This window comes from Stylophora pistillata, chromosome 4 (assembly GCF_964205215.1).
Source record: "Stylophora pistillata chromosome 4, jaStyPist1.2, whole genome shotgun sequence".
Taxonomy (NCBI): Eukaryota; Metazoa; Cnidaria; class Anthozoa; order Scleractinia; family Pocilloporidae; genus Stylophora; species Stylophora pistillata.
In genome coordinates this window covers 19887194-19957415 of record NC_142522.1, presented here as the reverse complement: position 1 = coordinate 19957415, position 70222 = coordinate 19887194, and the positions used below count along the sequence as shown (strand labels likewise).

General features: G+C 38.9%; 5 protein-coding genes across 8 annotated transcripts in view; 3 read left to right on the top strand and 2 right to left on the bottom strand.

The window, feature by feature from the left end:
• Positions 1–8731, bottom strand: part of LOC111332954 (atrial natriuretic peptide receptor 1-like) — a 23153-nt gene extending 14422 nt beyond the window's left edge. Inside the window, exons 1-2 of one of the 2 annotated variants that reach the window (XM_022938446.2) lie at positions 8481–8731; positions 716–1393 (exon numbers count right to left, since the gene is read on the bottom strand). In XM_022938446.2, coding sequence (XP_022794181.2) covers positions 716–1364 — 649 coding nt within the window. In that variant the 5' untranslated portion in view covers positions 1365–1393; positions 8481–8731. The remainder of the gene's footprint in view (positions 1–715; positions 1394–8480) is intronic. The other variant, XM_088759025.1, reaches the window with a different exon arrangement.
• Positions 8732–14479: 5748 nt separating this feature from the next.
• LOC111332934 (uncharacterized) lies at positions 14480–36456 on the top strand. 2 transcript variants are annotated; one of them, XM_088759018.1, is made up of 28 exons: positions 14480–14849; positions 15775–15897; positions 16222–16284; positions 16579–16632; positions 17852–17923; positions 18200–18243; positions 18573–18661; positions 18863–18951; positions 20464–20551; positions 20640–20753; positions 21035–21145; positions 24009–24049; positions 25004–25080; positions 25366–25438; positions 25983–26185; positions 27601–28088; positions 28927–29296; positions 29906–30374; positions 30702–30752; positions 30887–30973; positions 31703–31801; positions 32490–32543; positions 33297–33386; positions 33557–33648; positions 33726–33777; positions 34121–34881; positions 35290–35392; positions 35833–36456. In XM_088759018.1, the coding sequence occupies exons 1-28, from the start codon at positions 14598–14600 to the stop codon at positions 35986–35988; spliced, it is 4365 nt and encodes a 1454-aa protein (XP_088615144.1). In that variant the 5' UTR covers positions 14480–14597; the 3' UTR covers positions 35989–36456. The 2 variants fall into 2 exon arrangements, with proteins under 2 accessions (XP_088615144.1, XP_088615143.1); XM_088759017.1 differs by having other exon boundaries at positions 20461–20551.
• A 1011-nt stretch (positions 36457–37467) lies between these two features.
• LOC111332936 (ATP-dependent clpX-like chaperone, mitochondrial) lies at positions 37468–46342 on the top strand. The gene is made up of 12 exons (XM_022938424.2): positions 37468–37792; positions 39220–39480; positions 40516–40679; positions 40924–41104; positions 41604–41777; positions 42122–42252; positions 42359–42392; positions 43077–43165; positions 43601–43765; positions 44277–44567; positions 45070–45162; positions 45683–46342. The coding sequence occupies exons 1-12, from the start codon at positions 37726–37728 to the stop codon at positions 45872–45874; spliced, it is 1842 nt and encodes a 613-aa protein (XP_022794159.2). The 5' UTR covers positions 37468–37725; the 3' UTR covers positions 45875–46342.
• A 1369-nt stretch (positions 46343–47711) lies between these two features.
• On the top strand, positions 47712–52425 carry LOC111332939 (ribosome biogenesis protein NSA2 homolog). The gene is made up of 11 exons (XM_022938429.2): positions 47712–47860; positions 48037–48104; positions 48968–49033; positions 49446–49499; positions 49616–49766; positions 50216–50300; positions 50749–50843; positions 51180–51218; positions 51702–51803; positions 51955–52006; positions 52309–52425. Exons 1-11 carry the CDS (start codon positions 47858–47860, stop codon positions 52374–52376), a joined length of 783 nt encoding a protein of 260 aa, XP_022794164.1. The 5' UTR covers positions 47712–47857; the 3' UTR covers positions 52377–52425.
• A 5776-nt stretch (positions 52426–58201) lies between these two features.
• LOC148732776 (uncharacterized) lies at positions 58202–69584 on the bottom strand. 2 transcript variants are annotated; one of them, XM_088759009.1, is made up of 12 exons: positions 68360–69584; positions 67641–68150; positions 64067–64175; positions 63516–63629; positions 63245–63287; positions 61923–63067; positions 61623–61715; positions 61372–61464; positions 61042–61215; positions 60571–60668; positions 59896–60017; positions 58202–59649 (listed from the first exon to the last, which is right to left on the bottom strand). In XM_088759009.1, the coding sequence occupies exons 2-12, from the start codon at positions 68105–68107 to the stop codon at positions 59486–59488; spliced, it is 2622 nt and encodes an 873-aa protein (XP_088615135.1). In that variant the 5' UTR covers positions 68108–68150; positions 68360–69584; the 3' UTR covers positions 58202–59485. The 2 variants fall into 2 exon arrangements, with proteins under 2 accessions (XP_088615135.1, XP_088615136.1); XM_088759010.1 differs by lacking the exon at positions 68360–69584 and having other exon boundaries at positions 67641–68255.
• Positions 69585–70222: the final 638 nt, after the last annotated feature.

The window sequence follows — 70222 nt, the reverse complement described above, 5'->3', positions numbered from 1 at the left end:
GGGAGACAAAAAAAATGTAACATTACGTCAAATGGATCCAAGGGCACGTTTACGTCTAGAGAAGAAATGAGAGAGGGCCTCGAGGTTAACCTGGTTCCCAGGACTCTCTTCTTTCATCCCCTTGGAGCAAGAGAGAGACTTATCCTCGCGCATCACTTGCTGGTAAGAAGAGAGACTCCAGTTAGGGACGGAATCGTTCCAAGATGGATTGTGTTGCTCAATCCTCGTGTCTGAGAGGGGAAGAGATAAGTGGGTGCTGGAAAGAAAGACCGAGGGGGGAGGGGGAGGGTACGTTGTTCAGTCTTTCCCGACCCTCTCCCTGGATTTCTCACTGAAAAACGAAAAAAGCGGCGTTTAGCGATGTTTTCCTCTATTTTCGTTCACTCGGCTCGATCCTTCACTTCTCTTTCTTTTTCGTTTATTCCTTTTTTTTCCGCACAGTTTACAGGTACGGATATGTTTCGCTGACTTGAAAGCCACCATACAAGTGTGGTCATGCAGGAGAGAGTTCATTGACTGCCCGTTAGACGATCGAATAAGCTTAACTCTCGATGAGCAGCGTGATAAAAAGCATTTCCATAAACTTTATCTCAAATAAATTACCTTGACCTTACTTTTCCTCTCGGCAACCCCACACTTCTTTAGACTTTCTCTCGATGTTGACTCCTCAGAAACAATCAACAAAGAAAAATAAAAAGAAACAAAGAATACTTACTCCGTGCAACTTCTTTGACTGGCCTCAGAAATTCCTTGTAAGAAAATGTCAAACTGTGCAAGTAAGATCTACTGAAAGGTATAGTGACATTCCTTTGGGACAAATACTCCGACAAGGCGATAGCTATCGGCGCCCAGATAGGGTCCTCGGTGGAAATTATCGCGGCGCGTGTCCATTTGTAGAATTTTACTGCTTCATAAAGAAACTCTGGGGTTTTCAGAATGTATGTCCTACTGAAGGGCTGTGTCCGCGCAAATGTGGTGTAAAAATAGCGATTACTAAGTTCCGTTGGGGAACACGAGTACGAGATCATTGGCTTATTCCAGTATGTAGCCAGTAAACCCGCTGACAAACACTCGTCACCGCACGCAGGCCCAATAAAGGCATCGGCATTGCGAAGTTCATAAGTTTTACCTACTGCTTTCAGTTTTTGACATCCAGTGTCTTCGACCGAGTAAGTGATGTTCCAATCACGCGATAACCTGTTGAAATTATAAATGTCTTGAATGGCAGGCTGGATAGCGAGTTCCAAAGCCTTACCAAGCTCATAATATCCGGGCCTTGTCGTTGGCAACATGACACCTAAGTGAATCTTCTTCGACACGACGCAATCAATTAACAAACAAGCCAAGTATAGGCGGATCCTCATGACAAGTTCAGGTCTAGTTGTTTGATATTCTGCTCGAATGAAAAGAATAAACAGAAAAAAAGGTGATTACCAAGCGTTTCCTTGACTAGACTTATTGTTATAAAGCTTGCATGTCAGAACGGAAAATCTTATCACATTATCCCGTATATGATGGGAGGTATACACTCAATCAGGAGATATAAACACTTAATTTACAACCTTTTGTCTCAGTGGATTACTTTGTTCGGTAAAGGGCGCTTCTTGCGACTTATGAATCAAATGCTGTTCTATTAAGAGGCGTTTGACGGCAACTAAAGATATCGTAACAGCCAATTAGTATAAGGAGACACTTAGCACTGTAAGGAATAAACAAGTTTGGCGTGTAGAGGGGGGAAGAAATAATTAACCAAGTCATGAATGGTTTTAGTTGTAACCCTGATCAAGAGAGAAGAATGCCTCTGATTGAATGATTAAGAGGAACAGCAAATACATTTCCGCAAAGCTTGCAGCACCCAAGGAAAAATTTGAAAGCCATTTTTCTACTTTTTTAGAAGAAAAATAGTTACTGAAAAAGATTAAGTATAGCCTCTAAACTTCCGTGTTCCTGCTTGTTACGCACCTGGAAGGCCGAATTTTAATCAATCTTGCTAGTCAAAGAGCGAGAAACTCGACGAATTAACAAATTAAGGACTTGTTTTATTCTTAAATGATTCTTAACTTTGCTTCTGTCGTATGATGCACGATCCTCGCAGTAGATAGCGCTATTTATGCAATAGCGAAAATCAGACCTGAAAAAAATCAGGCCTGTACGGGACTCGAACCACTGACCTCTGCGATACTAGTGCAGCGCTCTACCAATTGAGCTAACAAGCCAACTGGGAGCAGGCCGTTAAGTTGGTTCGTAATAAACCCGTGAAAGTGATAAATGTACAGGCCTGATTTTTTTCAGGTCTGATTTTCGCTATTGCATAAATAGCGCTATCTACTGCGAGGATCGTGCATCATACGTATCTAATACCACAGTTCAAAATATATGAACTTCATATGTTTATTCTATCTCATTTATCACTTTCACGGGTTTATTACGAACCAACTTAACGGCCTGCTCCCAGTTGGCTTGTTAGCTCAATTGGTAGAGCGCTGCACTAGTATCGCAGAGGTCAGTGGTCGAGTCCCGTACAGGCCTGATTTTTTTTTTAGGTCTGATTTTCGCTATTGCATAAATAGCGCTATCTACTGCGAGGATCGTGCATCATACGTATCTAATACCGCAGTTCAAAATATATGAACTTCATATATTTATTCTATCTCATTTGCTTCTGTCGGGAAGAATTTTCAAACCCACCACTGTTAAACCTTACCAGCAGAGGGTTATCTTCATATGAACCCCTCACGTCTTCAGAGAGAAAGAACGAAAAGGAAAAAACAGGGGGGAGAAAGTAAATAGGAATGATGGTCAGATATAACAAACAACCGGCTGAATACAGCAGCGCTACGTAGGTGGTTTGCAACCAGTCTCTAGAGACACAGGTAACACTGGTGAAAGGAACAAATGCTGGTGGACGAACAAAAGAAGCTAATGAGATATCCGTTGTTACGTCCACCAACATGGCGGCCATGACGTAACGTGCAAACCACCTTTACAGTTGAGGTTAAAAAGATTATTTGAATAAACTGTTATGACGTTAAGAACCAAAACCTTTCGTCTAAGTTAGGTCTTTCAGCATGCTCTGTTGATTTGTGAAGAGGGGGTGGCGAATGGTGAATGCGAGACTTTGCGAAACGTCGAGAGTAGCGTTTTTCTTTGCGAGCCCGAGACATTTTGACCCTGTAGATTGCGAGACCGAGACTTCAAAGGGTTTTTAGTGCGAGCGCGAGACATTCAGACTCTTAAATTGCGAGCCCCAGATTTGGTTGAGAGCTATGAGAATGAGCTAGAATGAGCTTGTACAAAAGTCTCACAACGGATCCTTTTGTTGTAAACCCTTGTACGAGACATCAGATCTGAAAATCTGTCAACAGTCAATAAATTCTATTTTTTTCCTGGCCATGACCTAATTTCCGGTCAGGAGGTTGCGCTTGGTCATTTCCCTTTGACTTCTTTGACTGACGCGCTGTCACTTACAATAGCCCATTTCCAAATTACCCCTGGCCTCATTTTCAAATTGAGTCCTAGTGCTTATCCTTTCATATGATAATAAGTTTTCATTCACATGTAAATTAAACTCATTTTCACAAAAATGGTTGAGCACCAGGCCTCGTTTTGAAAAAGAGGCCAAGGGTAATTCGGAAATGGGCTATTCAAGTCTGGAAGTCGTCAGAAAGAACGCGCGGCCGTGTTTGAACTCATTTGAGGTGGAAGCGTTCAAAACAATGGAGGAAACCGAAATGGGCATAAGGTCTTCTTCTTCTCATCGGAAGCAAAAGCACGAATCACGAAAGGACTCTATAAATGTTGGTATTTATGAATGTGCCGACAATTCGCTGTTAGTCTACCAGTAAAATTTCAATCCCGGCCTCGCGAAAACAACAACGCCAAGCTTGGCCAGTCAAGTCCCGCAATCCTATTACTGTAAGCTACTAGAGCTAGCTATGAAAGTCGCAAGGCGTAAGTCGCACTTATGGTGGTTTTACTTGGGATTGTTTGCCTAAGATGGCAAAAGTTGGCAAAATAGGTCGAAATATTAAAAGTACCATACACTCGATCACTTTCCGGCGTTCGCGTCGAAAGCGGAAATCAAAACCACCAGCTACGTCTACAGGAAATGAGTAGTATAGTAACTTGTCTGTTTCACTAGGAATGCTTGTGCTTTTACACAGTTTCACAAGGGGCAAGAGATAAGTTCTCCGACTTCGTGGGTTTGATCATAAGCTATAGTGGGTCAGTGCGTGGGTTTCATGATTCCCCATTTTAGCCAGCTTCTGTGTACTAGCTGGAACTGGAAATTCGACTATAACACTACGTTTCTGGCGCCAAAATGACGTTCTGGTAAGTTTTCTTGCTTTTTGTTGATTTCAGAGAATTTAGGGAAGTTAGGATTGACTTTTTCTCGGAAATTGAAGGTTGCTTTAATGAAATTCAATATCAAGTGACGAGAAGACTTAATTTTAAAAAACGAACAAACGAATCGGGACTTCGAGACACTTAGCCTTGCAAAAAATCGAGACTCCGAGACACCTTCGTATAAAAAACGAGACTGCGAGACGCACATAACCGCTGAAAAAAGGAGACTGCGAGACCTACGAAATTCGACTAAAATTTTGCGAGACCCAGAGTTTTTGAAAGAACATTCGCCACCCCTTGAAGAGAAAGAAATGGATAGACTTCGCCCTAATTAAGTGTTTTAAGTCTCCCTATATATTAAGTATATAGAGTTTGAAATTTACAGCAAACAAAGTTATGGTAGGTAATATGAAAACTTACAAATTAGAAATTTATAATTCACGTCAGTCTCGTTTCGGTAGAGTACCTGTTTCCTATGATTTGTACTCAGCTAAGAGATAAAACAAACCGAGCTAGTCCCCCAACTTATGACGTTTCCGTCGAATTGCAGACGTCAGTTTTTCATTTGGACTTTAATAGGGCTCTTGTTTGTTTAATCAATCCGCCTCAACACAAAGTTAAGCCGACTCTTTTATGATCAGCCGACCGTCAGTCCACCTTGCAAGACCTATTATTGAAATAAGTCTCAAAATAACATTTACCCTAGCAATTGTGGCGAGGAGTTTATTCTACTCAGCCATCCATTTCGTTGTTGTGTGACACCGACGCAGTTTTTATCATAAGACAAATATGCAACAAACAGTATTCAGTTTTCAGAATATTCGGCTACCGTGATGTTGGCCCTCCCAAGCGGTTGCTTTTATCTGATTATGGTTGATATATATCTTATTTTCTAAGGAGGTCAGACAGTATTGACAGGACTTAAATTATCAGCTTTCTAGAAAGTAAACAGTGCGTTTCTAGATGTTTCTAGACGTTTCTAGATTCAACTAATTTTAAAATCAAATCTTACAAAAGATTCATTCATAAAATTGAAAACTTTGATTTACACAACAATAGTCTTCAAGGGTTATGTAAAAAAAAAGAATTAAGATTTACAAAGAGGCATGATACAAATGTCAAGGGAAATGGCAGCCGAAATAAGGGCATTTCAGCGCAGTGGCGAATCCAGATAAAGTAGTCATGAGCATGTTGATTTGAAAATGGATACAAATCAAATTTTATTCCTGTGATTTCATCTACTTGAACCCTGGTAATACTGCGCATCTCATTTTCTTTATCGTAAAAAAAAAGGTAGACAAACTTTTCTCGTGTTATCCCAACATTCCAAGCGGGTTGAGGTAAATCAATAGGAAGGGTTAGTATATTACTTTTGTAAAATAAATATCAAATTTCCTATTGGTTTACCGTGCGATAAACGATAGATTTACAACCAATCAGGGTTTAAATGATAGATTTAAATGATAGATTTACAACCAATCAGGGCGCTCATAGTATCTCAGTTATTTCATACAAATATGGATGTGGTATTACTAATGGTGTCATTTCTTAAACGGCAGCTCACATGTATGAGTTTCATATATTCACAGTCACTGATTTATTACTTTACGAGTTTAATGCCAACCAACAATATCACCAGCTTCCACTCAGCTTGTCAGCTCAGTTGGTAGAGCACTGCACCGGCATCGTAAAGGTCATGAGTTCAAATCCCGTACAGGCCTGAATGCGCTGCACTAGTATCGCAGAGGTCAGTGGTTCGAGTCCCGTACAGGCCTGATTTTTTTCAGGTCTGATTTTCGCTATTGCTTAAATAGCGCTATCTACTGCGAGGATCGTGCTTCATGCGTATCAAATACCGCAGTTCAAATATATGATTTTCATATATTTATTCTATCTTGTTTAAGTAGTGTTCGTTATTGCGAGGATTACATTTAGTCATTTTTAAGCGCTTTTACAGAGTTAGATCAAAGGAAAAGATAGCCTGAGGCCTAAATAAAGTTTAATTAGTATTTTGGCCCCTGATATGTACGGATGAAGTTGTATATACTGAACAGGAATCGCATGGAGCTTGCTATCCTTGTAAAAGTTAGTAATATCACGGAACAATGCTTCAAGATGTTTGGGACTCGAAGTTGAACAAAGGAATGATATGCTTTCTCTAGTGTTTAAATATAACGTTTTCTAAGTAAACAAATCTCCCGCAAGACTTCAACAATGCAATCTGTGCTAATAACTTCTCTAACATTTTCAGAAATTGTAGATTTAGTAGTAATTTGAATATGTCAACAAAGTTGAAATGGTAAATTGGCCACTGTTACGATTATAAAAGCTGAAGTTTCGAGCGTTAGCCCTTCGTCTGAGCGACATAGTAGCCCGCGAAAACCTGCAGCGCAAGGACGGAGTATTAGCTACTGAGTAAGGACTGAAATAAGATGATAAAAATAAGCAGCCTTTAAAACGATCCGTCAAATAGTGCTTCGTTAAGACAGCCAAAGCTGTAGTAATTATCAAGACCCTTGTGGTGGTAATTTAACAGCAGGTTAATGAAATGTTTTCGAAAAAGGATGTGTATTACTGATTGTCTCTGTTGGTAGTCATTTAAATTGTAGTTCTAACTTCTAACGACACAGCTTTCGTGTTTGATTTTCCGTGAATCAGTCCATCAATCTTGCTTGATATATCTAAATACCTCAGGCATAGTGATAAAACGTATTTTGCATTATAATTACGCAGCTTGAGCTGACTGAAATCAAGTTGACGCTCTGAGCTCTTCATGCAGCAAATGATTATTTGAACGAAGTCGTTAAAAGTCGTAATGGAAAAGCCGTTGTTTCATGCAAAATTATGATGGACCTGAACAAAACTCGGTGGACAGAATAATTTCCATTGTTGAGTTCAAGCACGGAATAATAGATCTTGAAGAACAGCTCTCGGCCTTGCAAGTGGCATAGAGTTTTCAATTTAGCGCATAAGTGTGACAACTGGCAACAGAATTGATTTATCACGATACATAGAGTTTAAGTGCGGATCACTTCATTTACAATTATTTCCCCAGCTTATTTGAACAATTTAATGATTAATGTTAGCAAGAGTGAAAGAAATCTTTGAAGGAGTCAAACAACCGAAATCAAACATAATTAGCTGTAGGGAAGCTTTGCGAGTGGTTATGGCTCTATTCGCATCAACTAGGTTTCAATATAATACCTCTCAGAACATGAAGGATGAAGTGATGGTGGACATACTTCTAAGATTAATTTGTTAATCTCCGTCATTCATTTAGGTGTTTAAAACAGCAAAACAACAGCTTAAAACAAAACAAAGAAGTAGATATTAACACAATGAATGATCGCTCTAGCACAAGCTTGAAATTTGTCGTAATGGCTGAGTGACTGAAAATACGTGCGCACTGTTACGGATTTTGGTAACCCAGACCTTGGATAAACTACGTACGGCAAAGTGCTAGCTCTTTAAGCGTGAAAATAAAAAGATTATCGGTGAAACGGGGTTTCGTTAGTTGTTAAAATCGCCGCGATTACCAGTGTTTTTACCAGTATCTATGCTTTATATGATAAACATAAAACCTCTAAATGCTTTCCAGAGCTTGGCTGGCGATAACACTCATTGATAGAACCAACGTGAAACAACGATATGATAACAATCTCGGTTAGTCTCAAAAAAAAAAAAAACATATTGAAAACAACGAAACAACAAGATAAATCAAAGCAAAAACAGATAAATAAACTAAGATAACAGCGGATGATCGTTCTAAATAAGGTTTAAGTCTTACCAGATATAAAGAGAAGAAAAAAAAAATACAGATTCAGTAATCTCTACTCTCTCTGGATTTTTAACGCGAATATATAACAACTTCTTGATACGAAGCATTTCTTTTGTTAAAAGTCACAGTGAGAGTATCGGGTATTATTTTGCCCTCAAGCAGTTACCGTTATTATTTGCAATAATAAAAAAAAAAACCTTTTGGAATACGGCAGCTGCGAGAAAGCATTCTTAAATAAAACAATCTTTCATCGTTTTCCAAATCGCAAGAAATTAATCTTTCGGCAAGTGACATAGGACTAGTGCGAGTGCAAACGTAACATTTACGCAGTTTAATGTAACGAAGACAAACTTACCGCTCAACAGAGTCTAAAATTGGCCGCTTGTCTGGCTTGTCGCTGAGATTGTTGACTTAGGGAGTTTCTTTTTCCTTTCTTTCATCAACTGCTTGAGATGTACTCTCACTAAACAGCCGTCTTACTCTCTTCAAATCGACAGAGAACAGGTCGAATTTGTAATTATACTAAACTTTTTTATTTTAGTTATCACTTCTAGTCTCTTCGATGAGTCGTGACGGGCGATGGGTTATGAAGTCCATATTAGCATATTTTTCATAGGCTGTCGAGTCAACAGATCGTCTTCAAGGTCTTGTAAATTCATGAAGTATTTTAATTGGTAAATACTGGTTGTCTCTTTAATTTTTGCATGGGGGCGGTACCTACGTAACAATCATGAAGTAATTGTCCCTGGGTCAGTGCCTTTTAGTGAGTGGTTACGTAAAGTGCTTTAGTGGCAGGTCTTTGTAAAAAAAAACACTCACTGAAAGCTTCTCGGCACCCAGCCGTGAGCCACAGAATAAAGAAAAGAATAATGTTCACTTTGCACGTTGATTAATGACAGCTAATCTCTTCTGTGCACGTCTCACAAAAAACAAAAACAATCAGAAATTCCTAAAAAATTAAGGACGGTCACGATCATAAACGACTCGACATCCAGTGGATTATAATCGATTTCTCAGTACGAGTTCGGCTATAATTCGTCATCAGCGCGCAAGGTTTAAGAAATCGATCTAGCCAGATCAGGTTTTGGTATAAAGCTGTACTACCCAATTGAATAAAGAGGGTAAATTAAAAAAAAAAAAGCTGTGGTGCTGCGTCGGTGGGGGGCATTAGAAGATAATTCGGTTTTATCGACTGAGTTGATAATGTAAATTAACGACCGTAAAGATTTTCTGAAGCTGGCGTTTCAACGTTAGCCCCTCGTCAGAGCAAACATTGCTTTGTATAGTTAAAATGGGAACTACATCAAGTCCAAATTATAGAAGCAAACATAAAATCAATCTTCTTTCATTCCAATCATTCTTTAATTTTAGTGAGCAATACATTTTGAACTAAAGTGGGTGATATTTTCAATGTATTTACTTTACCGTCATCTACCCCTAGGTTAAAAAATGCATCAAGCTACAGTGCATCAGTGTATTTGATTCAGCAATACAATCTCCTGCATCGAGTACTGAGGCAGTGCATTCTCTTGTATTTGAGTGCATTAGGGCGCGCACAGCCTAATGAACATGTAGGTGTAAAATACTTTCTTTTGCTTTAAAACCTTATACTCTTCACTGCATTGAGTACGTTTTTTTCCTGAACTTACCTGAGCAATACCTTGCCCTGCATTCAAGCACGCTATAATTTGTTATGGACACACCCCCTGTCTACATTGTTACAGACTGTTTCAAGTCAAGAGAGGGTTGGACTTTTCAGCCATCTTCAGTGACTCACATCACTCAGTAATACATGAAGCAGTGGTCGTCAATTTGTTCTGTATTCAGTGTGAAATATTTGGACTCGCACCCGCAGAAGCAGAAGCCAACAGCACGCGCGAGTATCAAGACGCATGCGTGGAATTATTTCCAATCTCTCGTGCTTGTGTTGCTTTTTTGCTTCTAGATAAAGGAAGTAATATAAATTTCGATTTTCCCCTTCCTAGTCTCCCTAATCGTATTTCCAAAATCGATCCTCAAGGATAAGAGGGAACAACGATGAGGAATGGAAAGGGGAACATACAAACCTTTTTATTTTTTAAGCCCGACATACGGCAATTACAAATGAACAACCTAGCAATGCAAGGTTACTTGGCAAGGGACTGTCGAAGGTATATGTTTTATGATTTTGCTTTTTACACTCTTGTTGTCAAAGGCCTAATGACAAGGGACTCGCTAAGATAAACCGTAACCGAGAGGACGGCATTGTTTAGGCGACCCTGTTTTCAGTATATGCATCATAAATCATTTATCATGCGCTCCATTATTAAGAAACCACGACACAAGCAATATTTGTCTTACAAATATTTTATTGTTCAAGCACTGCACTTAGCCATATAAAGAAAACTCTAGTTGAAAATGGAGCCAACTCTGATCATAGATTTCATTAGAAAACAGGAGAAATATAGATTCAAAAAGCACTAATCTGTCAATTGGATAAAGAGATTTATGCCAATCATCCTTAGTGAAAAAGACACCGATTAGAACTGAGTTCAAATAGAAACAAAGGGCTGCAATAGAATCCGCTCAGTTATTGAATCCAGCAATACCTGTAAATGGTAATACTCAAAAAGTATTAGTTTTCAGACGGGAAAAGAATTAGTTCTATGGTTTGATATCCAGGTGTACTTTAGGCAACTTTGCCGTGATTTGAAACGTTTATTAAATGCAAGTGTTTACAATGAAATTTCTAATTAGTGAAATACATCTTCGTTATTACATCAATTTTTACAATTTTACTGGGCTTTTGTTACCTCTTTAATTTGTTCATTTCATGTGCTACTAACTGACTTACACTTATTATGGAGTATTACTAATTATTAAAAACTGGATCATTGGATAATGCAGTTCAAGACTTTTTATTGACTTAGCCATTATAGTATATCAGCCAATATACCATAATCTAATATCTGTACATCGTAACATCCGGTCTCTTCTCACGAAATAAAGTCGAGAAGATTTGTCTAACATCTTGGGGGCGTTTTTTTTTTTTTTTTAATAAAACAATTATTCCACTCGCGCTTGTTGGATATGAGATGATTATAGCCAACTTGGCGCTACGCGCCTCGTTGGCTATCTATCATCTCATATCCAACGCGCGCTCGTGGAATAATTGTTAATTAGTACTCCAACCCCACCCATAAGAATAATTTGAATTTAATTCAGTTTAGTCTCACTAGGAAAACATGAAAGAGAAAGAAACAAGGTTAATTAACCATTTGTGTTGGATTACAAACGTTTGAACTCCCAAACTCCCTTGCAATTTTCCTCTTTAGCTGCCATAGATTTCATTTATAAATTTAAGGCGATACCCGCCAGCCAATAAGTTCTTGTCACCTGGAATAGTGATGGTAATTTCCATGACTACTGATGGAAATGAAAGGGTTACAAGATACAGCTCTTTTATGAACGTTCAGAAGATAACGACTTACAGCACCTGTCAACTTGACGAATTCAGCACGGTCACTTGTAAATGTCATCTTTAAGATGGCCGTCTCACTAAATATGAGAAAAAGTTTTTTCTGTTAATCGCTACGAAATGAAATTAACCGTTAGCCATAAATGGAGATCCTGAAACAAATGAACAGATTTAAAGTCAACATATTTCAAAGAGCGTGCGACAAGTTTTCCAAACGCCTACAAATCTTCAGTTCATCAAATCTTTGTGATTCCTAAAGTGATCAAACACTTCCTCTTAATCGTTTCTAACAAATTATTTCAAACCTCTGCGTTATCTCACCTAAAAAAGACCAGAAGGGTTGGAAATAAAGGAGCTTCTGGAGTTTGTCGCCAAGCCTGCGTGAAATAACTATCACAAAAGGTATTATTATGTAGTTGGGCATTTAAAAACGTGCCGTAGCACGGTACTATTGGGGAATTTATATTAGATATCACTGGCTGCTATTACTTCAACAATTTGAATTTCCATAAATATCAGGCGATGGGAAACTTACGTCGGACGCAATTCAACAACTTATCTGTTTGTTTGTTTGTTTTTACAGCATCTGACTTTGTACTGAAAATGATAAATAACACGCAATTCTAAAAGGTAGTTGACTTCATAACGTCTTACGTGGTTACTTTTTGGCCAGCGAAGCTTTTTTAATTTCAATAGGCGATACTATTTATCCCGATGGCCGAAGAAATGTATTAGTGTTTTTCCTTCTACTATTCTTACTTCTAGTTATTTAATTTATTATACAGTAAATGGTTTGAACCCGGGGTAACATGTGAAGGTGTAGTCTGATCGTCCGGGTGAGTGTAGTCCTGAGAAGGACTGTTGTCGGTGGTAGTGACTGACGTTTCGACAACCTGTGCGGAAGTCATCATCAGACTCAAGTGAATGATTGTTGTCAGTAGAATGTTCTTATTCCAGTTCGTGTGAAATGATCGGTTGGTTTTGCCGTGATGTTATTGGCTGTAAGACTCAAGTGACGTAAGTCGGTCGTGATTGGTCTGTTTCGATCTGTCGGTAAAGTTAGGTCGTTCTTTTTCGGTCGTTTGTGATGTTTATGTCGTGAATGAGTCGTTTGTATGGAGCGGGTAGTTGTTGACATCTGTTTAGGGGAGTCTGTTCTAAGTTAGTAAACCAGCTTTCCAGAGTCAGTCGTTGAAAATAGTCAGTGCTGTAGGTTAGGCATTGCGCAGAGTCCCAGTCAATGTTGTGGTTGGTAAGTCGATGGTGTTCAGCAATGTGATTGCTGACATCACCTTTCCTCGTCGCCCGTCTGTGTTCAGTCAGTCTTGTTGTGAGGTTTCTGCCAGTCTCACCGATGTAGGAGGCTCGGCAGTCGGAACAATTGATCTTATAAATCGTTCCCTGTCTGTTCCTCGGTTCGTCTTTGTCTTTAACGTTGGTTAGTAACTGACGTAGTGTGGTGGTGGGTTTGTGGGCGACGCGGATATTCAATATCGAAAATCTTGCGAGGTTTGTATACAACACGATGGTTGCAGTCATTGATATGTCGCTTTAGACGTTAAACGAGATTTAAGCTTAAATCTTTCTAGACTTTTTGCATAATTTGCTGTGACTGAAACTTTGCCAATCCCGTAAAGTTATTTCGTCGCACGGGCCACGCAGGTATGTCAAACAACTGGTACTTGCGCAACTTTCTGTGCGTGCCAAAATCTAATCTCATCTTCGCTTGAAAAAAAAAGAAAAGCTAAGCGTAGAAACTTTTGCTCATTAGATGTGGGTAGATGACCCTGTACAACTAAGCTGACATTTGCAATAAAGCAAACCCGCCCTTTCCGTCCAATTTTTCTTGGTCTTTGGTTTTGTTTTTCCCATCGAAAACAGCATCGGATCGATTCCCAATGATCAAAGGTATTTAACTTGGTCTTCAACAATCGACAGAAGAGGTGAGATGACAATGACCAAGGGACTGGAAGAGAATCCGTGGCCTTCCCAGCTCAAGAATTTCAACACTCTAGGCAGCAGTTAAAAGATTAAACTCTTTCCAAACCCCTTCGGTAACTGCCCGAAAACATCTCTCCTTCCCTCTATGTTCTCGTTAATAAGTGTTTGTTCAGATTTTAATTAGCTAACCGGAAACACAGCTAAGCTTTCTCTTAGCACTTGCTGCAGGTCGTCCACGAACTTAACGTTCCCTGCAACCTTTGCCGTATTGCGAACGACTTTACTACAAAGCGAAGATTAGATTTTGGCGCGCACAGAAAGCAGAAAGCTTCGAAGGCGAAAGCGCCAGTTGCTCGACATACCTGCGTGGCCCGTGCGACGAAATAACTTCACGGGATTGGCAAAGTTTCAGTCACAGCAAATTATGCAAAAAGTCTAGAAAGATTTAAGCTTAAATCTCGTTTAACGTTTAAAGCGACACATCAATGATTGCAACCATCGTGTTGTATACAAACCTCGCAAACTTTAAAACACGTTCTCTAGTACTAGTGATACCTGCGAAAGTATTCTGTATAATTTCCGGTCAGTTTTCGCGGACAATCTGATCGATTTCTCGTACATTGTGTGCTGAGACTGAAACCTTTCACCTCAAGCAAATCTCCGTCGCACGGTCCACACAACCATAGCGAGCAACTGAGCTACTAATATATTTCCGTGTTAAAACACACGAAAGGACTCTAAAGTACACTTCACTCTGATTGGGCAGAAAAACACAAAGATTTTCTGGCACCAATCAGATGGCAGAACGACTGCGACTGTTTGGAACTAGTCTTGTAAGACAATGTCCCCAGGGGCTCTTCATGTCGTAACTTGAAATCGACCCACAGCTCCTGGGTCTCCGAGGATGCATTCTACCCTGACCTCTGGGGAAACTTACGATTCTTGCTTCCTGAAAGGCATCATGGTCAGGGTTGTTCGGAAAATGGCGGAAAACACCTTAGAGCCTTTTGTAACCACTAAGAGAAAATTCGCAAGTATTTAGAATAACGGGCGAACCTCTAGTAGGGTTCAAGAATGCCTAAACCTGAAAGTAATAAGAAACGGAAGAGAAAAAACAAGAAAGATGAAGATCTCACCAGGAAAAGGGGAAAATCGAAAGCAAACGATGAACAGACTAATCTCAGCTGCAGACCACAGGCAGACAGCAGCAGTGTCGCTAATCTGTCTCATGAAGAACAGCAACAGATTGATGATATAGATGAACAGTTGGAGGAAAATGCAGCAAGGAACAATTTAACAACGATCAACGTGAAGAGTATTTTGCACGTACGATTTTTGTCGTATAATGTTTCAACCATTGTATAGTATATGTAGTGTTTATAAACTTTATTCCTAATACTTTCTCCTTTAGCTTTCATTAGTCTCTTGCTATATATTCCTTAATTATACCATTTGTATTTCGTAGAAACATCGAAAAAAATGGTTTTCAGGTCAATTTGTTCCAATGAAGATTGATCAACTTTAGCTACCAATCATTATATTAATTCTCTAATTGGAGACTCAAAAATTTATTCTTTCACAAGCAACTGTCTTCAGGTATTTAAGCAATTGACTGCCATTTCTATCATTGTACTGATGTAATTACTCACTTGAGATGTTTGGAGAACACTCAAACTTTTGTAAATTACTTGCCTCAGCTGGCTTCTGATTTGAATCCAAAGGTTTTTGAGCAATTACTGGGCAATTGTGGCACCTCAGTTATTTTATGTAAATGATTTAATATTACATAAGTGCAAAGCAAAGAAGTTTTACCCCTTTAACTCTTGGAAGTGATTAACCTGTTACTTCTCTCTATGTACATGATACAACAAACAGGTAATGAGAATACTCAAACTTATTGAACACCAAATTCTCATAACCAGTTTACAAGAAAATGTATAGTAGCTAGAGGGGAGAATTCATAATCAGATCTTAGGAGCCAAAGGGTTAACCCATAACATCCAAACATCACCATCCATATTCTCGATACTGTTTTTTTTTACATTAATTTTCCTTTGGTACTGACAAGGAGAATTGGTTTAACAATCAAAGCTTCTTTGGTTGGTGATCATTTCCTTTATTCTCACAATTTTAATGAATAATTCAGCAGTATTACCATAAGGAGAACTTACATGATGGTCACTGTTCGGGTTTTAAAGGGTTCAGAGAAAATTCTTTTATTTGGTTGGTTTTTATGTTCTTATATCCTCAGCATGTTGTATCAGATAAGAGAGTGCTTGCCATGGTGAAAAGTGTGGCCGGTGAATGTGAGAAAGAGGAAAGTGAAGTTACCCCTGGCAGCAGTCCTGGAAACACTGATATAGAACTGGATTTTGTAAGAATTTGAAATAAATTATTGTAATAGATAAGAAAGATGATAAGTTCTGAACTTGAGATTAGATTATGATCTTCTTGTCTTTGACTGGGATAAAATAAAAGGTCTGTCTTGTAGCTTATGAGGAATTTCAGCTTAAACCTTCTGCTTGCAAAATCTCATGCTCTATTACTATTGCCACGGAGAGCTCTATAGTATTTTATGACAAAAAATGAACGTACTAGGTATTGTCTGATAGGTCAATTCAGTTTCAAAATGGATGCTTGAATAGCAATATGTTACTGTCTTCCTGTATACTTACTACTTTTTTATGATGTTTATAAGGAACCAAAAATGACCAGGTCAAAGAGAAAACAGACAAACCAAGGTGATCCAATTGCTGTTTTGGTAAGATATTAATTCAAAGTTTTGAATGAAAAACAATGTATGGCACAAATTTGTTATATCAAGTACCATAAATAGGCAAGAGTTCTTGCTAATTAACCTCTGAAGGCCTTAATTAAATAGGTGTTTTTACACCATAGGAGTCAAGCAAATAAAATTTTGCAATCATATTTTCAGTTGCAAAGTTTGAGTTTTCTAAATTTAGATAAAGATTGCTTTGCATGTTTGGTTTCTACTTTTCCGTGTAAATTGTATGTAAGGTCACAGAAATCTCTCCACTACATTTTTCCCTTACAGGCATCCCAGTCACCAATGAAAGAGTTAAGACCACAGCAGATTTCCAGGAAAAAGGTATGAAATACAAGTCTTAGAACACGTGCTGCAAATAGAATTATTATGGTGGTAAAGGTACTTGTGAAAAATTCTTTGGGGCTGGTATGATATGGCATCTCGTGCTTACAAAGGGACTCATCAGATACTTTACAGAAATTTCAAGCAAACTTGTTGAGCATCACACTCAAAGACAACTTTTCGGCAATTCAAGATATTAGAAGTCTGATCAAGTTATTGTACAGTGTATGTCCAGAAGGATCTTAGCTTCTCTATCCATGAAGATATTGTATTTTTGAAATGTACTTTTAGGTCATGATGGTTAAAAACTGTTTTTGCTTCTTCTTTGTTTCGGATTAACAGTCCATTAGTCCATTACATGCTTGGTCACCAAGCCCTCAAGGATGAGTGAGGTTAAGGGTTACCTTGTCATGATACAGACATTGCTGCTTTTCAAATGTTAATTACTTTGTTATCATGCTAATTAGGTACTGTTTTTTATCACAACAAGATCACCTTCAGCCTTACTCCAAATCAAAGGTTGTAAAATGGGTTATCACTGTTACGGTAACCTCGGCTAAAAAAACAGTTTAAAATCACCTCAACTCCATAAATTATTTAAATTACAACATACAGATATCCCATTGAATTATCTCTTACCAATAGTGTCAGAAAAAAAAGTTATATTATAGTGTTATTCTCCTAATGAGACACATTTTCCATTAATCATGTTCCAGCACTGGCTTGATATCAAGCAAAGCAGGGCTCGACACTAATGGTAGCCCACTAGCCACAGACGAGAAGAAATTCAGTTTTGGCTAGTGGTTTTCAATTTCCACTAGCCAGTTTGGCTAGTAAACAGACTGAAATTGTCCTAACTTCTAAAAGGCATCTAAGATGTCACTAGCCACTTGGCTAGTAAGTTGAAAAGTTAGTGTCGAGCCCTGCAAAGTGTTAACAGTGCAGCATTGTGAAAACATTGGCCAGTGTTTAACTTGTAATCCTGTTAGATTTGCAGCCTTATTAAAGGTCTTAACTTTAATTTCTAATGAAGCACATACATAAATGTCTCCAGAGCAACTTTAATCCAAACTACCCAGATGTGTTCAACAAAAATTTGGTTTAAAGCTGATTGGTTGCTTATAATTATTAAATCTATGGGCGTACAGCAGGAATTTGCTCTTTTGATTCAATGAAACATTGCCCTATTTTCTTTCTATTTTTATTATTTGTTTTTCAGGAGATTCATTTCACAGAGTTGGAACTTCCAGATTCATCATCAGATGAGGAATACAATCCGGATGAGGAAGAGGTAATCAATAAAAGTGCATGTAATCTGCATTTAAGCTGTATATGTATGTAGGAAAGTTCTTTCCTGGTCCAGTATTCTTGTAACAATATTAGCACCACTCAAAATTCATGTCTTGTAGTTTACAGACATAACCACCAACATGGTGCATTGGTAGAACACTTGAAAACTGTTTAATTCATACTTTCTCATGTTCTTATGACATCCCACATGGCTTTTACACATGTACACCAAAAGAAAGTGTGATCTGTTAATTAAGCAAACTTGTTTTTCCTGTAGGATGGAAGTGATGATGACACAAAAAGTTGTGCATCTTTTACAAGGTAACACAATCATCACATGTTTGGCTTATTGTCTACTTTCTTGATCATCCTCAGGCCAACTTTTGCACATGCTTGTGGCTTGAAAATGATTGGTGTCACCTAGAAATATTATAATTATTATTATTATTATTGTTGTTATTAAATAATTATTATTATTATTATTATCAATAATGATATTGATGATAATAATATTACTCTAACCAAGTAGGAAAACAGGATGGCCTAATAGAATATTATTTATTGTAATTCAAGACAAAAAACTTGAGATATTTTAAATAGCTCCATTTTTAGCTATAGCTCCATGAAGTTGTTTGCTGTCTTTATTTTAGCGACCTTGCTTCACCTCAGTTACCTAGTACACCAGAAACGCAAAAAACAAATGATGCAAAGGATAATAACAAACAATCAGGGAAAACAGGTAACATTTTTAAGTTTACACTGACAGGATAAATTTTGTCTTCACAACAAGTTGCACAAATTTCAACAGTCATGTTTTAATTTATGCAATAATTCTATGTATAAAATGATATTTGTTGGCAGCATGTCCCTTTGTGTGTTTGTTGTTTTATTACCCTTGGTAACTCTGATTCTTAACATGTTTATTGCTTTTCCTTCTCAGTGACACGATCATTAAGAAAAAAGCTTTCAGAGGAATCATTCAAAGTTCCTTATCCAGTGGCAGCAACTAACTCAGCCCCAGCTGATGAAGTATGTGATATTGCTTGACATGTTGAGTTAATTTTTTCATAATGTGTACATGTAGGTCTTAAAATTGTATTACTAATTTTATGGCCTAGCCTTATATACCATAATTATTCACAAATGAAGGTCCTCCTAAGGTGAGCGAGCATGGAACATTTTCACCGTTTTTCCCTGGGTTTAAATTAAAAAATGTCGCCTGGAATGTCTGTAAGTTTGGGTAACCAGTGTAAACAGAAATTGGATCGTTTCTGACCGATTGTATATGCAAAATCAATGGGATTTCAACTCATTGCTTTCCCTCACTCAACTGACTCTTAATTTCTTTGTTTGAATTCACGAAGTCTGCTTCAGCTGTAGCTAAGCATAATTATTATTTTCTAAAATTGAAAGCTCCTCATTAAAAAAAGCGATCTCCTTCTGAGCTTCTAAAAGGTGGAGTCTTCTCTTGACTTGTACTATTCATCAGCATCGAGCTCATTTGAAACCACAATGTTCATGGTCCACTATAGAAGTGTTGGTATGAGAAGCTGTCACATCTTCGTCTTCTTCATTTGTGATTAGCTGTTCTAGTTGCTTCCTTTTTTCGGGTATTTGACTTGACCTGTTCAATGGCGGAGTTTGTTTGTGAGGAGAACTTCACCATACAAGCTCTGAAGGAATTATGTCCCTTGCTAAATACATTTTCTTGCTGCTAAGTCCCGTTCTTATTTCATCTTGACCAAAATGAAGCGAGTAAACTCTCTAACGTTGTGGCCCACGTGTACATCTCTTCAGATGTTCTGTATCCCTTGCTTGTGAATGTTTTGATCTTTCAGAAAACAGAAAAACCTGCTTTGTGTACTTTAAAATCAACAGCTCAGACAAGTAATTTGCTATGCTAAATTAAGAAAAAAAATACTCACCAAAAGCTAATAAATCACACCAACTCTGAATTACCCAGCTGCAGCTAAATATTTTTATCAGGTATAATGTCTCGTTTTCACGTTTGGCCACTCACTCAATCCAGGATAGCCACCACTTGTATATATGGTGTATATAGTTAATCCTTAATTTCTATGCATGTAAATGGCAGGGCGAAAATAGATATTTTACTGTGATGTCTAGAAACTTGATTTAAAGGTTGTGTACTGATTACCCCTTTTGTTTGAAGGTTGGGTGAAGATAACTGAAAGCCATTTAAGCCCCCAGCTGTGTATTTTTTTCTCCCAATGTGTGAATAGCAGGAATAAAGTAGCAGGAAATAATTATAAACAAGATTAAACCAAGTCATTGCAGCTGTTTTCTTAATGGGATGTGGGTACACATGGGAGGCTTGCAGGGGCATTGCAATGTACTTAATGCTAAAAGTTCACTGAAGTGGGCTGTGATTTGGTTGCTACTGTGACCTTCTTTTGCAGAGGAGTTTGTTGCTTCCCTTTCTCACTTGTCAATGGCAACTCTGTTGCTTTTGGTTCTACCCTTGTCTTGGCTCAATGGGTTTTATTGTTTACTTTCTTCCTCTTTCTCTGTCTTAAGGAGATTGTTGTTTTAGAAGAAGGTGACTTGATAGCCAAAAGAACTCGTTCCCAGCTGCCACTTGAGGACATACCCCTTGAAAAAATTGAAGGTAATGCTCTGGTTAAATTTGCTCATTGGAATGTCTTGTTCAGTTTAGAGAGACTAATTGACTGACAGTCTTGTGTTGTCATTCATAGCAACATTCCAGCCACCAGACTTTACTGCTGATATGTATGATACAATCCAGGAAGACGATTTAGACTTTGAAGATATAGAATGGCAGAAATGGCTTCAAGGACTAATAAACTCAGGTACAGTGCCTAAACATGCCAGTTTTGTATGTTTACATGGATTGCTATCATTAGTTTCTTTCAATCATAGCAAGAGGATTCTTTGGCCTACTTAAGAGCTTGCTCGTTAAATGAACGCTTAGGCTTTTAGCACTGGCCAGAAACTTTTGGTCTATTCTCTACTGAAATATGCTTGTCCCACTTGGAATCTGCATGAGGCATATCCTTCTGACAAGCTCAAAAGTGTCCAATGTACTGCAACAATGTATTTATGATTTAATTTTTTTTCATTTTAATCCCAGATGAAGTCTGGGGTGAAGAGGATCATGAAGATTCTGAGTACAACTTTATGGCTGAAGATCAAAAGGAAGAAAAAGAGGAATATAGAAATGACAGGGCTGTCAGAATTCCACGTAAGTTATGTTTAAGCTTCTCCCTCAAACCTTCCTTCCTTCTGCCTAAATTTGCTTTAAAAAAGCGATTGGGTAAATGGAGGATAGGCAGAAAGTAACATGAAATGAATTAAAGTAATGACGATAGATTGTTTTCTTTCACATTTAAAAAACGTCAAAAATGGAACAATGTCAAGTACTTAAAGTGCCCCTGAGATCAAAATTTTCGAACATCATTTTTTTCATTGTTGTGTTCAGTGTGTCTCCTTCACCAACTCTGCCAAATTTCAGTCTAGACCGAGCACCATAAATCTCTTTTTTCGGGCCGTTAAGTTCACCTTCATGTTCCAAAAGTCGATCGCAGGACTCAGAAGAAGTGACGTCAAAGGCTCAACGCGAAAATCTCACATGGCAAGATGTCAAGCAAACATAACAGAGTGCTTTACTCTATTCTTACAAAAACTAAACAAAAATGACGAGGCATTGATGCATAATTTAAAGTTTAAGTAATCGTGCAGACTATGCTGCAGGTATTTCTCTGCATCGGAGCCTTGCAAATGGATCAGAGCGGGAAAAACGGATGCGATTTGTGCGAACTCGCCAAGTAAACTTCAATCCTGCAGAAATATTTGTGATCTACTCCGAACACCTCTTGGAGGACTGTTTTGAGAGATCTGTGTACTTTGAAGGATCTAGGCGAAGAATTCTGTCGGGTTCAGTGCCTACCGTTCAAGAGAAGAGACAAGAAAAACCATCCTCATTGCAATCTCGACGAAAGCAAAGGCTACGAACCTCCACGGGTTTTGTCACCTTTACATTTGAGCTGATCAATATCCACCTTTAACAACTCTCTGGCAGAATACCTTACACAAAGGAAAGTACTCGGTGAACATTGTAAATAAGAATGCTAAAACAGCCGAATTGAGGATTGAGATTTCTGACCTCAAAGAGCTCACTTCAATTTATACAAAAGAGATGAAAAATATAATTGTGTGCTCTGACTCTAAAAAAGCTGGCTTTAATATCAGGAAAGCAGAACAAACAGCCTAAGACACAGAGCAGAGAAACACTTTAAAATGTAGGCTTGCAACCCAAAAACCGAGAAAATGAAAATTTCTAAAAAAACCTATCAAACTATCAACCATCTGACAGCCAAGTCAGTGTGCTATCAAAGGGTCTCAACACCCATGACAAACGAATGTAAAATCAGGCCAACTTTTGTGAGATTTATTCGCAAGACGAAAGCTCCTCCGTTTCACAGACAAAACAAAGAACCACTTCTGTTTCATATCAAACTGAATGCTACCGGTTCAGTCTTCTATTGCCCCTCAGAGCTACTTGGAAAATTGTCATAATGCTACTTAGACTGCATCTAAGCCAAGAAATACTTTGAGGTCACGGCTCTAAAAGAGTTGAAACAAACTCTGCTTTAAACCTCACCGAAGCAACACAACAACAGTCATCATGAATAAGACAGAAAAAACAAAAGAGGCCAAAGTGCAACTCAACAATGTAGAGTTCACTTTAAACCTCTCAAAGCACCAGTAGTAAAAAACATGCAAATTATACTATTATAGCATCGGGGGCAAACATGTTGATGGCTTGGAAATGGCTTTCACAAATTCCCAATATCTTCCTTCGGATACACAATCAGCCATTGCCGAAAACTATTTTTACTAATCACTCAATCATTTCTTACAAAAAAGGAAAATCCCTTACGACAAGAAAAAATACAGTTCGAAGGTGATAAAGCGATGCGACCACAAAAGCCACATGGGGAGTCTGTGCTGTTCTGTGTTTATCTTTATTCGCATGGCAAAAATTCATCATTTTTCGGTGCAAAACTATCCACAGAAGCTTCAGATGATTTCTGGGACAATTCATCGTCAGACAAAGTTGACATTTCACAACTGACAGCGAAAAAGTTCTCAAAAAAGCACTATGTGTGATTCTCTATGCAGTGAACAAAGAGAGTTGTGACAAAGCAAAGCATAAGTTTGTTGAGCCTTTGACGTCATGATGACATTTTCTGCTGTACAGTTGCGGGCTCGGCTGGGACATGTTTTCATCAATGGCGGACGATTTTTGGACGACTTTGAAGCAGTAAGAATTGGTCATCGAAGGTTTGTTTTGAGTTTTTAATAGCAAAAAAGGTCTTAACTTGACCCAATTCAACATTGTGTAAACAATTTAGGCCAAAATAAAATGGTCAGTTTTCGTCTCAGGGACACTTTAAAAGAAGAACAACACATTTGAAAAGAGCTCTGTAATGTACTTTGACAACGGGCTTCCAGCTATTTAGGGTATCCTTGGAAGGTAAATGTCTTGAGGGGAAAACCACAAAGAGGTTGGAAGAATTTTCAGTGCATCTTACTTATAATATTATAATTAATTTGGGTTAAACTTAGGTCAGTGCAAGGATTGAGTCAGCTTGTGTAGCTGGTGGTTTTTTGGCACCTGCTACACTGCTCCAATTTCTCATAAATCAACCAGATATGCATGTGAGTTCTCAAAGCCTTTAGGTAGGACATGCATGATGTTTTTTAGCATTTTTCAGGCTAGCATGAAGGGCAAGTAACATGTAACATAAACTGTTTTTGAAAACTTCTTTTCTCACTCATGACTTGCTTAGGTTATTTGAAATCCAGCTTTTAGGGGTATATCTAGTGAGGAAGATGGTAAGAAAATTTGTCTGCCCAGCAAGGAATTTTACTTGCCCAAGACAATTACTTGACAGATGTTTTTTTATCCTTTTTCAAGTCCTGTGTTCATGTAGTGAGGTAATTTTTTATTCAGAATTGTTAAAAAACATGGGAATAGAAGTTTCCAATGTCTTCCAATGTCAATTTTTAAATGGTAGTGCATGTATTTTGGTGATTTTCAGAGAAGGAAGTAAATGAGTTATTTGAAGAACTGCTGAAAGATGTGAGTAAACAAGTCATGTAATATTGGAGTCCTTTAACCAGAAAAATTATTTATGACTTATAAAGAGCCGTGTGATACTTAACTGGCTTGGCCTGTACAGTGTTTTTAACTATACTGACTGGAGTTGGTACTAGTGTAAAGTGGTGCAGCTCGTGTGATACTTAACTGGCTTGGCCTGTACAGTGTTTTTAACTATACTGACTGGAGTTGGTACTAGTGTAAAGTGGTGCAGCTCATTGTTCGTGACTGGAGTTTTGTTGTGCTTTCATTTAATGTTACAAAATGGAAACAGTCCTCTTTTCAAAACAAAGACTTCATATGGCCATACATCTCTTCAGTACTAGATCACAGATGATGTCAAAATGTGGTAACAACAAAAGAGTGGCCATGAGGTGCAGCCAAGTGTCACTGATGTTTTTGTCAGAATTTGTGAGCGTGACTGGGTGTGACGTATTGATGTACTGGTGCATAGCCTTATGGGCAGTGTGACCTCCTACTTTTGTTTTTTTTTTTTTTTTAAAGAAATCCTCACTCATGTTGTGTTTGCAAGCACAATCCTAAGTTGTAAGATTAAATGTTCATATTGGAACCTTGATTGGACCTAAACTACTTTCCAACAGATCTTACCACATTTTGACATCACCTGTGATATGATACACAACTGACCCAGACCAACATGGAATCCTTTTTGTTTTATATGATAAGAGGTGAAATGTTGTTAATGGTGATGTCCTATATAGATCTGTCCTCCAATGGATCAAAATTAAGAACCAATCAAAGTGGGTGTATAATTCAGCTTATGATGATTTCTACCCCATTCCTTTATGCACTTTGCAAGTGCTAATTCATTTACTCTTAAGAAGTAAAGATACATCTCCCTGATTCATTTGACTATGCTTTCAGAGAAGATGTAGGTTTTTTTTTTTATTTGTTCTTCTTTGAATGTATTTAAAGTATGACAACTTTGAAGATGCACACTGTTTAGATGAGGAGGGTGAAGATATCAGTTATCTAGAACTGCTTAACATCAGGTGTGTTTCAAATCTGATATTATTTTCTACAAATACCATTCAGTGCATTCTTATCTTCCTTTCCATTGGTGGAGAGTTCCTCACATGACCTGTCTATAACTGCCTTTAAACAATAGTCTGATAATGTGTAACATCATTTGTGTTTTGGTGTATATGAAACTTTTTCCATGAGTAGTTTTTCTTCATCCTTTTTACCTTGTCTTACTTCTCCAAGTGATCTCTCTCCCTGTAACTGCACTGAGGTTAAATTCTTGCTTCATATTTGAAATCATTTAATATCTACAGGACCTCTACTGAGGAAAATGTGAAATTATTCAACACTCAACAGTTGGAGAGACTAACTGAGCAACTGCAACAGGTAGGCTACATTATCATGCTACAGTTACATCTTGTTGAACTATCCTGGAGAGGCAAAGTCATTCAATTGTCTGGTGAAAGTTATGGCTTCACATGGGTTGTTTGGTGGCAAAATCAGAAGAGAAGCCACTATTGAAGAAGACCATCCTTCCATTGGCTCAAAGGTTTATTTCTAGTGCTCTAGGGTATACTTTTAGCAGTCTTGAAACAGTTTTTTGGGGGCCAATATTTGAGGTGTGGCTGAATGGGTTGGATACACTGCAATCTACAAAAAGCCTCTGCACCATATCCAGATTTCCCCGAGGTATTTTACTTACCCTCCCTCCCCCCCCCCCCCCCCCCACAGAGATTCATATTTCAGGTTAGGAGAGCCCAAAAGGGTTTGCAGAGAAGTACAGAAATAACGAGAATTTTAACAGTCTGTTGATGATAATTAATGTGAATTGTCATAATTATGATTCTCTGTCCCTTTGGGTCATGGCTCTGGATTAAGAAATTATGCAAAAGCTTGCTGTAAAAATTGACTTTCAATTTCTTTTTTCCAGCATTTGCAACTCCTGACACAGATAAACCTGATGGCCCGTGAAGACGAGAGCCTGCATAAAGAGGCTGAGCTAACTCGCGAATATGTCAACGAACTGAAAGGTTTCCAAGACAGAGCATCCAATGCACAGCTCATCAGAGGATTAGGAGATGGCATTGTACATACTTCAGCATTTACCTTCTCAGGACTGGAAGAAGCTGTTGAGTAAGGCATTTAGTTTAGCCCTTAACCTCCCTAAAGTGGTTGAATATACCTTGTTATGTTTTAAAGGCAGTCATCACTGTGTGAATATGCTTGTAGTCTTGTTAGTGGAGGTTTATTGTATGGCACGTCTTTAATCAAATATTTGTTGATTATTGAAGTAAAAGGTCAGGTCAGGTCAGGTTACGATCCTGAAGGCCTCCACTGTCAGAGCTTTTCCTGGTTTCAAGAGTATGAAGTGATTACTTAGTTCTTATTAACCGAGCGGGAGGTCTGTCTGGGAGAATCTTGACCAAGGTGGCCAGTACAGACCGAATGCAGTGAGGTTTTTACAGCAACCAAGGTCAAGGTTCTCCCATACAGACCGACCTAGCTCGGTTAATAAGATGTTTATTATATGGCTGTGTCTTATATGCCAATTTTTTATATTCTTTTGTACCTTTTTTTTCTAGACTGGTCTAGATGCCGGTCTAGATGGATAAATCTAGACCGCTTTCAGTATTGATTTCAGCCAATCAAATTCGTGAATTCAGTAGTTCCCAGTCATTGTGAGACACAGCCATATAATAATGTGGAGTATTGCTGGACATTATGCCAGTCCATCACAGGGTTATCCTCCAGCACTACTTCAGACTTCCCCAGATCTTAGTGGATTTGGACTCTTCCCCCCCCCCACACACACACACACACACACACACGCACACGCACACGCACACGCACACGCACACGCACACGCACACGCACACACACACACACGCACACGCACACACATACATACACACACACGCACACACATACATACATACATTTGGATCCACCTGACGGAGGATCTAAACTAAATCTGCTGTGACACTGGTACCTGGGGAGTGTTTCTCTAAACACCCGGCAAGAGCTTGTAAAGAAGATTTTTCTCAGCCGTGTTTTATCCAAGATGTAGAAATGTACATTTTGCATTTACGAGGAGAGGAAACAGGTTGGGCTGATGTTTAACCAAAGCTCGCTTTATTATTTCTTTGAATAAGATCTTAAAATATTACTTCGGGCCCGTGAATTCAATGGGCCTACCGAGAAACGGGCCCGTGGGCCGGGAGACACCCTGTGAGAGTAAAGAGTGTTTTTACCCTGGACATAACAAAGTAACCGGCTCACAACTCGAACCCACTCCTTTCGAGCCAGTTTCAAGTGCACTAACCGCAAGGCCACCGCGGTTATTATATACAAGTCGTTGTTAAGTAAGCAAGGAGGGTACTGCGGTGAGAAACATTCGGCTGTCAGAAAGGGAAAGTGTAACATTTTTGTAACCTGAGTTGTTGGTGTAAAGTAAAACCAACGTTCTTTACTACCTTCCGTAGGGATTAAAACAATAATAGTCAAATAAAGCTAAAGTGTAGATTTTTTTTACATGTTATTTGTTCTAGAATTGTTAACAGCGCCTATGTTCCGAAGCGAAGAAATCCAAGTCCTCGAAAATGTAACGTACCCAAAAAAGATGGCGAGGGCATTGCTAAGACGGTCAGGCGCTCGAAACCTCTCACGGACGATCTTCTCCCACCGCCATCAGAAACCAACATCCAGATGATGGCCACTTATAATAGTGTGTTCCATTTTGTTGAGCTTCTTCCCCATCATAACCTGTTACCAAGAACGGGTGACACGCCCAAGCAGCTCAATGGACTCAGGGTGAAATTCTCAGACGCCGAAGACAACCTTTTGGCTTTGGGTATGAAGCAACACGGTAAAAAGTGGGAGCTTATCCAAGAACACCTGTTGCCCATCAAGAGTCCAAAACAACTGCAGATTCGCTGCAAAAATCTGCTGTCGGCCCGCGCGCCAGAGAACATTGTCAAGTACTACCGTAGGAACAAAGTGCTGTGGGAATTTCCCACTAAAATCAGAGTGTCTCCAGGTAAAATTTTTGGTCTTTCCGTAGTAGTGCATTGCACATCTCTACTGTGCATATATTCACGCGTAAAGCTCAACTTTTTTCAAAGTCGCCATTTGGCGACCTAAAATAAGAAAATGGTCGCCAGAAAAGAAAAAAAAAAACTCGTTGAAACTCGTAGTAAACAAATGGAGAATTTCTAACTTCTTGCTTCTCGACATGCCTTTGTAATCGAGTTGAGTGTGCTGTAGTTGGCTTAATAATTTCTGTGAGCGAGGTAAATCCTATTTGCTTTGTTGATCAATACTGCTGGATTCCTGCTTATCCCGGTTCCTCTCGAGAAATTTTCTATTGGATGTCGAAATTAATCCTGGATTTGGTTGGTTTTAATTCGCTACGCTCTTTGATTGGTCAAGAAATTTTGCGTCTCTCTCTCTGAACCAATCAAATGCAATACTAAAACTTAGTACGACTGGGTCACTCCCGTTTTTCCGCGCTTTGGTTTGCTTGTTTTTACTTCGAGCTCTTATTGGCTCTTCATGAGGTATACCTCTCTTTTGATTAGCCCATGTGATTACTTTGGTTTTGGGTTTTCCTATTGCTATTCCTCCTGGAGGGGATGTCATTGCATTGCAGGTAGCTAGCCACTCAGCAATTGCTGTTACCCCTCTATTCTTCTGAGTTGAGAAAGGCACTGTTTGAGAAGATTATGCAACAGAACACAGAGACCTGGGCGAGGTTGAAACCCAGACCTTTCAATCCAGAGTCTGGCGTGCTAGCCATTGGGTCACTTTCTTTGCGTTTCCCACATTCTGCCGGCAACGCTAGCTGCGATGTTTATTATTTGACATTATTTTTGCAGAACCAAGCAGCCGTCGACCGCGTGGGAGGGAGTCAGTGGAGCCTGAATGGCTGATTAATTATAAAAAGAAGCAGAAGGAGCGACGGGAAAATCAAGAGAGGATGGAAGCCCTGGCCATTCAACAGAGTCTGGAAGGTGCAGCCTATGGTCGACCAATCGCACCCAAACTCACCGGGGGAACGTGTGCTCTGGCGTTACCGACTGTCTCGTCTGCTGGAGAACAGAGGAAGGTGACTTGGGTGGCCATACCTAAGAGTATCAGCCCATGGAATGTAGTGACACCAATGAAACCACTTGAAGATGTGTCTAAGGGTGGAATTGTTTTGCCTGAAACCAACGTGACAAGTGCTCGTACATCTCCAGACGTTAGGTAGGTATTATGTAGTTGTTAAGGTTCATCATTCCTTTCTGTATCCCAAGAACATTTCTGAGTAAAACGTTGTAGTAATTGTCAAAGAAGGATTCGTTAAAATGTCACTTTTTTTCTGGCCCTTTTGTGGTTTTGCCGCTGAGGACCCCGGGCTTCGGTACTTTTTTAGCGGCCATCTAGGTTTTGTTATGTTTTGAGTTCGAAATAAATCATTTTATTCGATGAGTTATTCCTGCTTATTCGACTGTTCTGCTATCGAGAACAGTAATGATAAGTCGCAGATTTGTCATTATTCCCAACTGATGGTTTTGTTAAGGTGTCGGGAATGTATTTGCCCTCACCTTTCTCATGGTAGTAGAGCAGGGCTCGAAGTTAACTTTTTAGTGCACTTGCAAAGTTTTGCTAGTAAGATTTTTTTCCACTCGCAAACCGGTGAGACCACTAGTAAATTCAACGCCACTGGCACAAGCCAGGTAATTTGTGTGTGTGTGTGTGTTTTGGGCACGTTTCCACTCACTACTCTTACTACAATGGACTCCTGATTTATGTTGGTCTTTTTCTGCCATCTCTTAGTTACAACATTTATGTGTTTTGTCGATTTTATTACAGTATCTGCCATGAGAGTGTTTGTAAAACAAGTGAAAATCACGCGCCGTCCCCAGCCGTAACAGAAGAAGCAGAAGTCATTGATGATATCATGAAAACCACTTCACCAATGAACGAGGAAACTATTGAACATGCACAAGGACAAGAAACAAGTGTTCCTTATGCAGAGAGTGATCCTAAGTCTGTTGGTACCACTACAAATGTCACAGAGACTAAAGAAAGTAACAAAGAGAATGACCTGAAAGACTCAACGGAGAAGGCAATTACGGAGACTTCAACCAACAAGCCTGCTACAGCATCCAAGAACAAGACATCACGTGACAAAAACGGAGGTGGCATGGCAGGTAGTCGCGTGACGTCAAAGTCACAAATCTCTGATAGCGGAGGAAATTCAGTTGGAACGTCGCGTAAACCAACATCAAATTCACAGGCGAGCTTGGCAGGAAATTATATTCTGGAACCTGATCCAAAGGTAAAAATAACGCTGACAATGTTGTGTTTACTTTGTATACTTTAAAGGCGGGCGGTCGGGAAGACTTTTTGCATTTGGCCGCTAAATCTTACCATCCATGACCTGCACGGAAAGGTTTACCAAAGCATTGTTCGCACCAAAGAGGTCTCATTTGAAATCCTTCCTTAGTGTTTGTTTTCAGGAGAGCAACAGATCGTAGGCTGGAACACTGATGCCTTTTAGAGGTCTTTAATTCTCTTTTGCCCTCAATAGCGAAAGAGTGGAATGAGCAGAATGTACTCATCTGTGTCCGAACTTATGTGAGATTTATTTTTGTTTTAATTTCAGGTCATAAATCGAGCGCATGCATTTGCAGAAAGTTTTTTAGCCAAAGTCAAGGTGAGAGTGAGAGGATGTAGACGATCCTCTGTTTGACACGACGTATTCTTTAAGTGGATGAAAAAAATATCGCTGTCCTTTTAATTTTCCTCCCGCAGAATAGGCGATAAAACTCTCTTTCTTGTTTATTTTAGAAACAGCTCGCGGATGATTCGAAAACTTATGAGGAATTCCTTAGGACACTTGCGACGTCTTCTGCTGAGCAATGCTCACCAGTCGAGGTATGCTTCTCTGTGCACCGCTTAGCTAACAAAGAACCGTTGTTGTTGTTGTTGTTGGCTTGACTTCGCGAACGAAGATTAAAAAGGTTGTCCAAGTTGACATCGGCTGCAGGCACGTTCGTGGCTGACCAGACCGATGCGCGAAAGGCAGATCCGCGGGCAGTATCTGTAGAGAAAGGTGGTGTCAGGAGTGAAGGTGGAGGCGGCGCGGGCTTTCCTCCTCTGACACATGTCTTTAAGTACCTCACGTCTATCCTTCTCAAATTGAGCAGTGGCTTGGTTGATTGTGTGGCGTCAGGTACCACGGTCTGTAGCCAGGTCATACCACTCTTTGGTCGACGTTGCAGGTGCTGAGTGACTTCTTTAGGCTGTCCTTGAACCTCTTCTTTGGAGCCCCTCTCTCACGATGTCCGGTTGAGAGTTCACCGTACATGACAATCTTAGGTAGGCGGTGGTCTTCCATTCGGGAAACATGACCAGCCCATCGGAGCTGGTGCTTCAGGATCATAACAAAGAACCATAAAGCGCACATAAAACCGTTGGTTGCGCAGGCTCCATGATCAGTATCAATCTACAGTAGTGTAAAAGCGTTGAGCTGTTATTTATATTGTGGTGCATGCGAAAATTACTTGAATTGGTCAGTGAAAGAAAAAAATTGCTTGAATCAAAGCGACAATTCTCTTTCCTTCAGTTTTTCTTGATTTTTCTCATATCAGTATTTTCGTCCAGCTGTATAGGAGGATTGGTGTAGTCCTGGCTCAGTATCCGAGTCTTGTGGGGGATTTTGTAGGATTTTTGGAACCTCACCAAGCGGTGGAAGCAGGCGTGGTGAGTTAGACATTTGATTTTTACGGAAAACTAACGACGCAGCCACGACTTCGTTTATTAACAGTCTCGTCTTCATGGTTGTTATTTAAGGTTGCTAAGTGGGAAACACCTTGCCGTGGCCCTACACTTTACGCGCGGGTTTCTGTCGAGAGGTCTGGGTATGAGTTGTGGCAGGGTCATTTTGGCAGACTGTTAAGGTAACCTGGCAAACTGTCAAGGTTACCTTGCAAATTGTCAAGGTAACCTAGCAGACTGTCAAGGTAACCTGGCGGGCTGTCAACGTAACTTGGCATATTGTCAAGGTAACCTGGCAAACTGTCAAGGTAAACGGCAGACTGTCAAGGTAACCCAGGAAATTGTCAATATAACCAACCTAGTAGACTGTCAAGGTAACCTGACAGACTGTCGAGGTAACCTGACAGACTGTTCAGGTAACCTGGCAGACTGTTAAAGTAAGCTGGTATACTGTCAAGGTAACCTGGCAAACCGTCAAGGTAACCTGGCAAACTGTCAAGGTAACCTGGCAAACTGTCAGGGTAAACCTCAGTTGTATGGGCCACTTGGTTTGAGTGCGCAACTTATTGATATAAAGAGCCGCATATTCTAACTGATTCGACAACGTTTTTGGTGTGTTGTTTTCGACTTATGACCAGTTCTTATTCATATATTTGTCTGATTTTGTTTTCAGTTTATGGCAAACTTGGAGTTTGTGAGGGCCAGGACATTCCTAAGAAAGTTAGAGGTATCTCCAAGTTGATATTTTCCTCGCTTGTTACTACATGTTTTGTTTGAAAAGGAACTGATACGTTGATCGGAGAAATTCTTTTAGATATTTAGATATTTTAATAGGAGTAAAAATTTATTTTTATGTTAAGGTTTATAAAAGCCTAGAACGTCCGATACTCGATTATTGCTCTCCAGTTTGGTGTCCGCACCTTAAAAAAGACTCAAACACCCTGGAGAAGATACAACGTAAAGCATCCAAATGTGCGCTTGGAAAAATTGGGCAAGATATGACCTACGAAGAGCGCCTAAAACTTCTTAAATGGCCAACACTTGAGCAAAGAAGATTATTCTCGTCAGTTACCGAGTGCTATAAGACAATAAATAGACTTAATCCCTCGGCATTTTTCACGTTTGCACATGATTTTCGGCCTTTAAGAGCCAATCACCGTTTCAAACTTAAGTTTGCATCAGCAACCTTAAATAGTTTCAAATATTCATTTTTTTTTATACGTATAATTGATAGTTGGAATAATCTGCCAAAGGAAATCGCTGAGGCGGAAAATTTGAATATTTTTAAGAACAGACTGAGAAGTCACCTCGTAAATTTTGCTAGTGAACGCCAAGTTCTTATTTTTGATGTATTATATATATAGTTGTATCTTAATTAATGTCATAATCTATTTTGTTATCAGGAGATAAACTAGAAATGGATAACCTCTTTTATCTCCTTTTCACTTTTTATTGATTGTGAATAAATATTTATTATAAGGTGCACTTCCAGCGGAGTCCTTCCCAGTTCAGGAAGATTATCAACGCTTTTGATTCCTGGAATAAGAGGTCGGCGAAAAATCCTTTGGAGGTACAGAAAACTAAACTACTTTGCTTTGGAGAGTTATTTATTAACCAAAATTAGGCTACTTTGTCCACGATGTATTATGAACTAGCCCTTATGCAGTCTCGTGTAATATGTCACCCAGATATGGTAAATATTAGAGGAGGTGTCATGCGATATCTTTTTAATCGTTTCAGTTACAACAAATCATTATTCCGATGTTAAAAGGACAGGTCCATCTTATTGAAGAATTCTACTCCTTTTTCGACGACTATAAACCGCCCGTGTGGTAAGCGATGGTATTACCCTGTATTTTCTATTTTAACCTTAAAAAAATCTTGACACATTTTTCTTTTCTTCCCATAGTTCCGACGACGATTTTGAGGAAATTGAATTCGGAAGTGGAAGTGAACCAGAGGTATTATCAAGAGTTTTTATGATTTCAAGCAAAAAAAATTGTTGAATTTGAGGGTTTTTCGTGAATTGTAATTCTAATTTTGTTATTTATAAAGTACCCAATAACAGTTGACGAGGATCAACAAACTTATGATTTAGGGGGTTTCATCTCCATTTAGAATCAAATTCTCTAAACCATTTTTTTAATGGAATATATAGTACTTAGAAGGGAGTATTTGAATTCAGATCTCAGGAAAGAGAGAGCCTCTCCAACCATCCACTGAAGGGACATGTCTTATCCAGAAGGACGACTAATGCCTCTTCAAGAGTAAAATTAATAATACAGTCTTGCTTTGTTTCCTAAGGTGGATGACTTTGAGGAAGTAGTTATACCATGCTTTGTGGAACCTAAGAAAATCAAAGGCAGACCAGCCAAGGGAGACACCCAGCCAAAAAACTCGAACACAAGAAAGGCTAGAAAACCTTGTGCGACGACGAAAGGAACAAAACAGCAAGGAACTGTAAACAAACAGATGGGGAACAAAAATAAAGTCAGTCAAGCAAAAACGAGCAACACAGGAGGAAAGGAACTGTCAAAGGCGGAAGGAAAACATGACAATCTTACAGGGAAAATACTAGGGGATGATGTTGCGAAAAACATAAAGACTTCCTTTGAAGTGTCAGCAAATATAGACTCGGCTGAGGATGGGAGTGGAGTGTATGAACAGAGAGCGGAAGTGAACGCACTTGAAGCGCCCCTTTCTGTCACCACATCGCTGCAATCGGAGACTAGCAACGACAGCTATCGCGGAGAGGAGGGAAGCTCTAATCATCCGGACTCTATAAACCTCGAACATGAAGTACAAGGTGAGCGGAGAACCTCAGATAGTGAGGAACAAGAGGATGATGGGAATTCCGACATAGAGCATGATGGATACGAAGAAGATGACGATGACGACTTTATTTATGGTGACGAAATCGATGGCGACGTCATCAAGAGTGACGTAGACGCCGAGGCAAGTGGATGCGATAGTGACGCTGCAAATGTTGTGTCTGGTAGTGCTGTGGTGCCAGCTAAGAATCTTCAACGCAGTCAAGACGGACAAGTGGTCCTGCTGTGGACAAGGTGAGTTATTTCTGTTCTTTGTCAGTTGTATCGTAATGCATTCATTAAATTTGAGGGTAGAGTTTCTTGAAAACTTGTTTCTTAGCCCTTTTCCATTTTCCTTTGGCATCGAACGGATTGAGACCCAGGGGTTTTAGACTAAAGAGAACTTTAATCATTTTCCTCGTCCAATCGGTTGCAAGGAATGGTTGAGAGTCCTATGAAATCTCAAATGTGATTAAGGAACAGGATGCATATCTCTCCTTTGAACTAGTTTAATCCAGTCTTCAACTCACGACCCACTAGCAATTTCTTTTCCTACGCTGGCGGTTATTGCTATCAGGGTGCTTACGCTGTTTATCGTTCACTTTACATTTAGAGAGTGAAATACTAGGAAAGATTGATCTTATTTTCGTTTTCTTTCTCTAGGGAGAACGACAGATTGATATTACAGACGTGCCAAAAGATGGGTGCTAAATCTGAAACTTTCGAACATATTGCAAAGGAATTAGAAAAGAAATCTGCAGATGAGGTAGGTGTGCAATTCTCCTTCACCATTCAATCACTGAGGACCAAATAAAAACAACGTATTTAGTTTACCAGAAAAAAGACGAAATATTTTCAAGGTTAATTTGATTTTCGAGTTACAGCACAGTAACTGAAATCGCAGGAAGTAATGCCTCACCATCCAAAAGGGCTGACCCAGTAACAAGGCCAATTAACAATGGCAATTAAAAGACAATCTACAACAATCAACGAGTATTGACACAGCATCTGTAAGCATGGCATCCCAGTCATACACAGCCGCTCTTAGTCTTGTCACGTAATCATTCTTCTCTATCACGCTTTCGAAGGGAGGAAAATTGCGTGACAATCCTAAGAAGGTCCGCATAGGGGACTACACTCATCGAATGCAGCAAAGTTTTAAGTTACCATTGTATGCTGACCATTCTATTGTACTAATAATTGCAGGTGAAAAAGCGGTTTATGGATCTACTGAATCTCTACAAGGCTAGCAGTGGAGAAGGAACCAGAGAATCAACAAACGACGATTCTTGTAGCGAGGAGGAAGAAGATGAGGACAGCGAAACTGTCGGTGAATCAGAGGGAGAACAGCCCCGCGACTAGTGGTGTCACGCTTGGATTTAGTAATGCAATTGAAAGAAGAATTTCGTCACGCAAGACGATTTTGTTGAGTTGGCAACCATCTTATAATGTAATGTGTCACGGAGATTAAGCCAGTGACAAGAATGTAAAATACTAGAATAATTCTTAGTTTGGTTAAGCTAAGAAATATTTCAAAGAAGTCGGACAGAAAAGGAATACACGTGACGAATAAGTTTACTGTACGGGTTTTAATAAGTATGTCCTTATTAATTGAATGTGAGAATGTAAATGTAATTTTTATCATTTGAATCAGACTGCAATGCAGATAATTTTGGACAATTTGAAATTAAAAAACAATACGGGAATAGTTATAGTTTAATCCAAACAAAAATATAATCACTGGTGAGAAGTGAAAAAATTGTTGTCGAAGTTCCCACCAAATTAATATCCAAAAAAATGGCCGTGAATAAAGTCAGTCATGATTTTAAATGAGAGGAGTTTCCTTTGACCTCCGGATGAAAATCAAGTAAAGAATGGCTCTTTACGCATACGTTCTTAATGTTCTTGTGAAATTTTTGTCAGGATAAATAGTGAAGATGCATGAAAATGTAGAGCAGGCTTTGAAGAGGTTTAGAGAATAAGCCGTCCTTGTTCCTCTATTAGGCGTGGTCGAGTCTCTTGTTCAGTGGAGACGGGTGAAAGTGGCGGTTGTCAGGGAAACAGAATACCATTCTCCTTTGCTCATATTGATCACGAGCTGGGTACAGGCGCAATATCCGGAAGTGCAATTGACTTACAGATGTAAAATACCGGGTGGTTTCAACGATCACAACTGAAAAAGTCGGTCGCAACTTTGCACCTGATTGGTTGAGGGGTTAGCACGTGTGTATTTTAGGCCAATGCCGGCGAGAAGTATAGGCAAATAATTGTAATCCTCTAATGATACCTTTCCCCCCAGAAAACCGCCCCAACAGCACACTTACGAAAAGCTTGGCTCTCGCCTCTGTCTTTTCAAATGTAACTCATTTTGGCTGATTTTCGGTGTACAGTTTAAAGGAATTTCCAATAGGAGCCATCTCTGCGGATCAAGGACTATCCTTGCAACGCACCAAAAACTGAGATTCGCAAAATTTCGTCCATATACGGTGAGACTTTAATCTTAAAAAGTGTGGATGGGCTTCCCCAATTCACTGAATCTCCATGGCTAACTGAGCTCTCATTCATTGGTGGAAAAGTCCATGGTGGCTCTCCAGGACTTAAGGCCCATAATCGAGAAACTTGTCTAACAAAATTGAGAATTCTCCATCTCTACCAGCGAACATTTGACGAAAAGTTCGCGGGTTGCCTTCCTTTCAGCTCACCAATAGTAAGCGTGACGATTAAAGTGCAGGGAGAACTTTGGGAGAGAGAGGGAGAGAGGAGGGACGAGGTGTTGCATGACAAAACCGTGTTGGGTGGGGTGGGGCATAACTTGGCTTTGTATTTGTTATGAAACTACGCACGCGCCGGTTGAGGGAAAACAAAGATGGCGAATTGATGAAATGTGAGCGTATACTTCTCGTTCGGGTTTTTCGCTTGTTCTCGTTCCTTAGTCATCAAAACCAGTCCATTCTCATTTCTATACACTGTTTAAGATTTCAGTACTATTATATTTTGTACATACGAACATTTTACTTCAATCCTTGCCGATTTATTGAGACTGTTTCGAGAATCCTAAAGTTTACATCCAGTATCGTCGTGGTTTTGTGAGGCATAAGCATGTTTAGAATACCTAATTCCTTAAGATTCTTCGGACGGAACAGTAAACAGATCTACAGTTCAAAAGGTAAGACTTTACTTTACGGTAGCAGCGCTTTAAAGACTGTCCTGTTTCTTTTTGCGGCCTTTCGTGTCCAACTCATCTGACAACCGGTCTTTTGTATCCTTACCTAAACATATTTTGCAACTAATTTGAGCTGTTCAGCATTTTTATAACGCGCACGAGGGAAGACTCTCTTCGAAACACAAGCAAACATTTTACTATTATACTAAATGAGATATTACTCTGGAAGTATTTGCGTTTAAGAAAGGTCAGGCGAGGGTGATCACGACATCCGCTTACTCAGTTGTTTCCACAAACCTACGATGTCCGTTTTGTAAACTAAGTTGAACTTTACGTGGATGTTTTCCACGAAACTTAAAGCATTTGTCTGATTTCTTAGACACGCGTGAATTTCTTTTATTTCTTTCGCGGCATTCGATTTTCCGGTAAATTATGTGACGTCTTTGCTCGCCCTTTGGACCGTCGTAGCTAACAGAATTTTTATTATGCAAGCGTCGTCATATGACATAACAAAAAGTTAAACAGGCCTTTTTTTCCAATCGATTCAAACTTCTTCCTTTGTTCACTTTGAGCGTAACAGCAAGCCTTGTCGTGAAAATCAATTTAACGTTGGCCTGTTTTAACTTTTTTGTTAGCAGAGTTGTTTCATCTTTCCGTAGACTTTCTTGTGATGGAAACATTAAGTCAAACTTTCTTACAGGAATCCCAGAATATTTTTAAGATTGTCATAGAGCTGAACTGTAAATAGAATCATGGTATTACGTTGTTGTTGTGAAAAGTTCAATATTGTACTCTGATTCTGCAAATGAAACCATTTTTAATTGATAATTGAATTGCCTTTGATCAATTTAGGACCTAACTGTGAGCATCTCTGGGGAACTGTTTGTGATAAAAGCTATATAAATATTCTGGAAACAGAATAGAAAATGTCGGATGATTGTAGTTTGAAAAGCTAGTTAAGTTTGTTGTGTTGAAATGGTAGCCTGTATCACTAGCACACAATATACTCCTCTTTCAGACTTTATCCCTTCATGTTCACAAGAATTTTAAGAAAAAGATTTCCTCCAGTTTATCCAATTGAATTAACAAAGCTTTGTTTTCAATACTTTTGTCAAAGTAAAATTCTTGATCTCTGTGGAATTGTTCTTTTCTGCTAATCTAAAGGATATCCACTTTAACAAATTAAACTTGACAATAAGTTGACAAGAAAGCTTACTGTAAATGACTCTCTTGAAAGGAAGGCAAAATTAATTATTTTTGTTTTATCCTGGATCAGAGGAAATGAGGTTAAAAATAATGTGGAAAGTGTACAAAATAATTTTCATCTTATATGTGGGACAAAAATTCTGTCAAATTAAACCATTTTTCTCAAAACAGCACTTCACTTATCTGACAATGATGACAGTTTAAGATGCATTTTACTTTTTCAGAATGTATAAAATCAGGTTACAGCTTGACAACTGTCAGAAGATTATATAATTGTGGTTCAAGAGATAGTAGACCAGTTTTTGCAGCTGTCATAAGTCTTTACAACTCAAGGCAAAGTACTCCAGAAATTCCATATCACTGCCATGAAAGAAATTGCAGAAGGGTTTATTCCTCAACTAGTGGAGGCAAAGACCAGAGTGACAAAGGATCAGGAAGTCAATGGAGTTGCCCAAAATGTGGAAATCCATGTACTACTGTGGAACGTAAGTAGAGAGTTACTAAGTACTCCTTTATTTAAGAGTAGTAGGTGATTATAGTTGTTCACTTAGCATGACCAGGAGGAGCATTTTACATCTACATACAGAAACTTGGGTATACTCTGTAAGGTATGAGCACATGTGTAGTATTTGAACAAGAAAAGGTTTGTTTTTCTGTTTAATAACTACACAGAAAAGTTTCTTTCCTCTTATCTTGGAAATATTTTCTTATCTGTAAAAAGTGTTCACTAGAGTTTGTGAATTGGAGGGTCTTTGACGTTGTTGATACGTGGTTTTTAAGGAATTTCTGCCAAACCTTCACAGCCTCAACTTATTTTAGCAAATGATCACATTTTTCCAAGCTCTATAATGTTCTAAAGCAAGGTGGAATGTTGGGAGAACAAGAGAAAAGTTTATAAATCACAACCCAAAGGGATCCCAATATTCCAACTAACTTTATTAAGTTATAGAGCTGGAAAAAAAAATTGTTGTATTGCTTTTATAACATAGCTAGTTAAATGCAGGCTCTCTAACCTGATAAAGCATCTGCTTGAAAACTGAATTGACCAATCAGACAGTGGGTACTATGTTCATTATGTTACAGATAGATACTTGATGTAGACAAGGTATCACTGGCAGTTTTCATAACTGCCATAACACTTTTTCTGGACGTCATTGAATATGAACTTCAACCAGCTACAAGATTTTTTTTCTCCTTGTTTACCTTGGAGCAGGGATTGGACAGTGGTGAGAGCACTTGCCTCCCACTGCTGTGGTCCAGGTTTGGAATCCCAGATGTTGTGTCCCATGTGGGTTGAGTTTGTTGTTGGTTCTCATCCTTCTCTAGGTTTTCTGGTTTTCACCCCCACCACAAAAACCCACACTGTAAATTCTAATTTGACCTGGAAACAGTGGATATTTAGAAGAACCACCAAGTGCAATTTTCACTGCCAAATTTCCATCTCTATTCCCATTAAATTTGGTTTAAAATAAAGGTTATAATTTACAGCAGTTTAAAACGTTTGTTTTTGTGTTTTGCAGCATCAACTCGTTTTGTTCAGTGTGACAAGTGTAATCACTTCTTCTTAATCTTATCGGAATCAGATTCGAAGAGATATATTCATGTTAAATATGATAAAGCTACTGGAAATGAAGCAGACAAACAAAGCAAAGCTGTACAAGCCCCCCCTCCACCCCCCAGAAAGGTTTGTGCACTCTTATGATTATTTCACAAGGAAATGTGTGGCAGCTAGAGGGGAGAATTGTCAATCAGATCTTGCTAGTTAAAGGGTTGAATGAATCTAAGAATCAAAGAATGACTTATTTCATTGAAAAAAGGGACCAGAGAGCAAGTCCAGATACTAAAAAAATCCAGATAAACAAAGTTTGACCATGTCATGTTGCTTCATTGCAATATAGTTTACATGATGCCTTTATATCTTCCCACAGATATTTGAATACTTGAACAAGTATGTAATCTGTCAAAGTTATGCCAAGAAAGTACTGTCAGTAGCTGTATATAATCACTACAAGAGACTCTCGGTAAACTTGCCACAGGCCCAGCAATCTTCAGCGCCAACAGAAGTTAAACCAGTTCCTCTTCAAAGACCATTTCCCGGCTCACCACAAGGTGATCATCTTTCTCTGCAGAATTAAGTTCTGACTTTCTTTGTTGTTATTGAAGAAGCTTTTTAAAACAGTAGACTAGCCAGGGAAATTGTCAAGGAACAGATTTGTTATCTGGAAAATAACTGTTGTTTTAAGTAATTTACTAGATTGGTATTTGTCCATTGGTCAAGTCTGTGGTTTAAGGTTATTACACTTATCTGTGGCAGCCAAAACTGCATGTAACAGTTAAGGAGAAAATTTATTATCTGGCACTGCAATAGTTTCTTGTGTTAGCTAAGGATTTACCTTAATTACACTGATAACAAAGATCAAGTATTGCTGCAATCCAAGAAAAAACAGCAGCAAAAGTATTATTAAGTGTGCATTTGTATGCACAATTTTCTCTGTGAGCATTCCCTCTAACCTATCCCTGCTATAGATGTGCCCTGTAATGGGTACAATTAGTTCTAACCTATTACTAACATTTTAAGACTATGTTTTCCCTTTTTCCTTTTGGATAGAACTGCAGATGCTCATGACTCAGACATCAAACCTCAATTCTCCTCTAGGAGCGAGTGGTGTCCATTCACCAAGTCAGCTAAGAGAACAGGCAGGAAGTGACATCTTGGACTCAGATGTGGACAAGATTCAGCTGGACAAGAGTAACATCTTGCTCTTAGGACCCACAGGCTCTGGTGAATGAAACCTCTTTTTTTCTGTTCATTCTAGCAATGAAATAAATTGAATCAAGAGATGTTTAACGTTTCTATTTAATGAGAGAAAAGGAAGAGTGCAAGTCCTCTCAAGGATTTAAACCCTACCTAGTCTCACTTTCCAAGGGAAATCCTTTGCCAGGTCATAGAATGCTCCACTGATGATGATAAGTCATTTGATAGATTCCGCATACGTGACATGTGTCCTGTTTGCTGCTTCCTTAGAGCCATTGTCCGAAAAAACAACGTTTTGATCATTTGTCATGAACATGTGACAAAGAATCAATTTTGAAGGGAACTGATAACCATGCATTTTCTTTTTCAAGGTAAAACTTTGCTTGCACAAACTATAGCTCGATGTTTGGATGTCCCCTTTGCAATCTGTGACTGTACTGCTCTGACACAAGCTGGATATGTGGGTGAAGACATTGAATCTGTTATTGCCAAGCTCCTTCAGGTTAGCATAACTGATTAATTTTTCAGAGTGAACAGAAGTATAAATTGAGAAATTTGCCATTGTTGACACAGGAGTTTTAGCAGTTTTATTTTCTCACCTTTCACAGGAGGCTGGTAACAGTGTGGAAAGAGCACAGCAAGGTAATTATATCAAACAACTGTGTAACTGGCTTGCATTCAATGATAATGTTAGCTGATAATGCTTTTCACGGAAATTTGCATATTTTAACCAGTTACCGTAATAGGAGTAAGCAGGGTACAATCTACGATTGAACCATCATCAAGCTACACGTAGCTTTTTCAAATTTGCAAAGCTTGTGGGGGAAGTCTGGATTGAAACTATAAACAGGTTTACCTTTCAACTGAAGGACACAGTGTCCAATTACAAACTGTTACAGTAGGTACTAGATCCCCAGGAATGTAATGACTGAAGGGTGAATACTAAATTCTGAGGTTGGTAATAAGCTTAGGAAAACTTGACCTCTGGACCAGTCTGGAAAGTACACTTGCCTAGTAAAAAGTTTCCACAAATTTGATTGCTCAGCATGGACTAGACTATCTCATTTGGAAGCATTTTGATTTAGATGTTACTAGCCGATGATGTTTTACAATGATTGTAAAATATTATTGGCTAGTGACATCTGATACTTAATTTTCATTGGCTAATGAGCTGTCTCTGATTGGATAAGTCAAATTAGGCAGTGTTGGTGGTGTTTTTAAATTCAAACAAAGTACTACACAACGACTATTTTGAACCAATCAGATAAATCAACATTTTGTTATTGTCGGTTAATGCGCTCTAATCCTTGCACTTGCTTCCATCAGGAATTGTGTTCTTGGATGAAGTGGATAAAATCAGTTGTGTACCAGGCGTGCATAATCTTCGAGATGTTGGTGGTGAAGGTGTGCAGCAGGTACTGACACTCCTTCAAAGTAAATTTTTATTCTTTGGGTTTGGATCTCGGGAAAACACAGGCCATTAAGTTGTTCAAATGGCAGTGTAGGCTCAAAACTGTTTCAAAAATCCCAAACCAAAAAAAAAAAAAAAAACCCTATCATCATGTTAGTTAATGAATTTACAAATCACAATCGTTTCCACAGTCAGTATAGAGCAAAGAGGCCATAATCTAAGAGTGTCTCCGAAGTCCCTATGTATTAGGTCCTATCTCAAATATTTTCTGTTGAGTCACCAATGGGATCCGTAATCTCCTCTCCCCGCCGTTCTCCATTGGCTAGGCAAGCTTTTTGAAGACTTAAGAGGGCTTTGAAGTTCTTATCTAGTTAGTTATCATCTGACATTTTAGACAGGAATAACTGAGATATATTTCCTCAAACTGTATTGTTTGTAGGGCTTGTTGAAGATCCTTGAAGGGACCGTAGTAAATGTCCCAGAGAGGAACTCACGGAAGATGCGAGGGGACAGTGTAGCTGTGGATACCACTAACATATTGTTTGTAGCTTCTGGAGCATTTAATGGACTGGATCGAATCATTAAGAAGAGAAATCAGGAAAAGGTACTTAATATTTATGTGGATGGGAACCTTTCAACAACTAATAGACTACAATAAAGGTTGGAAACAATCTTCTGTACAGCTTATGTTTTCTCGTGTATTAAAAAAAAACACTTTGTTTATGCTTATGTACCAACGAAAACAACATTTTTTTTCGTTTCTTACTGCATTATTTCATTATGTTATGATAGTACTACTGGCTCTGTTTATTTTGATAATAAATAGAAAAAGACTGGAAAAGGGTAAGATGTAGTTCGACAGGATCACAGCCGAATGCGCAGTAACGTGGTCAGTGTACCAAGCAAAGATGGCTCGGAAGATGAGATAATATTACTAGTTAGTATGCTAATATTTGAGCAAGATTTGTTGACAAGAAAACAAAAACTTCTTCGGGTTAGTTAGGGTTGCCGTTAAAGTGAACATGTTACAGTTTTAATTGTCCCTTGTGTTGACAAAGTTTTTTTCGCGTTAATCGTCAACATGCGATATTTATCTGTCGGTACTGTTCTACCAGGTGATCGGGTTTGGAGCACCCACCAGTGATCGAGGTGCTAAAGAAAAAGAGCTTGATATCTTCAAGAACTCCCAGCCTGATGTTAGAGATGATAACGCCGAGCGAGACAAGTTGCTCAGTAAGGTGGAGGCACGTGATCTGGTTGACTTCGGGATGATACCCGAGTTTGTGGGTCGACTTCCTGTGGTTGTCAGTTTACACTCTTTGGATGAGGAGTCGCTCGTGAAGATACTGACTGAACCTAGAAACGCTCTGGTTCCACAATACCAAGCACTATTTAGCATGGACAAGGTATGACCCAGCCATCAGATTGTCTTTTTCGGTCTTCCAAACGGACCTTGATCCCCTTCCGGTGGCATACAAAACACTAAAGTTCAATTTCGGCTTCATCGTCTAGTGAGAAAATCCTTCAGGGATCCAGGATATTTTGAGATGGAGGAGATAAACACGGATGGAAATCTGTAATTCTATCTCCTTTAACGTGTGGTGTCGTTTTGTCTGCCCCTCCTCCCTTCCCTCATGAATGCTAGTATTTACCCTCCCCCCTCGGTAGTATTTTTTCGGGTCGTACCCACAGCATAGAAATGAGATCACTACGGTGTCCTTTGTGAAGTCACCTTGCTTACTCGCCAGCTCCCTTCATCCAGGCGCGTCGTTGTTTTACGTGTGTCATCCATCCTTCGAGAAAATTGACCAATTCTTGGTTTATTCCCAAATTGTTTTCGTTTTTTTTTTTAACGTGGTGGTATATTTGTGCCAGGGGTTTTCTCTTAAGTCAGACTGTTATCCGTAGGTGGAACTTAACCTCAGTCCTGATGCCTTGAGGTTGATTGCCAAGAAGGCTTTGGAAAAGAAGACGGGAGCTCGTGGTTTGAGAGCCATACTGGTACGTACACGATTATTAAATCACGAGGTGGAACACTTTTTGGTTTAGTGTCACAATACCAGAGCAATGATATCTCAACGGCTTATCAGAGCGAAAGTACATGTTACTTTTTCAAGGAGTCAATGAGCACTAAGGGTGAAAACTCAAGCGTGGGAATCCGCGTTCACCTATTGATGGTTTTCAGTTCCCAACCCGAGTTGTTGAGAGGGCTGTGCGAGTTTTCTGGACCAATCTTGAAGGGTAGTGAAGCAAGACCGCGGTTGTCCCACATTACTTTTGACAAAAATTGCTCTGTTAGGTCTTTCTGTCTGTTGTAACTCTCTTCGATTGTACTGTTCAATAAAAGATAGCTCAGTGCTACGTAAGAAATGTTTTTTTTCCATTTTCGTTTGCTGTTACTGTTGTTGTTGTGTGAACTGTTTTCCAGCCAGGAAATTTTAAGAGAACGATTAGATCTACGTATTTATTTTTTGATGAATTTTTTTAAGGATTTTTCTGATGCACGATTTTCATCTTTTAGGAAAATTTACTGCTAGATCCCATGTTTGATACACCTGGTTCCAACATCCGGACAGTTTATATAGATGAACACGTGGTCGATGGGAGCAAAAAAGCTGAATACGTCATGGCCCCTGAAGAAGAGGCCCCTAGTGCTGACGCGAATGAGGACCCAGAAGAAATCTATGCGGGGGACGTCAGTTCACGGGCATAGAAATAAAAAAATAAACATTGAACATGACTGTATGGACCATCAACAGTGGACTTCCTAGATTATTGCACTCTTCATTCTTCCGACAGGAAAATGTTTATAACGCTTTAATAAATTTTCAACGAAAAACGAAGACTTCGGAAAAACGCCCGATACTAAGAAAACTTGTGCTTTGGAAACTTGTTTCTGAAGGGTCTAGCACATCATATTTACTGCTTGGAAAACTTTTGTCTTAGTTTTCTTTTTCTTATATCTGTTTTTAATATGGTGTTGCTTGTCTAAGGTTATGGCTGTCATTTTTTTTTTCTTTTTGCATGAGATCGTAAAATCTCTGTTTTAATAATCATGTTATCTTTTGTATTCAATAAGAGAATCTCTTTTTACTGTATAAAATCTCGTGATTTCTTAGCTGAATGTAAAATATCTCACTACTATTTGTCCTGTATTAAATTCTATTTGACCGTAAACCAATTTTCCCTGTGTCTAGTTGAACTGTCTTTACTTGTATAGAATCCCAATCCCAGACTAAATTGTCTTTTAAGGGTTTTTTTTTTTAGAGAGGGTTCAATGCAAACAAAGGTGGAAGGCACAGTTGAGATTGATTTACCCTTCATCCCCTAGGAGTCACTGAAATCTAATTTCCCCCTACATTATCACCCGTGAATCACACAAAAACGTCAGGAGAATAAAGGAAATGATCACCAACTAATGAAGCTCTTGACTGTTAATCAAATTCCCCTTGTTTCAGTACAACAGGAAAAGTATAGAGAACAGTGTAAGAGGACTTGCATACTGATGTTAAGGTGTAAAGTGTTTCGTGATTTATATGCAACTGCTAAAACTCAAAATATTTCGTTTCCCAAGCGATAGTCCCTTATTTTCAACGGTTACGGTAATGGTTTAGGAGTTGGCAATGCGTGAACAACATAGTTGATACTGGCAATTTTACATCTCGTTTTAGATATTCTTAATGAATATGCTAGACGTGGCGGGATAAAGACAGTAAATCACAATCTATAACAACTATTTGTCTTGAACAGGGTAGCCAAATAACGAATGATTAAATAGTAACAAGAAACAACAATGATAACAGTAGTAATGTAATAATAATTTAAAGAGGCTAGCTCGAAAGCCTCATGGTTTTCGTATCCTCCGGGCTCCAACAATGATTACCTATGTTTGTTTTAATTTCGCTTGTTAATTATAAATAATTTTCTTATTTTATTGCAATTCCATTTTTGAGACTTGTTTCATACAAGAAAGCATTTCGCTTTTTATGATACTCCGTCCGTGATCCGCCTTTCCACCGTTTTAATTTAATTTAATTTATTAGATTCGCCGACAAGCAGCGGGCCCAGTAAACCCACCCATCCCACCCCATGGGAGGACATCCACCACAGAGTAATCTCATGCGTGGGAAATTAACGTCTCCTACCCCTAACCCTGCAGGAGACGGGGCCTACGGTTTATTCGTCCTTCTTGTAGAACTAAAGGTGCTTGCTCGCTTCACAAATTTAGTGGCTCTTTTCGACATGAGATAATTTGCTTGTGGGCACAAGCCAGAAATTGCAAACGGGGGAGAACTCAACTGTGTACAGTGCGAATGTCCAAGTACTAAGATACTCCGAAACAAACAATAATTAGAAACATTGGGTCAAAATTGGATCAAGATCGGAATACTATTGTTACACTCACTCGCTCACTCTCTAATTCACATACTCAGTCATCTCAACGACCCAGCCATGTGGCTTCCATATACAGTAGGCCACAAAAACGACAGAAGAAAAGTTGCAACAAGGTCGAGGTGAACTGGTGACAAAAATGTGTTGCACCACAAACTACGACATTGCATTGTGGGAAGGTCTCTCAGGCATGGCTGACCAACTATTCGAACGTGTGTAACAAAATCGTCACCCAAAAGGTGAAGATTTCGAGTTTCTTTTCACCAAAAACGACTTATAAGAAAACGAAAAATAAGATACAGCCATGGTGAGTGCTACAATTTTATACACTGGCCTTTAAGAACATTGCTTTTGAAGTATTGTTCCACTTTGAATTTGCCACATAGTTGTGGGAACGTTGAAAGATTGAATCAGAGTTAGCTCTGATTGAATGATAAGATCAATCTTGAATCTAAGAGTTGACGAACGTACCTATGATTTCAGCCGCAAAACGAATACGTTGAACAGTCTCGGAAACGCCGTGGGTACAGACTCGATCACTTCGAAAAGAAGTAAGTGCAAGAGAGAGAATGACAGAGGGAGAGATAAAAAAACCTTAAGTTGTAAAGAGGACAGATCAGATTAGAATCGACATAGATAGATTCCATTACAGGAAGAGAGTTGTTACCATTCAAATTACAAGGCTAATCTGCTAATTGATTCTAACAGAATTGAGTTCCATGAAGTATTGATGAGTTACATGTAATCTCTGTCAATATTCGGTCAGTAAATCACCATTGTTTGGTTTATATGTCTGCTGAAATTACGGTCTTTTCGACTAAGTCTTTTCGTCCAAAAGTTTTTTCATTTAAGTCTGTTCGTCTACTTGTTAAGTCTTTTCTCGAAGCAAATAAATAACTTTTAGAAGGTTAGAAAGGTTATATAAAGAACATATTAGTGCGAGCTGTTGCCATTTTGATTCCATTAGCTTTAGTCACCAATCCTCGTTTACAAAATTCAACGTTGGGAATTACAATAAATACACAGAGAAGATGCTTATTTGGGGTCATTTTTGGCTTAGTTTTATTTCTTTGTCATGTTGGACTATGTTGTTGGTTATGTCGGACACTTAGTGATGTTACACTTAGTTGTCTATTACGCCTAATAGGCGCTCAACAACAAACCTAATATTCCCATTTCTTTTGCGCAAAATAAGGAAACTGCAAGTATTTATTTTTGTCACTAATTAATAAAATATATCACATTACAACTTCATTTAAAACAATGTTATAACTTTAATGAAAAGACTTGTTACTGGATGAATGGACCTAAGACTTTAGATGAGAAGTTTTAGACAAAAGACTGGATACCATCTGCTGACTGTTATATATGGTAATAGATAATGCTAACACTTGTGTAACTTTGTGTATTTCAGGCGTAAAAAAGAAAGTCGTGAGCCACATACTCATGCAAAGTATGCCCACAAACTCCATGGCCTCAAGTAGGTGGAATGTTCATGTCTTTGGACTAACTTTGTTTGAAGAGGTTGAATAAGTCTTTTTGACATGGTGATCCATTACCACCACACTTAGTCACAGTTGCCATGGTGTGAAGCACCTTGGAATATTGTAATTCCTCTCTGGTAGAATACCTTTTCATTGTAAATACTCCCCTTCCTTTCACCTAAGCCAAGATGTCAAGATTTCCTGACTGTTTCTTGGTGCTTATCTATATCCTTGCAAGGTATTTGATTTTGAAGACATGGTATAATTTTTTTGTTTAAGATGCAGCTTAAGTTAACAACTCTCTTCACTGGAGAGAACACAGATAACACCTAATTTTAATCCTGATGAAGTCTACATGAATTGTTTTTCCTCTTTTTAATGATTGAAATTGTTGTCACCCCATGACAGGGCCAAGATGTACAATGAAAAGCGCCGTCTTGAAAAAATACAGATGAAGAAGACGTAAGTGGAGATACTCTTTAATCACATGTTTTGTTGAATTTGTTGTTTTCTGTTATATTATAGTATAATTAATAGGATAATCATGATTCTCTCTTAATGATCTGAATATTTAACAGACTAAGAATGCATGAAGAACGCCAGACAAAGACAAAAGATAGCCAAAATGTACCAGAAGGTGCAGTTCCTGCATATCTCTTGGACAGAGAAGGGCAATCACGGGCAAAGGTGCTCAGTAATATGATCAAGCAAAAGAGGAAGGAAAAAGCAGTAAGTGATACAACGGCTTGCTACAATTCCTTGTGGACTTAGCTCAGTGGTAGAGCATGTAAAGGAAAATTGAACTGATCCTTGGGTCTTAGGTTAGACTCCTAAGGAAAATAATGTGAAAGACAGGTTGTGAAAATGGTGGATTAGAAGAGAGAGTGATGGGGTGTAGGTGGGACGGCACATTTTAGTGTTTTTTACCCAAGTGCAAGGAAAGACGGAAGGAAACAGAACATAAACTTTGAAACTCTCTTCAAAGCCATCAAATTCAACCATTTTTTTAACAAAAAACCTTGGAATTTCTCTCTCTATCTTCCATTGGTATACCTGTTTCTCCAACAAGAAAATATCATCCCACTGAGTGCGTAGGAAAGTTTTTAACAGGTATCATTAACAGCACATGAAATTTTAGTGTAAATTATTAAGCTGCAATACTATTTGCTCTTTATCAGGGAAAATGGGATGTACCACTTCCTAAAGTAAAAGCTGTAGGAGAAGATGAAGTTTTCAAAGTTGTCAAAACAGGGAGGTCCAAAAGTAGGTTTTGTGGCTGTCAAATGTGAACTATACTTAATTCAAATACATTTATTCAAAATAATGTTGCCCAGAGTCTTGTGTAACATGACTCTTTTGGCCAATTTGACCCCTCGAGTACTTGTACCCATGAGTGTGATGTGTGCCACACCATTTTCACTTCAAATCTGGGAGGGCTGGTTTGAGTTACTTTTAGCAGGTCAGAGTTTTGTCAAATCTGAATTTGAGACACTCAGTACCTACCAGTATGTGAGGCTGTTAACAGAGAAAAGAGTCCTGAGGTATCCTGTACATCTAAATCCCATCAAAAAAATGATACTTACGTTTCATCAGTGTACATGAACATGAAATAGTGGCTTATTTTTGTATATTAACACAAGTCAAGAGTCTAATTATCTTGGGGGATGAGTTTTGCATTGGTGTGAGATTATTTTAATTTTTCATTTTTTAGAAAAAGCATGGAAGAGGATGGTAACCAAAGTTTGTTACGTTGGGGAAGGGTTTACAAGGAAACCCCCAAAGTATGAGAGATTTATCAGACCAATGGTGAGATCTTCTCTCATTTACAATGGCTATATGCATTGAATTATTTACAATGCTTGTATGCATGGCTTCATGTGCATTCCGGGGTAATAAGAGCATATGCATTGACAGCCATACTCATTGGAGTTCACTTACCTTCTATCTTCTGAAAAATATGTGCACCATATCCTCAATGTGTTCCCTCACCAGTGACTATCACATGCAGGGTCAGATGTCTGTAGTCTCCCCTTAAACTTCAAGGGAAAAATCAGATAGGTTTTCCTTTTCTACAGCCACAAATAAGTAATATTTTATTGAGCTGAAGTGGAATCTTGATGAATTCTTTTTACCCTACTTTAGGGTTTAAGATTCAAGAAAGCTCATGTCACACACCCTGAGGTGAGGTTCTTAATTTTATTTGGTTTGAAGTTCCACCAACTGACTAGGGCTAAAATTACAGGGGAATATGAACTAGTTAGTAATCACCCACTGAAGATATGTTTTAGTTCATACTCAATTTTGCATCTTCTTCAATTTTGTCTTTGAGAGTATGTGTGGGGATGCATTGGATCAACAGTTAATGCTAAGAGGAGCCTGTGTCTTTGTGTCGTGTTCCTGGGAAAAACACTTTACTCTCGCTGTGCCTCTCCACCCAGGAGTAAGAATGGGGTGCCAGTGAACTGTCAGGGAAAGCTGATGAATTGCTGGGGGGTAACCTGCAATGAACTGGCATTCCATCCAGGAGGTTGTTACAGTACTTCTAGTTGCTTTATGCTATAGAAACAGGGATAAGCTCTGGCTGGATGGGCCACTTAATTGGGGGCCAGATTTTATTACCCACCTTTGAGATAATGTACTAAACGAACTTCTGATCCTTTTCAGTTAAAAGCGACTTTCTGTCTTCCTATCATTGGAGTAAAAAAGAATCCCCAGTCACCAATGTACACACAATTAGGAGTAATAACAAAAGGGACAGTTGTTGAGGTAAGTTGTGCAAAGCTCCTTTTCCTTTTTACAGGGGTGTGTTTGCAACTATTAATTAAAGATAGCATTGTGTTCATAATTTCAGCTATTACTGAGTATAAAGTACATCACTGTTGTGTAATTGAAAGAAATGTTACATCTTTTCTATCAGGTTAATGTCAGTGAACTTGGCTTAGTAACCCAAGGAGGCAAGGTTGTTTGGGGTAAGCCTACGTGATTGTGTAGCATTTTTCTGGTTAAAACTGTAATATGTACATTTTCTAACAATATTTGCCATCACTTTCCAGGCAACCATTAAGGCTGATTTTCTTATGTCAGAAAATCAGATTTCAGAGTTCAATTAGAAAACTGAGAAACTTCATTCATCAAATGCCCTTAGTTACCCAAATGGTTTAAGCTTTATGACATGAAACTCTTGTATATGACATTGTTTGTTTGTAATCCAGTTTTAAGTTGTCAAGTGCTTCAGATTGTTTAACTAGAAGTATTTTGTTACTATTTTCAGGTAAATACGCTCAAGTTACAAACAATCCAGAGAATGATGGTTGTATCAATGCTGTATTACTGGTGTAATGACTAGAAACTGTTAAGACAAACTTGTAAATAAACGCTTTTGACCTTAGTCATGAAGCACATGTGTCATTCTTGTATCAACTTTTCACATGATTATCAAATGCCCTGGAGAGGTAATTATAACAGTGCACTAAGGATGAAACTGTCAGACAAGGCCACTTAACAATACAACTGTTACCAGAACCCTAGCTATGCGAATATCCCTCCCCGTCCCTACCCCCTCCATCCCAGGCTCCAAGCTCAGCTGTCTTTCAGAGTCACCATTCAGTAAGCTTTCACAAAGCTCCGTCTCGCTCATTGTCTTAGGTAAAAAAACAAAGGTTCCTTGGAGCTTCTTCTCGGTATATTCAACTAGGTGGTGTCCATTCCCTCCTTTCCAACTAAGAAGTATCCCATCGGGAATTTTTTTTTTTTTTTTAATGAAAGCGTACATCATCTTTATGAAAACTGAAACATCCTTCTAAGGAAGAGGTCTATGAAGGCTGACCATCAGTTTTGAGTACAGTCAGCTCTCCGTTAACGAACGTTCTCGTGAACGGACAGCTTTACCTAAAATGATTTTACACGAACTAAAATAAGAACATTCTACTGACATTCTACTGGTTATTTAAGGGGACACTCTTGCTGTTCAGCTCTACTTAAGATGACTGAGGATTGGAGGGCGAGTCTCGATAGGCGAGAAGCTGTCGTTGCAGTCGCGGCGGCTTTCGACTCAGTGTGTCATTCAATTCTAGCTAAATTGACGGCCTATGGTTTTGCAGGAAGGGCATTACAACTCGTGACTGCATATTTGTGTGAGAGAAAACAACGTGTTAACTTGGCAATACTTATTCTCATTGGAGAACTGTGAGAACTGGGGTCCCTCAGGGAAGCCTTTTAGGTCCTCTGTTGTTTAACATATACAGGAATGATCTAAATTATTAATTTTTATTGAAGGCACCTCGTTGCGATTATATGCCGATGACACTACTGCTTATGCCTCAGATACATCTGCTGTTGTTTTACAATACATTATTAACTCAGATCTTCAAGTAGCGTGTACATGGCTCCAACATAATTATTTGCAAATCAATGCAACAAAGACCCAAGCGTTGGCCATTGGCCCAGTAGATTATAGATATAATATTAATCTACAAGATAATAATGTAGAGCTGATTGATAGTCTGAAGATTCTTGGTGTCATTTTAGATGAAAGAATAACATTTAAGCCCTATATACAAGTACAACTTAAGAAGGCATGTGCTAAGGCAGCTGCCATGCGTAAGCTGCGTAAGTTTAGACCACAAGATGTTACGATTCGCCTTTACAAAGCATATGTACTACCCCACTTAGAATATTGTAGCCCACTCCTGCTAGGAGTAAGTAATGGGCTCAAAAACAAGTTAGAGGACACTAATTACTACATCCTAAGGACTATCCTAGGGTATTCAAGCTCGGTGCTACGATTTTCTCCTTAATTTAGCTAAATTACAAAGTTAGGGACACGGAGACAAATCCAGTCATTAGTTATTTTATACAAATGTTTAAGAGGACAGGGACCGGAATATCTTAGTAAGTTTTTTTAACGTTTTAAATGTGAATTACAACCTAAGGGGGTCTGGCACACGCCTTCAGTATGCTGCCATCGTTCAACTTAGAATACATGCATAACTCATGGTCATATTTAACTACTGAGCTTTGGAATGGTTTGCCTACTAGAGTCAGGGAATGTCCGGACTTGGCCGCTTTTAGGCGCGCCTTGCATTCGTTTATGGCGAGGCTTTAACTCGATTTTTGACACACTTTCGCTTAATAATTATATAATACATATAAATTAGATAAAATGTAGCTTTTCAATACTTTTATCTTTTAATATTAGTTCTTATTAGCTCATTATTTGTAATTAGTTTCACGTTCACTTTTTAAACGAGCTATTAGCTCTTAGGTGATACGTGAGTAAATAAAGTATTTATTTATTCATTTATAACAACTATTGACTTGACTGATGATGACTTCCGTACAGGTTGTCGAAACGTCAGTAACTACCACCGACAACAGTCCTTCTGAGGACTACACTCACCCGGACGATCACGCTACACTTTCACATGTTACCCCCCGGTTCAAGCCATTTACTGCACTAACAAAAGTATCCAGACAGTGCCTAGCATGAAAGAATACCAGGATTTATATAAAAGGAAGGGTAGTAGGAGCAATTGGTATTGAATACAAACAACATTCAGCAGTAGGTGAAACAAATAATCAAAAGTTTAAATTTCCTCAGTCGATAAGCATATGGTATACAAGCGTTGTAAAGGAACATAGGAAAAAAATTTTCCTTTTACTTTTTCCCTGCTAACTGATTGGTGATTATATATCCCATTTAAGTATGCTAAAAAACTATTCTGAATTAGGCTGATGGACCCGCTTTCTTTTTCTTCAATTTTAGCTAAAGTTTCACCTTCGAGAAAAATTTTCCGAGTTGATTTTCTAGTTTAATATTGAGCCGAAATCGCTGTCCAGTTAAGAACCCTCTGCGTTTCCGTTTGGGTTCATAACCGGAAACGCAGACAACAGGAGCTAAGGAAGAAGACACTTCACATAGAGGAACTTGACAAAGAATTGCCTAAAGGCACCTCCGAAGTACCAATCCGCAGAACGATGAAGGCCAAGTTAAAAGCAAAATGAACTGGCTCAGGATGGGAAATGAAAGACGTGAAAGAAATCATTCGGCACTGGTTTAACAAGAGAACTCAACAACAATACGATGCAGGCAATGGAACCGACAATGACGTATACGCCTTAGAAAATCTCTTCCTTGGACTCTGATTTAGACGTCAGGCAGCTAATTGACTCTCGTTATTGACTTAGAGAAGCAAAATCGGCTGACATTGGATAATACGCTCACAGGGATTCTAAGCCAACTGCTGTGAAGGTTCTTGTGAGAGTCTATATTCGAGAATTACTAATGAACGAGCCATCACAATGCAAGAGGTGGTGAAAAAAAAAGGCTGAGTTCACCTAGATTCACCGGTAGTTGTGGCACCCCCACAAATATGCTGCTCTTTTCTCTTTTTCTATATATTGGGACGATGAGTCTAACATTGCAAAAAAAGACGGACCTACAATATTTGAAGGTCCTTGCTGTGCAAGCGCGGCAATGCGGTCTTTGGCACCTCTCGCTGTCCCCAGACTGTTCGCCTACATGCGCAGTCTTCTGACGGAAAGGAACATTTCAAAGTACTCAAAGTGAATCATAATTTTTTTTGCCTCATCAATAAAGGAACAACTTTTTGAAATCAGGAGTCCCAAGTCATCTGACTAAGAAACAAAATAGACCCATCGTAAATTTTTCAACAAAATCTTATGTAATTGCAACAAAGAAAGAGGGGACGAATGTGAGTTGAAAGATTGTTTTGTGGTTTATCGTTCCTAAAATTGAAATGTAAATAAATTTCGAGTTACTAGAACTTTTGTCCAGGATCTTAAATTTATTTGTATATTTTCAATCTCGAGCTTAAAACCACCGACAATAAGGATAAGTTGAACTGACATATTACATCTTGATTATAGTTTCGTGTTCTCAATGCATAGCTGCGGAGTTGACTCGGTGGCATCCTGCATGGGATTCAGGTGGGTTAACGTTCAGGGCTCAAGAGTGCTTTACTTTCTGCTGCACGATGAGAACTAGAAACATCCAGTGACTACTCCTCCGGCCCCAAGCTTCAAAACCATCTGTGTGGCTAAAAAATGAGATAAGCACGGAAGTGATATCAAGAGAAACGGCTGACTGACAGACTCGTCTTAGTTAGATCAAATAATTTTTTTCTTTGTCTTTCAAATGGCAGGAAAGGCGAGTTTGGAGCGCAGAAAGTCAAATAATTCTTCATATAGTCTAACGCTGAATCCCTTAGATCTTCATCTGTCTCTTCTTCACAGCTGTGAGATACACACGTACACCGGCCCCAAATTTACAACATCTGTAACGTAGACGATTTCTTTCTTTCTGGTTTCCTACGGATGACACCGATAATTCTCACCGTTTATTCTCGTTCATACCAATTCCGGATTTTTTTTCTTTCTGTTGTTTTGTAGTCCTCTTTTCTTTCGTCTGATTATCAACGATCCCAAAATAGCCCTCTTTCTTAAACTTTTTGCATGTTTTTACTCTAATTGGCGGGGCATCCCTTCTCTTCTATTTTCTTTACTCTTTCTCTTCAACTCTCAGGATAATTGAAAAAAAAATACACTGTTCTCGAATTGCGCGCGCTTAGGTGCCTGATTACTTGATTTTTATGCACTCTATAGGATTTCTGGTGCAATACGGAGGAATCAAATGCTATGGAATAGCATTTTAAGAGAAGCAGTAATCCTGGTGAGTTTTCCATCAGCACTTAGGCCTGTTCGGAGGTCAAATACCACTGATACTTCTCTCTCCCAAAATATTGCGTTAGATCTGATTCACAACAAATTTTATGAACAAAAGGTTTCCTTGGCAATTTTTAATTGAGTGTTGAAAATAATCCAAGATTGCTTTTGTTTTTCTTTACTTCGCTCTGTGATTGGTCCAGAAAAATCGCACCACTCTCTCAACCAATCAGATGCAAAACGGAAACCAATCCCGACTTGGTCGCCCGCGTTTTCCCGCGCTTTAAACAGTTTATTTGTTTTAGCTTTCAGTTCTCTTTGGCTCCCGAGAATATTTTCCCTTTTTTCTGATCAGCTATTGTGATTTCTCGAATTATTTGGTTTTATTTTAACGACAATCAAATGAAAGCGCTTTATAGCAGGGCTCCCACGCGCTCGTGGAGCAGAGCCCCATACCCATGGAATATGGTCAACCTCTTTTCGTTTGGTTGTCACGTGACTGACCGAGCGTACGTACGTACATACGTACGTACGTGCCTAAGGGAGGAGTGACTCAGGCGAGTCTTGGCAAATGCACATCTTTTATGTTATCATTAATATTACGAACTTGGGAGCTCCGCTTTTAGGCTTGGCTAAATCTATATATTAGTACGCTGTCCATGAGCGACTTTTGGATTAAGACACTTGAATTTGGCTACGCAAATTATATTATTTGAACGGAAAACAAAGCCAGTGAGAAGTCAGTTTTCGAGGTAAATCCTGAAGACTTTGTTAAGATGATTCTCAAGAAGGACGACAATCTGAACGTTTTCCTTAGTAATCTAAGTATTTATATGGACCGCTAACACGGAATTCCATGCGGTAACTGAGGTAAGCGAAGACTTGTTTGCAGTTGGTACGTGTTCGTAATGTCAAGTGTACAGTTACAAATGCGCGTAAATATTCCTTTTATTCCCGTAGTGTGGTCTAGAAACTCGTTCAATTCTCAATGAGTATATCCCTTGTGCTCTAGTTGAGTACAGGGCTCGTTAACTTTTGATTAAACCTTGTTTTAAGCCGATTTCCGATGCGAGGAGATATTTGAAAAGTTTGGTTGTCATGGGGATTGGAAAAGGTAACCGTGAGATGCCTTGGTACCCACGTTGAAGAGACAGTTAGAAGTGTGATATTCCATGATTTTCAACGCAGGTTTCTAGATCGATTTCGCGATAAACCAGACAAAGTACATACAAATCTCAAAATGCTGGTTGGTCTTGCAGAATTTAGTTGCCTTAAATTCTAAAATTTTTGCAATTTTTGTTTTTAACATAATGATTACATATACATTTTTAGAAAATACAGGTGTATGTAATCAGCTTTCAGGAATGTATTTATTTTTTAGTTACAATATATCTTGTAGCCTTTTAAATGAGATTGGATTCTTTACTGCTGAAAATAATATTTTTGTAGAGATAGTATTCAAGTCAAAACATACTGTTAATTTTAAATGAGACTGATTGAAGAGTTGTGATCAGCTACAGGTACAACCTCATGCTTGCCTTCCCAATGTTGATCTTCTGCATAATGTATTAGCCCTTTGACCCTTTTGAGTGATTAGCATTTAATTTCTCCGTACAATATCGCCCTGAATCACATATTTAGGTCAAGAGACAAAATGAAATGATCATCAAGTATTTTAAAGAAGCTCTTGACTGTTTCACAAATTCTTCTGTTTCACAAATTCTCCTATTTCACAAATTCTCCCAGGGTAAGTACACTATTTGTAAGGGTCACTTTTAATTTGTGGTATTAAGAAGGATGGTGGAAGCTGTTTACTCGTGTTTATTAAACAAACTATAAGTTAAGGTACCCACTGCAAATAATTGATTTATGGTAATTTGGAGAAATAGGTGAATATGGCAAAAAAAATCAGTTTAGTTCTCTGACATCACAGGAACTAGATAGGCAAGTTATGTGGCACAACCCAAAATTTGGAGGTTTTTAGAAAACATTTTCTGCTTCTGTGCTGAGGACTAAATGAATCTTGGAATTGCATTGGGTAGGTAAACATTTCTATGTTCAGCTCCTGACAGTTTTGTCTTCAAGACCAGTTTGTGCTCTCTTGAATTCCACGACAAGAGATTCGTAGTAAACTGTAAGGGCTTGCATAAAAAAAGGGATTGTTTTCCTTAAAAGGAACAATAACCTCATATGTTATCACCAGCTTTTACGAGATTTAGCTGACCTCAGATTCATGCGATTAACAATTATTTTCAATCAAAAATTAATTTGCGGATGAATATTTCTTAGATTACAGATTTCACGCGTTATGGGGGACAAAACGAGTTTGCTTGATGGCTACATGTACGTGTGGGTCAACGTGCTAATGCCGATAATGTTTGTTTGTTTGTTTGTTTAAATTACTCTATATACTCAGTATTTTCCCGAACGTTATTTATTTCCCAAAATGCAGAACCGTGATGCCGAGCCGAAAAAACAAATGCATGCCGAGCGACTTAGCACTTGCTTATCTGGAAGGCAACTTTTCCTTTGCTGCGAGGAAGATTGAGTACGTACATGATTATGATCTCAAGGAAGCTTTCATGTACTTATACATTATCATTAACTATCATGTGTTTTGATAATTAAATCATTTTTATCAGTCTGAGTTTCTTAAACTGAATTTGCTGAAAAATTCTGGTGCTAGCTGAAAGTCGCTTACAATAAGAAGCGATGAGTCTTTGTAAGCGATGATGGTTTAAGAGAAAAACTACAAACTATGATGATTATAGCTTTGTGTCCTCGGTGCCCAGCCTCGGGGTAGACCTGTCGACACTCTGGGTTTCATCCATGTTAACGCTTGACTTCGTGGTGCTTTCGGATGAAAATTGATAGGCACAGATATCTGCTGATGATTCCTCTTCCTGAGCTTCAATGTCGTTCTGTGGGCCTTAAAAATAAGGATAATCCAAAATGATAAATCTTTGTGTTATCGATTATACTTAGCACTGAATTGCCTTATCACTCTAATTGATCGATCGGCCGTTTCACCACGAGTCGTAGCTAGCGAAACGGCTCGAAAGCGAGCGCACATCATGAAACCTGCGAAGACAGAGAGAGTCGTAGAAAGGTTCTTCTAATTGTTGCTCAGTTTTTCTAAGTTTCTAATCCTTATGTTTATTTTCAATTTATTCACCTTTAGTGCGACAGATAAACTTTGAAGGCTGGAAAAACAAAACCATAAGGGACCCCATCAGAGTCAACATGCCAGGCGCCACCGCAAATACATGGTGTACATAACTGCTGATTGCTTCGTTTCTGAGGTAGGAGAGAGTTAAAAAACTCACAATCAGTCATTAGCCAGTAACTTAAAACTGTAGTGTCAGGTGTAGTGTTTGATCAGAAGTATAATAAAACTCTCGAGTGTGATGGTTATCGGCGGCTCGATTTTAAGGCTAACTAGATAATGTAAGTTTTGTGCTGTAATTGGACGTCGTAACAGGACTATGAACGCGCCATGCTTGCATAGCTGGAAAGTCAGGGGATCATTTGGGTGCGCTAAAGGAGTCGTTTTCTCTTGGAAGACAGACGCCTGTTATCTTTTTTTTTTATGAATAAGTTTAAACAAGTGCTATTTTGTTAGTGAAATTTTGTAACAGTGCAGTTAAATAATTTAGTAGCAGGACTTTTTATCGTCCCATTCAGTCTGCGGCACATTTGTTATTAAAAAATCGGACTCCAACTCATTGTTGTCCGATTTTTTTACTAACGATTCTGGTTACTTTGAGATCATCGTTTAAGATGACCTAAAAGCTGGTGTAAATATCAGTCAATATTAGCAGCCCCTTCCTTTTAATATTTTCCGATTTACCCTTCTTCTGGGTACAATTTCTGTATAAACATCACAAGGCCACCGCTTGACATCCTGGCAATGATGGTGATGATGGAAATCACTGATCCGCTGGTTTCCTGTAAAGGTATGATACATGTACCTTAATGTTTTGCCTTCAGCGAGTTAAGATGTATTGTTTATCCATGTTGATTATTCAGTCCCTTATGCTTACTTCCGCCAAGCAGCTTTTTAAGTGGTTGGTTTGTTGGTTTATTACTGTTGGCCAAAAGGCTCTCTTGAAATTACCTCATAGGTTATTTAAGAGAGTTAGACCGTTGGCGTAGACTCTGGACCGAAAGGTCCTTAGACTAATTACTCAGCTCTTGCCATGATTACCATACAAAATAAGGGGAGTAGCTGTACCACCAGTCACTTCATTCTTCAAAACCGGAGTAAACTCTTATCTTGCCTCTTGGCAAAATCTAACTCATTTAGATTTGAACTGCATACCTTGTGTTCACCAATTAATTCAGTGATGAACGTCAATGCCATGACGTACATTATGGACAGACCACTTCCCATTAATACCACTGGTGCATAGGTTGATTGCCTAATCGTGATGGTTTGAAAATAGCTCCAAACCGCACCACCCATCACAAGGAAAGCCGCCAGAAGATAACTAGTCTACCAAAAGAGAAAATCGAAAATTGTATGTGAGGTGGTACAAGCGTCATCCAGTTAATTTGGTTTATAAACTGATGTTGACGTTTCGAACGTTAGACCTTCGTCAGAGCGAATACCGGTTATTTTGCCATCCAATATACCAGATCTTATAGCTACCTTGCTTCCAATTTTCCTATTAAGCTTCTCACAGATCGTACTGGAGACAGTGGCACTTGTCAGAAGTACCAGTGGAAAATAGGCAGTGGCTTCCTAGGACAAGGACAAGGACAAGTGAATACAATAACTAAAATCAGTGCTGTTCGACGTGCGATTCATTAAATGTAAGGCAAAAGGGCGCAATTTACTGAACGGGAGGGCAATCCCTCAAAAGTATCTATAATCCAATGAGTGTAAATTATGATAATTACCTTACGAAAGTGTAGTCTCTCAATGAGAAATAACGGCAGGTAGCTGTAAACGGTATCTTGAGCAAGACGTGAGCACGTGTAGATAATTGCCACCTAGAAAAGTTTGCAATAAAGAGAATAGACGCTCGTATAGCTAGTACATCCATTACTGTTCTTAGATGAAAGCTCCTCCATAAGTCAAGTTGTCCATAAAAAGTATGCGAGAAATGATTTATAATAAAAGTTCACATGTTTAGTTGTTATGTACAATTATCGGAATCATTTATACCGATAATTGATGTGGGGAAGAGGACTACTTACCCTATACAAGTTTGGATCCTTAGTCCAGGCCTTCATTGTTTTGGAGCCTTTTTTCTCATTTATGCGACAAAGTACTTTGGGATGATCGTCTGGAGCTGATGAATTGTCTCCATCTTCGACTGATTTAAACCACTGTTCAGGGTATTCACTTCGTGTTTCCGTCGTCCTCGTCTCCGGTTCCTCGGTGGACTTGTCTTCGTTTAATCCAGTTTCTCTTTCTTCGTATATTTCTGAAAGAAGGACCGGAGATTCTGGAGCACTGAAAGTCACGGACTTTTTTCTTAAGTCTGAGGCAGATTTCCTGACATCTTCGTTGGTAATGTCTTTCCTTCCATCAGAGTCGAACCCGAAATTCCTCAAACCAAGTTCTCTGTGATCTGGAACAGACACGTCTCCATTCTTTCGTTTCCTTTGTCTTGATGATACTGAAAGTTCTTGAATGTTTTCTGTGTAACCTTCATCGTTCGCAAAATAGTGTTGTAGCTCTTTGTTGTTCTCCAAAGCCATTTGCTTGTCCTCGTCCTTATTGGCTCCGCATTCTCTTCCCTTTTGTGTTTCGAAGGCCTCCTCTTTATCGTTCAATACTTCTTGAGTGACTCCAGGACGGTCTCCATTATTTGCAGAGTAGCTTTGTTGCTCTTCACTGCTTGAATAGCTTTGTTGCTCTTCACTGCTTAAGAAAACCATGCTCTTGTGCTCTTGGGTATTGGATCCACGTCTCCATTCTTTTGTTTTTCCATTCTCCCCCTCCTCATTGCTCACATTATTTCCAGTGTCATTGGTTGACATCTCCAGCTGTTTTATCTTTGATCTCGATACTACTTCTTCAATCACCGTTGTCAAAATACTTATTTTGCGATCACGGTCTAAGTGACGTAGTTCTGAAACCGCATGAGCTTTTGAATCTCCGTCTCCTGAAAGGCCAGTTGCTTCTTCTGTCTCAGTATCTGGCATGGTTTCAGGACAGTCTTCCTTCTCATAAAAGATGGCAGCCAGAAATGTCTGCAGTAAACTTTTCCTTCTGTGGTCATTTTCACGCTTTGCGGTGTCTTCTCTTTCCGGTTCTTCGTCTCCATTGTTTTGGCCATACAACGGACCCATCAACATGTCAACAAATCCATGAGCGATACTGGTCTTTCGAGAATCTTAAACAACGAAAAAAGGACAGAGCCAGTGAATTAACCAAATGCAAACTAACAGTATAGTAGCTGACTTAAACAAAAGAGGGGTGTGAAGACTTCTTACCACGTCCATTTTGGAGATGGTGTGTAAAATGATATTTGGAGTTGAATATTGTTACTACGATTTTTTAGCTATTTCACCTTTATCTTGTGTTCCAGCCCAGGAGAATACTCCACCAGCATCCTATAAAACAAGAAGCGAGCGGTTTATTTTCCTGTCCCAAACAGTACTGCTTTACAGAAACTATCGTATTAGTTCAAAAGGGGCAACTGATCATTCTATTCCTCTGACAAAAGGAATTTCTGGATTTTAACTCTGTATGTAAATCAAGAATCAAGTACATAAGCCTCTTCTGCTGGAGCTAATTGTTCTGAATTATTGCAAAAAGTGTTCTCTCCTTCGATGACTTACCGTAAAATCGATATATGAGCTACTTTTCCTCCGGCGCTTTGGAGGTTTCTTTGTTCCAATATGAAAAACTAATGCAAAGAATACTCCTGTTCCAGTTACAATCCAAGAGAGGTACTGTAGAGTAAAAATAAACAGAGATTGTTTGGTGAGAGAGCTTATAAACTTCCTGGTCGAGGATCAGCAACAGATGCGACCACAATCCCAGAGTATGATATCCTCCTCAGTTTGTTAAAAACTACAGTCGGTTGCAGAGCTTTAAATAGATGATAAGAATCTTAACTGGGTGGGTCCCCCTACTTTCTTACACTACTTTTAATTCAGTTTGCAATCGATATACTAGCATATTACTTACTTGATCTATATCCCATTACTTCCCTTCTTTTACATTTTTGCTTTCGAGTGACACGTAAAGCAGAGAGAGCGGGTATACCACCCTCTCCTCCCATCCCTTACCACCAAAAAAGTTAAAAAGTCGAAATGAGTTTTGAAGCCTTTGCTGATTTTCAGTGAATCACCCGTTTAAGTAACTACACCGGAAACAAGCTACTTACTACAAAATCAGAGAGATTATTTGGTCCAAGGCTGTCCGCACTGTCTCGTCCAAGAAGGGTCCAGGCGATGACGTAAACGTAGACGCCACTCAAGAAGCTAAACATAGTCCTGGGATAACACTTGAGAATTAATTTAAATTATTGTACACCCCTGAATACTTAAGGATTCATTTCAATTATCGTATGCCCCGCAAGCTCCCACTCGCGCAATGCTAAAAATAAATATAATGAAAGTTTTCTTGTGTCGGGTTGACGTGAGCTGTCATCCGGCCCTGTGCTCGCACGGATCAGTTCCCAAAAGAGATAAAAGAAGGTAATAATTTGGATATATCAACAAAGTTGAAATGGTAAATTGGCCACCGTAATGATTACAAAAGCTGACGTTTCGAGCGTTAGCCCTTCGTCGGAGCGAATAGAGGAATTGTGGGTTGTGTGTGCTTTTAAAGGCAGAAAATGGAGCTACGTTATTGGTGGGTGCATGGCAACGAGAAAAACATGAATAAATTAGTGGAATGAAAAGCGTTCATTGATCCCTGTGGGATTTAGACTGCCGGTTTGAAAGATGAGCTTTTGTTCAAGATTTTTACGGCTTTCCGTGCCACCTAAGTGCAAGGAAAGCCCGCAGATTGCCATATGTTGCTTAGAATGATTAGGTAAATTAAAATGTCTAGCGACTGGTTTCGATGTGTCCTTGTCATTCCTTTCCACGTCTCGAAGGTGTTCTCGGAATCGGTCACCTAGTCTTCTGCCTGTTTCGCCGATGTATATCTTTTTGCAATAAGTGCAAGTTATGCAATAGATTACATTAGCGGAGGTGCACGTGAAGTGATCGGTGATCTTAATGGATCGTTTAGGTCCCGATATTTTATCAGTGTTGTGAATGAAAGGACACGTTTTGCATCGTGCAGCCTTGTTGCTCATTAGTCTGAAAGAACTTCTGACCAAAAAATTGCCTAAGTTTTTGTCGCGTTTAAATGAAATGAGCGGAGGCTGCGAAAAGATAGTGCTTGTCTCTGGATCGTTTTGAAGTAATTTGAAGTTTTTAAGAATGATGGATTTAACTGAGTGGTTGTGAGGGTGAAACGTGAGAGTGAATGGAATGCGGTCGGAATCTTCCTTATGCGACGTTTGTAGTGCTGAATGTCGATCAATAAGTTGAGCGCGGTGGTAACCCGCTTGAACGACGGAAACAGGGTAACCACGTTTATCGAAGAACTGGCACATTGACTCTGATTTGTGGTGAAAATCAGTCATTACTACATAAACGACGAAGTCTTAGAAACTGAGAAAAAGGAATGGAATTCTTAACGTGAGATGGATGAGAAGACGAATATAACAAGTAACTATGCGAGTCTGTGGGTTTGTAATACACACTAGTGCATAAACCGTTACCTTCAATTGAAACTTTGACGTCTAAAAAGGATAAAGAATTGTCAGAAATTTCCCAAGTATATTTCAGAGCCGGGTGAAAAGAATTGACTGCAGTTATGAATTGAGTGAGCTCCTCTCTGGTAGAGGAGGTAGCGCCGATACAGTCGTCGATGTAGCGACCGTAGAGTTCCGGTTTGGACCCGTTGTATTGGCTGAAAAATTGATGTTCGACAAAACCTACAAAAAGATTCGCATAGCTAGGTCCCATTTTGGTGCCCATGGCTACACCATTGGTTTGTTTGAAGAAGTTGTTTCCGAATGAAAAACAATTGAGTGTGAGCACTAGTTCGGCTAAGCGTAGTAGTGTTTCAGATTTAGGTTCCTTAACAGTACGTTGATCAAAAAAATGTTTAAGGGCCAGAAGGCCTTCGCCATTAGGAATGACAGTGTAAAGAGACGTAATGTCCATGGTGAAAAGAAGTTTGTTTCGGCCAAGGAAATTAAAGTCTCGAAAAATTTGAAGAGCGTGTTGGCTGTCTTTAATATATGATGGTAAAGTTTTGACGATGGGAGCCATAATTTTGTCTAGATAGCTGGAGATAAGTTCGGTAGGGCAACTGCAAGCCGAGACAATGGGCCGACCCGGGTTGTTAGGTTTGTGAATTTTAGGTAAAAAGTAAATACGAGAAGTTCTAGGAGTGGTAAGTTGGGTTTCTCGAGTGGTTGTGATTACTTGTTCTGAAGTGAAGAACTAAAGTGAAAGTTCCTGTTGAAGAATCTTGGTTAAGAGTCGCGTTAAGCGCGCGCCCTTTTTTCATAAGTAATTGCTTTCTCTTTAGGTTCAAATATCATTTTAAAAGGATTTGTTGGTCATTTGATAAAACATTTGTTGACTGAGTTTGGTTGAGCCGGACGGAAAAAGATTTTGCTCTCGGGTATGATGTAGGTCGTGGCCTCGAAGCAGGTGTTATCTTAATGTCCGCCCTTTCTACTCAGTCAATTAGCCCATTTATAATTCCTTCAAATGGCAAAATGTGCAATATTTGTTTTTTCTATGAATTTAAAAGAAGAGCGTTTCATTCAAGAAAAAAAAATTTCACTCTTGTGCTAAAAATATTTGTTTTGAGTTATTGCCTTCGTATCACTACCTGCCAAGAACCTAATTCCGCTGTAGCACTTTTGGCACACCGACATCGAATTTAGTACATACTGCAAATCACTAATTACGGCAAAGTTTTAGCAACCATTCACAATAGGCAAAGGCTTCGAACCAGACTCGTAACATTCGACTCTTCAGCATGACTTCATGTGACTCGAATAACGACATCCCTACAGGTTGTCAAAACGTCAGTCGCTTACTAATTGGCTTAGCATACTGCCTCTCATTGGTTTGTTGTTCAAGAGATCAGTTTCACTGGTGCCCGTTATGTTTTTAATTTAGATAAATTCTGAATTTATTTTTTCTGATAAAATACGCTTCATGTTCTGAGAAAATTTTAGTGCTGAAGCTAAGACTTGTTAAGAATGGCTCGAGAAACAAGACATCGCTCTTCTTGCATGACATTCGACACAAACCAAAAACTTTGAGAAATTTCTTTTAAAACAGTTTAAGTGGCAGATATCTTGATCTATGAGCCTCTCCTACGATTTAATTTTTTGCCAATTGGCTGTTGAATTTGAATCTCAGATAGATTTTTCGCAAAAATACAAACTCGAACTATTTTTGTCTCGAAAGGGTACGTATTGGTTGTGGAAGCTTAACTAATTCCGTTTGCAGAAGACAGTGCCGGATATGTGAGCATAGTGCGTAATCTTTGGTCTACTGTTGAAGACGCAACGCATGAACTATAGTTAACAATACAATTCCATTTGGGCATGGTGCTGTTCACTCGGAAATAGATAATAGATTACGTCAAAATTAAGTAGGAAAAAAAGTGGCTCAAGGGGCGCCCCAAATGTGTGAATGATGTTTTTACCACATAGCGGCCTTCTTTGATCTTTTACCGAACGGACGCTCGGGAATGTAAAATGTTTTTAATTTGAATGATAGCAGAAGCGAACTATATGAACAAATTTGTATGCTTCTGTCCTCTAACAGATCGCATACAACAACCAATTAAAATGTGTTTATGATGCAGCTCATTTTATAATATGAGATAGTTAATCTGATTATTTAATTTTGATAGAGAAGTCAGAAACAAACCTCAAGGCGTTGAGGGCTGTGCACTCCTCCACAGACTCAGCTACAGTTGTTATATAGGCCAAGTGATTTATCTCAACTATGTTGAAAGACACCGCCAGTTGCACTCCAAAAATTCCATAGTAGACAAGTGGAAGCCAGCTTAGATTTGAGATATCACACAAAAAGCAACGATTATACAGAAGTGGGACACTGATTGCCATCAAGATTGTTGCAAGAAGATGCCAAGATTTTCTTCCGCCGATTTTCTTCGCGACAAAGGGCAGATCGACCCTGTCCCCAAGATACCCAGTCAGTGGAGAGATAAGGGCGTCAGAAATCTGAATAATGAGCAATATCAGTCCTGTGTGGGAAGCTGATAGTTTGATGACTTTCATAAGAAAAAGAATCGCAAATGAGAATTGGAGCTGGCGGTAAGTGTCGTTGAAAACATTCCCCACTGCGCAAGGTAGCCGTTCCCTCAGTCTCATTTTCTGACGAGAATTTTACCCAAGTCGTGGAGCCTGTATACTTCTGTGGACACAAAATTGTATATACAGAAGTGAATAAACACTTATTAATTTAAAAATTTGATGAGTGGAAGTTCCTCTTTAAAGACGTTTTTAAGACGACATGACCATTTTGGAAACTTAAAGTCGCTTTGAAACCTATCTAGCGAATTGAACCTGAAAATGATCTACACGAAAATAATTCAAAATAAATGAAGTTTATTAAACACACACCTGTCTCAAATTTCGAGCTGTTACACCTGTTGGTGATCCAGTGTACGCGATGTCAATGACTCTTGAAATAAGGAATCGACTCTTTTTATAAGTACTGCACAAATTTCAGCGAATGAACTTTGCTAAACTCTGCTTTGTTTGACGTTTTTTTCTCTAGGGCTTTGATAATTCAAATACGCACCCATTGAATCTGCAGACGTCACAACTACTTATTGTTCCTGGGAAATCGAATTCAAACATTCCACAGAAATCGCAATGGAAATGAGACATTTTTTTTCATTACTTTTCCCTTCCTCTCTGCCCCCCTCTGTCGACTAGGATATGAACAACGAAATGTAGGCTTATATTTCATCACAGCTTTAGAAGTTTAGGAAACTTTTAGTCATTTAATTATTTAATTATTTAATTAGGCGTGAATAATTTATTTTCTTTTTTTAGATATGCTGACCTATCTATAGTTCTTCTACATATTCTAGACACGCACTTCATAATCATTGTCTTAATTGCAATAATTATTAGCCACATCAGCCTTCCAAACCGATTGTTTATAACGTAAATAGAGTTCTTTTCATGTTTTGCATGTGGTTGTCCTTTAAGAAACGTTTTCAAGTAGAAACGTAAAAGGTATCTCTTACATGGGGGAAAGTGGATCGTTGGTTCGTCAGCTTTTATGTGCATATTTATTATTACCAAGTTATGTGTCATATTATTTGCGTCAGTCCATGAGCTCAAGATGCGGTCGTTCTATATCTACGGATGGTTACTTTTTCACGCGTTGGAGAGAAAACACGTGTTTTGTTTTTTTTTTTCGGCTGAGGTCCTTAGAAAAGTCGGTTTTCAGAAACTTGAGAGAGAGAGAGAGAGAGAGAGAGAGAGAGAGAGAGAGAGGGAGAGAGAGAGAGAGGAGAGAGAGAGAGAGAGAGAGAGAGAGAGAGAGAGAGAGAGAGAGAGAGAGAGCGAGGGAGAGAGAGAGAGAGAGAGAGAGAGAGAGAGAGAGAGAGAGAGAGAAAGAGAGCGAGGGAGAGAGGGGTAAGAGCGTCTCTGAAAGAAAAATACAATTTGTGAGTAATATATGGGAGTTATATATGTTCGGGGGGAATTGGAAAATGAATATTTGGCTCGTTAGTCTTTTCTGTACAAATCTATTTTTAACAAGTTCAACGTGCACATTCATTTACGTCAGTACAGGATCGCTTGATACGGTCGACTTATTCTTACATTGAGTTAATTTCACGTGTTTTGACTATGGCACGTGTTTTAGTTTTGTGACTGAGGCCCGTAGAGATAATTGGTATTTAAAGGGAGAGAGTAAAGAAAGTTTTCACGTGTTTAGAGAGAAACCGGATGTTTTGTGGTTTTTTTTGTGGTTTTTTTTTTTTTTTTTACTTAAATCCTTAGAAACGTATGGTCTTTTAGAGAGAGGAAGTGAGAGAGAGGGTAAAAAAAGAATAAGAAAAGAAAAATATTCGGAAACCCGAAGTTGTATAGGTAATCGAAGGAAGTTGACTTGAGCGTTAGGAAATTTTCATTTGGTTAAAAATACACTTTTGCATTTTCAAAATAGGTCCAGTCGATGCGCAAGAATAATTTGTGGACGCCGTCACTGCTAAAAGTCAATGCTTTGTTGGAATGCTTTTGAAAACTACTAAATGACAACTCGTACTTGTTCAGTCACCAACGGCCATAGTTGGGTTACATTACTTATTTGATCAACTTGTTATTTCTCGCGAGCAAGTTTAGGCAAGTCTCAATTATACCTCTATAAATATTTTTTACATATTTTCATTTCGCTAAATAAAAGACGAAGACATTTCACAAATCAATTCCTACTGAGTTGGAGGGCAATTATTAGTGGCCATAGCT

What these genes read in the sequence shown, in the direction of transcription:
- LOC111332934 (XM_088759017.1), top strand. Translation starts at nt 14,598, where the DNA reads ATGCCTAAACCTGAAAGTAATAAGAAACGGAAGAGAAAAAACAAGAAA. An exon ending in CTGATATAGAACTGGATTTT is followed by an intron (nt 15,898 to 16,221) that starts GTAAGAATTTGA and finishes GATGTTTATAAG; the next exon opens with GAACCAAAAATGACCAGGTC. An exon ending in CGGCGAAAAATCCTTTGGAG is followed by an intron (nt 33,387 to 33,556) that starts GTACAGAAAACT and finishes TAATCGTTTCAG; the next exon opens with TTACAACAAATCATTATTCC.
- LOC111332936 (XM_022938424.2), top strand. Translation starts at nt 37,726, where the DNA reads ATGTTTAGAATACCTAATTCCTTAAGATTCTTCGGACGGAACAGTAAA. An exon ending in TCCATGTACTACTGTGGAAC is followed by an intron (nt 39,481 to 40,515) that starts GTAAGTAGAGAG and finishes TGTGTTTTGCAG; the next exon opens with CATCAACTCGTTTTGTTCAG. An exon ending in ATTTCCCGGCTCACCACAAG is followed by an intron (nt 41,105 to 41,603) that starts GTGATCATCTTT and finishes CCTTTTGGATAG; the next exon opens with AACTGCAGATGCTCATGACT.
- LOC111332939 (XM_022938429.2), top strand. An exon ending in CACAAACTCCATGGCCTCAA is followed by an intron (nt 49,034 to 49,445) that starts GTAGGTGGAATG and finishes ACCCCATGACAG; the next exon opens with GGCCAAGATGTACAATGAAA. An exon ending in AGAGATTTATCAGACCAATG is followed by an intron (nt 50,844 to 51,179) that starts GTGAGATCTTCT and finishes ACCCTACTTTAG; the next exon opens with GGTTTAAGATTCAAGAAAGC.
- LOC148732776 (XM_088759009.1), bottom strand. Translation starts at nt 68,107, where the DNA reads ATGAGACTGAGGGAACGGCTACCTTGCGCAGTGGGGAATGTTTTCAAC. An exon ending in AGGATCCAAACTTGTATAGG is followed by an intron (nt 61,716 to 61,922) that starts GTAAGTAGTCCT and finishes AAACTTTTCTAG; the next exon opens with GTGGCAATTATCTACACGTG. An exon ending in AAATTGTACCCAGAAGAAGG is followed by an intron (nt 60,018 to 60,570) that starts GTAAATCGGAAA and finishes CTCCTACCTCAG; the next exon opens with AAACGAAGCAATCAGCAGTT.